Below are 72,089 nucleotides of genomic sequence, written 5' to 3'. Positions count from 1 at the left end.
GAGTGCCAAATATTGTGTATTTGGACTCCTTGATTTGCACTAGTTAGACCTTTAGCCTTGTTATTTTCTAATGTTTTGGTTAGTTTTTGTGTTTTCTGTTTCTGAAGGACAATAAGAGAGGAATGACAAAATTCATAAGGAAATAGCTGGAAATTCGGAGACCCTGATAAGTCGATCGATCGAACTTAAAATTCGATCGATCGAATATTTGCCCGAAGTCGATCGATCGAAATAAAAGTCGATCGATCGAATTTTCTCAGAAACTGCTTTTGCAGAGCGCGCCAGAACGCCCAATCAGAAGCCAAAAAGCAGTCCTCCCTCTGATTTCGGCTGCAGAACACGCTGGTTTCGTGTTTGTGGTTGTCTCTAGCTGCAGAGGAACCCTAGAGGAGGGTAGATGAGTCATTTCTTGCCATGGCTTGCTTCTATAAAAGCCATAAGCCCTCCCCTTGTTGAAAAAGAAGAATGGAGAGTAGGATAGAGCAGAAATTCTGTAGATAGGTTTAAATTCGTGCTTCTTGTAGTGTAATTCAGTAGTTTATTTTCAGATACTTTCTCTTTGTAGAGCTTTTCTTTCATTTCCATGGTTGTTCATCATTTTATTGTGGTGTTCTTAGTCATGGAAGGCTAGTAACCTCAACTAGGGTTGAGGATGAAACCTTTCCATTGATGACACTCACAACCTTGCTGTACCACTTGCACATTTAATGATATATCATTTTAGTTGTTCAAGTTCCATTCATTTAATGCTTTATCTTTTGCAATGAATGTGGTTAGTGGTAGATAGAGGACATTTTATGTGTTTCAACCGACCAATACATTGTTTTATCGGTTTGAATGATGATATCCATTGTGATTGAATGATACATTGGATGTTTTGATTTCAATCGGTACTCCTTGTGATTTGTCAATGTGTTGGATTCATTTAATGGTCCTTGGGTTTATGGTTAAGAAACTTGAATAACACCCTAAGCTTAATGTTCTTTGAGTGTTCAAGTGGAAACCAAGAGTGTGAGTTGTAGGATTTGGTTTGGTGGATTCCTTAACCTTAGTTCCTTTTAATTTGCATATTTCATTACAATCTCTTTTATTTAGTCTTTTATTCTTCAATTATTTCTCAAACCTTTGGAACTAGGTTAAAATAGGGTTAATCAAGCAAGATACTAATATTTGACCATTTCCTTGTGGGATCGACCTCGCACTTGCATAACATTATATTGCAAAACGATTCGTGCACTTGCGAGTACTATTTAAAACACACATCATATAGTATTAGACTTAGCTCGATCACATTATACGTACACTGGAGTTTATGAACTCGAATATCATTCAAAATGAGCTTGAGCTCACTCGAGTATTAAACAGTCGAGCCAGCTTAAACATACATTTTGAAAAATGAAATTGACTTCTAATATGAACAAGTGTGTGTGTGTGTGTGTGTGTGTGTGTGTGTGTGTACAAAGTGTTAACAAAATAATTTCAATGCGGAATTTAAACAATACAAGAATTTTGTTAACGAAGTGGAAACTCAATATGAGAAAAACCACTTTGGGGCAGTCAAACCCAGGATATCTACTATTCAGAAGACAAGACTAGTTACAAATTAGTAACACTCACATACCCTTGATGCTGTGGTCGTACCTTGCACTATAACATGTAGCCTAATAGTCACATACCCTCCCAACCAGGTCTCCTACCAGAAGGTGTCTTCAATGGAATCATTTATCTTAGGGCTAATCCTTAAGATAGACTTCAAATCAGCGCAGCAACAGCACACACATCAATGGCTTTAGAGAGATTAACTCAGCTCAGTAATCTCACAATATAACTCTCTAAGCACTAATGGAATTCAATACCAAATTCTTGCTGTTCTCAAGCCTAGGGACCTCTATTTATAGGCTACTGGTTCAAATGAGCGTCTGGCTTGATAAAACCTAGGTGCCGTCCGGATAGTAGTCATAAGGCGTCCGAACGGACAATTGTGCGATCGGCTTTCCAAAAATTTCACTGAAATTCTTTCCTGTTTTGAGCCGCGTCCAGACCGTGTTCTCCTATCGTCTAGACGGTCGCACTTCCGCTGCAAGTAATTTTCATACCAAGACTTCGCGCATCCGAACCAAAGGAATGGTCGTTTAGACGGTTGATCTGATGCACGCAACTTTCATATATGATGCTCACGCGTCCGGACCATGAATACTGGTGTCTGGACGTCTGGATTTTGAATGCGATACTTGCCTTATGGATGAACGCGTCCGAACGGAAATCCACGACGTCCGGACAGTTGTAGCGATCGTCCCATATCTTTGTTTTGGAAAGAAATCTTGTAGCTAGTCGAACACTGAGTGTCGTCCAGACATGCTGTTGAAACGTCCGGTCGGATGCAAGCTGGAGCAGTTCGAAGCTTCTCGACACAGAGGAAGGTCTGAACAGAAAGTTCTCGTCATCCGGATAGATGATGCTTTGGACAGTTGGGTATCCAAACGGTATATCACGTCGTCTGGACGGCTGTCAGGGAACCGAATTTTTTTGACTTGTAGACTGTGCAAAATCTTCTAGAAGCACTTTGAATAGCGGAATCCCTGTTTAAAGCATCATTACAAAGTAGTGATTTTGTCCAACAGAATGTGGCCAATTAGAAACTAACACATTTCATAGATTGGCTCTAGTATGAGATTGAAAAATTATACATATAATAATAATTAGTTTATGAACTTGAATACCATTATATAGCTTAAACACACATTTCATAGAACGGACTCATGCACTAAGATCGATCGGATGATCAATCGATCATATTATTCTATCATGATCGATCAAACAACTAGACTAGGATGCTATCACGATCAATAGGACTAGTACTTATAATTAGGATCAATCGCACATTAGATCGAACATTCACTGTGTCAAGTTTGATTGATCAAACTCTATCACGATCGATCAGATTATTGCAATAAGATCGAACAGATGGTTTATCGATCATATTATTTTATTATGATCAATCACACTACTGCACTAGGATCGATTGGATGTTCGATCGAATCTTCAATGTGTCAAGTTTGATTGATCGAACTCTATCACAATCGATCAGACTAAGACACTAGCCTCGATTGAATGTTCGATGAATCAGAGTAATACACTTAGATCGATCAGATCTTTTATCGATCCTATGATATTATCATGGTCGATTGGATTATAATAACTCTAATATATACATATATTAATTTTATTTATAGTATATAGGGTTAGAGTTATTATAAATAGAGTCGTTTTTATTTTTTAAATTGGAGACGTTTTTAAAATGGTTCAAAATGGAACCATTTTGATCAAAACGGCTCAAAAAAGAGCCATTTTGATTAAAAAAAAAAAGGGCTCTAAATGGAGCAGTTTGTAAAGCGGCTCTAATTTGAGTTGTTTTCTCGAAATGGCTCTAAAAGGAGTCGTTTTTTAGAAAAAAACGGCTTTAGGTAATTAGAACTGTTTTAATTAAAGTAGCTCAAAATATAATTAGAGCTATTTTATCAAAAATGGCCCTAATTAGATCCGTTTTCTTTAAAATGGCTCCAACAAAAACGGCTCAAAAAGCCTTTTTTTTTTTTTTTTTTTTTTTCTTTTCTTTTTTCTTTTTGTAGTGTTAGGAGGGACATTAACATTTTTTCATTGTTTAGGAGGGGGACATTGATACAATTGGTAGTTTGGAAGAGATATTGATAATGAAACGTGATGTAATCCTAATCTGTAAGGATTACATCTTTATCTAAATAACTATTTAGTCTAAATAAAAATAGTAGTTTGAATAAAATTCTTATCTCTTCTAGTGAGAGAAGACGAATAGTAGCAGTTGTTTTCATTTAAAGTTCTCTTTGAATAGCAGTAGGATAGCTAAAGGAATGTGATAGAAGTAGTGAAACTCTATCTACAATAGAGTTACACTCCTACGTGAGTTTGCTAGGATAAAACATTTTAAATATAATTAAAATGCAAATACACCTAAATATAATTAATACGCCATTAGTAATTTATACAAGAATGAAAAGGATAAAACATACAAATAGATGGGAACTTAATACAATTCAAGCTTAGTCAGAAGCTAATCATAATCCAAAACAATATATTTACTTTAGTAGCCTAAAACTTATATATATATAAGGTTGGAAAGTGTTTTTGTTTCTTGGCACTCTCCAACATGTCTTAGTAATTTACAAAGTGTAAACTGAGAATTTAACATTGTTGGGCAGCGTAGATCACCCCCATTCCTTTCATTTCGTCCCATAAGTTGGTACTAATCCAAACTATCATATACAGTATAGATTATCAACTAAAATTAGAGAAAAATGAGCATTTTTGTCCGACCACAACTATTAAGTCATTTGAATAATTTAACCACGACCTTAGTTCATCATCATTGCCAATACAGCTAATCAAAGAAAAGTTAACTTCACTCACCTTCAACTTTGAATATTGATCAGCCAACAATAAAACCTGATAGACCATGTCAACAAACCTAAGAAATGATAAGAAAAAAATCATACAAAAAGCTAGCCAAAAATTATAGAATCTTGAATCTGATAGCATCAAAATGATTACATGCATGCGTTGCGCGCAGTACTATACCAACAAATTTCCTAGTGTTCATTATTTCTTCAAAGATTTCTTTGTTTTGTTGGGTCCTCCGAGAACATAGTAGTATTGTTTGTATTAGCATCAAGAATAGGGTCCAAGGCCACCAAATCAAATTCATAGTTCAAAATGTTCTTCTCCGCAAGTCCAAGCTAGCTGCATGCCAACATGATCATATGAATGAACATTTCAATATTGATCTAGGGAGAGATAAGCTAGCTATGAGTAAAACTTTCGAGAAAGTGTACTAATGATATCTAGCACGTACAAGAAGGTGGTCACTTGAGTGGAAAAGTGATACACATGGACAAGCACCTATATATGCATTAATTCTTCCTAGTTACTGAAAAGCCATGATCAGCTACAGAATAAGAGCCTCATATAAAGATGTACGTTAACAGTCTAAGATTAATTGTATCATTTTCTGTACCATAAAGGATCACTCCTGGCTCTTTGCATTTGCTGTGCATATAAAAATTCCCAGCATTTATTAGTGACTGTCAATTTTATGTGGACATGCATGCATCTAGGTTGCGGGCAGAAAAGGCATATGAACAAAGAGTCATGTAAAACAAACCATGTGCCTTCTTCTCCGCGTGTGTGTCGACAAGTTTAATAGCTCATTCGTAAAAATACAAGTAAAATATTGAGCAATTAATATTGGATTGATAAAAAAAAAAAAAAAAAAAAAAAAAAAAAAAAAAAAAAAAATTGCTGATTTGATAAATTTTAGCCATTTAATTTAAAATAATAATCAAAATTTGAAGAACTATACATGATACAATTTCATAAGAATGAGTGCTTCATATATTATCAATTGTTTAGTTTTACTCACTCCATGACTTGCATTTAATTGTAATTTTTACTGTAGTGAGTACTATTAGTTAACGGTATGTAAGGATCATGATCCGCATAAAAACACTCTATCTTGCTTTTAACGGTAAATTTTACCGTCACGTTGAAAATTGAACATTTAATTGTACGCAAGGACTGTCATCCGCATGAAACTTAAAGATATATTGACATTAAATTGGCAGTAAATCCAAATTTAAAAGAAGCAAAGTAGAATATTACTAATCTAATTGTATAGTTCCTTTAAGATGAGTTCGATCGGTTGAATTTGGATCATTTTAAGAAAAAAGATCACCACATTAATGGTAAGAGAAAAGATTGAGTTAAGACTTTTAATTGAAATCAGTAGCAGCACTGCAGCCTTGTTGATTTTATGTCATAATGAAACTCTTCTTTTATCTTTTGTTTTTTGTTTTTTGTTTTTTTTTTTTTTTTTTGGGAAAAACCCAATAAAATAGACCTTCAGCACTATGTGGCAGACCTATAGAACCACCTAAAATATTTTACAAAGGAGAATGATACGTACATGCACTTTTAGTGTAGAACAAGTGTATTATCCCAATGCATATTGGGATGTGGCCCACACATTGGATCCCACACATTGGGAAATGATAAAAATACTTCTAATGCACAACAAGTGCACTACTCTTAGGGACATTCGAGTGGGACCCAATGTGTGGGCCCCACCCCAATGTGCATAGAGGTAGTGCACTTGTTGTGCACTAGAAGTGCATGTATCATTTCCCTTTACAAATACTTTTCAGACGTAGCCCCGTAAACCTAGGGCTCATAGTCTCACTAAGCACAAGTTTTGGTGCATGCACACCTCACGTGACCCCGCTCTCTTTCTTTTGAATTTTTCAATGCGTATTATCTTTTTTTTTTATTAAATTTTTAATTAATAAATTGGATAGGCAGGAGTGCGTGCGATGTTGGGTATGTTTGGCAAATGCTTTTACAGAATAAAGTAGCGAGTTGTTAATTTTGGAATTAGTAAAAAATGATGATGTAATATAAAGTAAAAAAAAAAAAATTATATTGAAAAGTAAAAAAAATTTGTATTGTAGTGAATTTTTTTATTTGAATAGTAATAAAAAATTACTAAAGTAGTGTAAAAAGTAAAAAAAAGTATGAATGCTTTGATGTTGATGGTTATTAGAAAATGTGAAAAAGTGAGAAAAAGATAGAATGATTGCGGCCCATTATCGTGGCATGGCAAGTTCATTGCCAAACACCGCCGTCGCCTTTGGCAGAGGGAGATGGGAGTGCTACAAGAGGAAGAAGAAGAAGAGGATATTGGGACACGTGCACGTGAGAAAAGTTGAGAGGGACCATGTGTATGTTTTTGGATTATAACAAAGGAAAAATGTATCACTCCCTCTGGTATCAAAATGTGGTTAGCCTAAATTATAAATCACGTCCTCTGGGCTGATTTGATCATGTGGGAATAAAATGGGCCCACAGGATTATATATTAATTTTCGTCCTATTCAGAGGCATAATTTTTCGTGGATGTTTCCGGGTAATAAATGAAGTCCAAATATTATGAAATTTGAAGGGTAGCTAGAAGACTTCGAGACGAGCGTTCTGTCTTTTGAATCAACCAAAACGGAGTTCGTTTGACCATGTTTCCGTAATTTCAAAGTTTAAGGTCCGTTTGAACTTTTATTAAACTAAAACTATAAAGGCTCCTTAATAAATGAATATTTATTTTCATAAATATTCATATTTATTTTTCTACCTTATTATTAGGTCATAAATCATATTTTAAGATATTTTATTCAATATCTTAAAATACGGGGTATTACACTTTACCTGGTTGTATCTTTTTCGGCTGTGAGCTCGACCTTGGTTAGAGAAGACTCGAGAGTTCAGAAGCCGGTCTACTTCACTAGCAAAACACTACACAGAGCTGAGGAAAGGTATCCCTGTATAAAAAAAATTGGCCTTTGCACTGGTTATCTCAGCATGGAGGCTAAGACTGTATTTCCAAGCTCATTCTATTCGGGTGTTGACAGAATATCCCATGAAGAAAGTGCTGCAGAAGCTAGATCTCTTGGGAAGGCTTGTGAATTGGGCGATCGAACTCTAGCAGTTCGACATTGAGTTCCATCCCCGGACAACAATTAAAAGTCAGGTTCTAGCTGACTTCTTTGTAGAGTTTTGTAATATTCCCGAGAGTGAGGAACTCCCGAAGGAGGAAACGTGGGTGGTCTATGTGGATGGATCCTCAACCAACCAGAGGAGTGGGGTTGGGGTTACCCTCCCTAGCCTAAAGGGTGAAAGGTTCCAGTACACCATCAAGTTGGATTTTGTCACCACAAATAATGAAGCAAAGTTTGAAGCCGTTTTGGTCGGACTGTCTATAGCTCGGCAAATGAGAGCTTCGAATATGGAGATCTGGAGTGATTCCCAGGTTGTGGTGGGCCATATCCAAGGACAATTTGAAGCTCAAGGAGATAGAATGATTAAAGACCTCGACAAGGAACGGGAATGTCAATCTTATTTTGACAGGGTTGTACTAAAAAAAATCCCCTGGGGGGACAATGCCCAAGCTGACACATTGTCCAAGTTGGGATCTGAAACCGAGCAGGATATAGCGGCCTCGACACATGAGGTGATAATCCAAGCAGAGCCTTCAATCGCTCCATGGCAAGATATGATGTAGATTGACGAAGCTCCAACCAACCCCGAGTGGGACACCGAAATCATACAATATCTGTAGAATGAGTTGTTGCTCGAAGATAAAGCCTGGTCCGGGAAGGTCAAGTTGCAGTCTGCACGGTACATAATGATCGGAGAAAACCTTATATTGAATAGGATACACCCATCCCCTGCTCGAGTATCTCCCGAGTTTAGAAACAGAGTATGTTAAAAGAGATACATGAAGAAGTATATGGAAATCACTCGAAGGGGTGGATGTTAGGTCACAAACCCGTGAGAGCTGGATACAATTGGCCTACGATGAGTAAGGATTCGGCCGAGTTGGTGAAGCGTTGCGATAAATGCCAGAGATTCGCAAGGGTCATGAAGAATCTCCCCGAGAAACTGAGCTCTGTCCCCTAACCATGGCCATTTACAAAATGGGGTGTTGACATCGTCGGACCGATACCCTCGAGAAAGGGAAGCAGAAAATTTCTGGTAATTATTGTAGACTACTTCACAAAATGGGCAGAAGCAGAAGCATTGGTCACCATCACTACTAGGAATATAACGAACTTCCTCTAGAAATCAATCATGTGCCGATTTGGGATACCCTGCACATTTGTTACTGACAACAAGAAACAATTTGATTGTGATCCATTCCAAAAATAGTGTGCCGAGCTCCACATCCAAAAATACTACTCAACCTCGATCCACCCACCGGCTAATGGGCAGATTGAAGCGACAAACAAGACCTTATTGAGGACTCTAAAAAAGAAGCTCGACCAGAAGAAAGGTGCTTGGGTGGAGTTCGTCTGGGGAAACCCCATTTTCCCTGACTAATGGGACCGAGGCGGTAATTCCAGTCGAGGTCGGGTCTCCTAATTTCAGGGTGTCACACTATAATCCCAGGCTCAATGATGAGGGGATTAAGTTGCATTTGGATTTGTTACAGGAGAGAAGAGATGAAGCACATGTCACATGGGCGGCATACTAGGACCAAATAGCTCGCTACTTCAACAAAACCGTGAACCCTAGAAAGTTCAAAGTCGAGGATTGGGTTCTAAGGAAGGTGAGTCTATTGACTAAAGACCCAACCGAATGGAAGCTAGCACCCAGGTGGGAAGGTCTTTACCGAGTGGTCAGATGTCACGAAAAATGGGCCTACCATTTGATATCAACCGAAGGCAAACACACCTCCCGTGAGCACTGAATGCTGAGTACTTGAAACAAATACTATATGTGATATCCATGTAGTTCAAGATTGTTTAATACAAAATGGCTTCATCAATTCTCTATCAAATGACTGTTGTAACATGCATTGCCCTCCCCCCCGGCATGGGGGAATCGCCTAGAATGTGCTCAGTAACCTTGGATCATAAAATTCTATTAGTTACCCTCCCTGTTAATAACTCAGGCAAATCCAATTATTTGCCTAAGTTATTAGAAGGGTAGCTCGAAAGTCTGGGTAGTTACCTTCATCAGTTTTGACTCAGGCAAATCTGATTATGTAGCTTGAAAAAATAAAATAAAATAAAATAAAATAAAGGTAGTTACCTTCCTCGGTAATGACTCAGGCAAATCTGATTATTTGCCTAAGTCATTAAAAGGGTAGCTCAGAAAAATGGGTAGTGACCTTCTTCAGTAATGACTCGGGCAAATCTGATTATTCGTCTAAGTCATTAAGAGGGTTGCTTGGAAAACTGTGTAGTTATCTTCCTCAATAATGACTCAGGAAAATCCAATTATTTGCCTAAGTCATTATGGGGGTAGGTCGGTAATATTTTTCTAAGTTATGGAAGAGCCGGTTAAGTACTCCCCCGGAAATAACTTATTCTGATTTTTAGCTAAGTCATTAGGGGGTAAATCTGTACGATCACAACACAAAAATCTATGAAATTTTTTCATAAACAGACTCCCGGATGAGTCTCTGTCCTCGGTTACATCTTTACTCTCGGACTGCAGCCTCGGATGCATGCTCGAACTTCGCAGCTCGGATGCATACTCGGACTCCGTGGCTTTGGATAAATGCTAGGGTCGTTGCCCTCCCCAATATTCACTCAGACAAATCTGACTATTTGCCTAAGCGATTGGGGGGTAGCTCGGTTATAATTTGGGAAGTTATGATTTGCCCCGTTAAATGCTCTCTCAGAAATAAATTAGATGAGTTATTATTTGTCTAGCTTATTGAGATCTCACTCGGTAGCCATTGCAACTCACAAAAGAAAACAAACAAGGAAGTCAAGAAGCAAAAAATTCATTAAAGAGCAATTTTTATTACAATTAAGGCTCGGGAATAGCCTAGTACACAACTAAGACTCGGGAACAGCTTAATACACAATTTAGGCTCGAAAGCTGCCTCGTCCTCAGGAGAAGCAGTTGTCCCCCAGTAGGAAATCAAAAGATGTCTCGTCCCCGAGAGAATCAATTGTCACATCCGTTAGAAATCAAAAGAGATGAAAAACATGAAGAAGCACACATATTTTATGATACTAGAAGGATTCTACGTCCTCTTTTAGTTGTTGAGAATTTGATCAAGATTAAAAGGACATAGAACCAGGGATTACATATTCCAACCTCTCTTGTGCAAAGGAATAGGAAGGCAGATATCCTCAAACCTGGGACTAGGGAATACATTTTCAACTAGCCTGGAAAGGCGAAACCTCCTGGATCCCAGAACTCCGTTCATGGTGGAAACTTTGCTGCCCTCAACCAACAGTTCAGGCTGAGCCGTAACTCCATTTGTGGTGGTGTCTCTACTACCGTTAGTGATCCTCTTTTAAAAATAATAGACTTCTAATTTATCATGTGTGTGTGATCAAGTGTGCAACAAAATATTAAATGCGGAATTTAAAGAAGACAAATATTTTGTTGACGAAATTGGAAACTCAATTAAGAGAAAAACCACTCCAAGGCAGCCAAACCCAGGATATCCACTATTCAGAAAACAAAGCTAGTAACATAGCAGTAACACTCACATACCCCTGATGTAGCGATCGTACCTTACACTTTAACACGTAACCCAACATGAACACTTCTCAACCAAGTCTCCGACCTAAAGGGGTCTTCAATATAATCTTGTAACTTAGGGCTCCTCCCTAAGCTAGACTTCACACGATAAAATCACACAACAGACAACTCTTAGAGAGCTAGCAGATCTTCACAGTTTCTACCTAAACACCCTTTCTAAGCTTACAGCAATTCAATACCGAATTCTGTAAATAATACATTCCTAGAGACTTCTATTTATAGGCTTTAGAAGACCTAATACAGTCTGATTCGGAGTTCTCTGGGCAGCATCCGGACGGCACACTGCTACCGACTTCCATAACGCACTTCACACATTGCCTTATTAAGGACCACGTCCGGACGATGTTGCCCTTGTGTCCGGACGGTTGCAAGCTGTCTTCACGTGTTGCCAAATTAAGGATCGCGTCCGGACGATGTTGCTCTAGCGTCCGGACGATAGCAAGCTGTCTTCACCAAACGTGTCTGCTGCGTAGTTCAGAATCTTCTCAAACACTGAGTAGAGTCCGGAAGGTGTTGCCCTATCGTTAGGATGGGTTCATGCTGTCTATACTGAGCTGTTTAGAATCTTCTCGAGCTGATGGGCGTCCGGACGGTCAACTGGGAAACCAACTTTTACTGAGTTGTAAACTGCGCAGAATCTTCTTAGAGTCCGAAAATTGTGTTCTTGATACTTGTGATACTGATACTTTTCATATTAAAGCCATTTCCATATCGGAGAAATAATCTTTGAATATTCTGAAAAACTCTGGATAAATACGGCATCCCTGTTTAATCATAGACCCCGAAGAATCCGGAGAGAAGACCGCTGATCCCAAGAAAGCCAAAGAGTAAATTACAGTGATCCTGGGGAATCTGGGATTGCCCGATTAATGTAAATGGCCATGTGGTTTTATAAATATGCAGCTATTCCCATGTATCAAAAAGACTGAATTTTTCCTCACACCGAATACTCTTTGAGATTATACTGGGCACTCCTTGAGACCGCCTACTGACTTAGGCATCAAAGTAGGATTTTCAAGCATCCCCCGACGCAGTGCTTGTTATTTTGCAGATTGTGAAGAACAAGGTGAATCGAAGGTCGACACGTCACCAAATCGGAAAACTGCATCAACAAAGCTCATCTAAAGAGTTAAATGTCATTCCTTGCTTAGGTTCCTCCACATTTTCAACTCCATCTATGAGCTTCATATCGTTCTTGCAATTGCCATCATTATCTTCTGACTCTACATCATATACAGTTTCATTTCTAACTATATCAAAACGAATAAACAAAGTTCAGAGGAAACAACTATAAATAATAACATTCACTAATATTTGAAGCAAGATTAAAGAAAGAATGAAACACCTAACATACCATTTTGAGAGTCAATTTCAAGGGGCAAAATATCATCAATTGGAAGTTGTGTCAACGAATGATCATCTTCGCATTCATTCCCCAATAGTGATGGCGACAAGTCCATCTATGAGTTATTGCACGGAAACATCTAACTAGTTAATATAAAACAATAATAATAAATAAATAAACAAAACTAGACTTCTATACATTGAAATTAGGAGGGGATCTTTTTGGATCGTGTTACATCTAATTTTAGACTAGTCATTGGATCCTCTTTTTTTTTTTTAAAAGGCTTAAATACGATTCACACCCCCCCCCCCCCCCCGCGAAGTTGTCACCCATTTTCAATTCGGCTACCAAAGTTTAAAAATTTGCAATGTGCCCCCCCTCAAGTTTCAAAATTTTTCAATTCAGCCATTCTGTTTGGTTTGACCGTGAAACCAAATGAAAATTTGACCACGTGCGTGTCACGTGACTTTTTTTTATGCAAATGTGTCCATTTTACCCTCACTTCAACACGACGTCTTTTTGTCCTTTAGTCAGCCATGTCACACCTAATAGGAAGCTGACACGTGTCCATTAAAATAAAAAAGAAAATTACAAAATCTAATAAAAATTAAAAAAGAAGAAAAAAAAGAAAAGAAAAGAGAAAGACTAAGGGGTGGTTGCCCAACGGTGGCCAGGCCACCCCCAGCCTTGGCCACCCCATTTTATTTTATTTTATTTTTAAATAAATTTTTTAAAAAATTTGTAATTTGGCCCCACAAAGTTTCTAGAATTTTCAATTCACCCCTTAAAGGGCAAAACAACGTCGTTTTGGAGTGAGCTAAAACAGACACATTTGCATAAAAAAAGTCACGTGACATGCACGTGGTCAAAATTTTGTTTGGTTTGACGATCAAACCAGATGGAATGGCTGAATTAAAATTTTTAAAACTTGAGGGGGGCACATTGCAAATTTTTAAAATTTGGTAGCCGAATTGATAATGGGTGACAACTTTGGGGGGTGAATTGTATTTAACCCAAAAAAAAAAATGTACGCAAAGAGTACTTTTTTTCTTTGAAAAAGAAAATCCTTTCGTTCTTTTCCAAGAAAAATGGTGATGATACAATAATGGATTCACATAGCAACATTATATTGAAATTATAATATATATATATATATATTATAACTCGCATGTTGCATGCAACAAAATAAGTAGGAGAGGAAGATACATCATTTTAATTGTATAACATGCTGAGTCAAAAGGATAAGTTTATTGACAAAAAGATGATGTACTGTCAATAAGTTGATTTGCCGCAACATTTTGCAAATTTGCTTGTTTAACTTCACAGTTGAGTCATATGGTATATAACATATATACCTCCTACACTCCTCCGCTCGAGGAGCGCAGGAGCTCTCCCGACCTCGAGCGTAGGAACCAAATCTTCCATGGTTACTGGACAACCAAATCTTAGCCAAACCTCTCCCAAAAACAACTAAAAAACTGGATTTGGAGAGAAAATCAATAGGAAAAATTGGGAAAAAAAAAACACTAAACTTTAAGGTGGATGGGTCGTCAAATTCGTCAAAGCCGAATCAGAGATGGAGAACGCACGGTACCTTTTGGCCGGAGATCCGAAGATAGAGCAGGAAGCACCAGTGGCGGTGGTACCTGGTGGTCGACGGTGGCAGGCTCATGAGTGGCGGTTAGTGGGGTTGAGGGAGGAGATCGAGAGAGGAAGGAGGGAAAGATTTGGGGGGAAATTTTTTTGAAAAGAAAATGGTTGTTGTGTTGTTTTTAACTAGAAATGTAATCGAGCTGAGCCAAGCCAAGCTTTAAGATTTCAAGACTGGCTTGTTTATGAGTCGAGCTTAAATAGTCAAGCTCGAACTCAAGCCGAGATGGTGTGTTCAAACTCGGCTCGTTTAAAACTTAAGCGAGCTCGAGGTCATTGGGAATGCCATTTGAGCTGAGCCAAGTTACTCGACAAGCTCGGCTCAACAAGAGCTCGAGCTAGACTATTAAATTTTTCAATGTGTGATTAAAGCGGAGTTCACGCCCGAGTTTGTGAACAACCTCTATACATTTACTAATAATATAAATATATAATATGTAAATATATAAGGCATATTATAAAATATAGTATATAACTATAGTCTATAAGTAACAAATTAACAATATGTTATTATATATAACAAGAGAGTATAAATTATGGTATATGTATATTGTGAGCAAGTAATAAGTCTAATATATTGTATATAATTAAGTAACTATAATATAAGTATAATATATAACTATTGTTAACTATGTGTGATGTGATATATATATACACGAACTATTCAATATAGTTATATTGTTATATATTAACTATTAATAACTTATTATGTTAGTTTAATATACTAAATACTATTATCAAAGTATTATAATTAATATGTAATAATATATTTACTTAGTTAGTATACTATATGCTTATTTAGTATATATATATATTATCAAAAAATGACCTATAAACTATAGTTAACTACTATATATATATGTTAGCATAATAGTATTATAATCAACAATGTGTTTATTTAAAATCACAATTCACAAATTTAATATTATCATAACTCATAACTCATAAGTAATCAAATATGTATTACATAATCACTGAGTTCATATATTATAATATAAAATTAGTAAGTTAATAACTTACTAAATATATACTAGATTAGAAAACATAATAATATAAGTAATTATAAGAGAGTTAGTTAATATGTAACTATGTTACTCGTTACTTGTTAGTGTGTGAGTGAGTCGTGTGACATTATGTATAAACTATATAGTTTAACATTAACTATTAGTTAGTATATTATATATACACTAATGAGTATTGACTAATCTATAACTTATTAATGCTTTATAAATTTTCAAGTAACTCTTACAGTTTTGGAATATTTTACTCAAGTTTTGGAATCAAGTCTGTGGAGTTTTGGAATATTTTCCTCAAATTTCTTGATCTTTTGCTTAATGTGCTTCAAATCTTTCCGATATTTGACATCCTACCTTTCAATCTCCTTAAAGGCTTAAACTCTTCCTTACAGCTTCTGAGTTGATTATCCTTAGCACTAGAACTTCGGATAGGAGAGATGATCATATCATATATTCATATCAATGATATCATTATCAACGTATCATATACTATAAGTCTATAAATTCTATAATACTAATATAATTATATAATTAAACATTATTCCTAGATACGTAAAAATGTGATTTATGTAATTCCAATTATTTATGTAATTCCAATTTAAGTTAATAGTATAAATGTAAAATAGACTTAATAGTATTATAATTAACAATGTGTAATGTGTTTATTTATAATTACAAATTAAATAATATCATAGATTCATAATTAAAATTAACTTATATACTAATACATTAATACGATTATACTAACTTACTAAGTTACTAACATTAGGTAATATCGTAATAGGTAATAACTACATCTACATTAAAACCCTAATCCTTTATAGTTTATACTTTGGTCTTCAACTAATAAGTAGTAACTATATCATGTGACATGTGACGTGTCCTTTAAAAAAAAAACTACATCATAGATTTATTAGATAATTTAAATTCATATGTACAAACTACATAATATTATTAATTTATTAGACTGGACCTTAGCACTAAAACTTCGGATAGAAGAGATGATCATATCATATATTCATATCATTATCAAAGTATCATATACTATAAGTCTATAAATTCTATAATACTAATATAATTATATACACATTATTACTAGATACGTAACAATGTGATTTATGTAATTCCAATTTAAGTTAATAGTATAAATGTATAATAGACTTAATAGTATTACAATTAACAATGTGTAATGTGTTTATTTATAATTACAAATTAAATTATATCATGGATTCATAATTAATTAACTTATATACTAATACATTAATACTATTATACTAACTTACTAAGTAACTAACATTAGATAATAGCCTAATAAGTAATAACTACATCTACATTGAAACCCTAATCCTTTATAGTTTATACTTTGGTCTTCAACTAATAAGTAGTAACTATATCATGTGACATGTGACGTGTCCTTTAAAAAAAAACTACATCATAGAATTATTAGATAATTTAGATTCATATGTACAAACTACATAATATTATTAATTCATTAGACTAGCCTTTGTTAAGTTGTTTGTTTTTTTTTTTTTTTTTTTGTTTTATTAATTCTAATAATAAATAATTTATTAGTCATTTAGACAATTTTTTTTTAAGTAACATTTAGACAAATTACTGAAATTAGGCTAGTCTCTGTTTTTTTATTTTTTATTTTTTTCTCAAAAAAAATAGACTAGTAGCAAACACGTTTGGTGAAGAGTTCGGAAGAGGGAAAAAAATTTTCCCCCAAAATTTGAAGCGGCTAGCACAATTCCCAAAATATCAAAATGCAGCCACCGTAGTCGTCTGATTAAAAGTGGAATAAAATCAGACCATTGGATTTGAATGTGGATGATAGCTATAATGCATAGCTGAAGTGGTCTTAATCTGGTGTTGCGCATGTCCACATGAGCTCAACACTTAAATGACCAGATTTGAGTTTAAAAAAATAATCCTAATAAACTGTCATGATCATTTCTTATGCAGAGATGACACCGGTTTCAGCCAAAGACGCACCAACACGCACGCAGGGGATCATTTTTTTTTAACCTACGCATTTCCTCGGAATAGTAGCACCCTGACAGCCCATAAATTTCTACTGTTCATTCACTATCACCAAAGCTTGATATAGGCCATTGATTTTATCAAATAACCAATCAAACGGTGAGAAAGGGGAAAATGCTCTTAAATGCATATAAAAAAATCCCTACCGTCACTCGATTCAGTCAATGATCATTAATGAAAGATCAGAAGAAAATTGAATGCTCTCGTTCAATTTTCTCAACAACTCGTTCATCAAGTTTCTCTAACCATCGTTGATAAACGATCAAGGAGAAAATCCAATAGCAAATATGCCGTTCCAATTTTCCATTTCATTTTTGTTCTTAAATATCGTCGAGTTCAAACCAGAAAAGGGTACAAGGCGATGATCCATCTGCCATCCCATCCCATCCTCTTGATCCCGACCACTCCAAAGGCTACCAATCCTCACCTCTTGCAGCCGGAACCCCTAATTGATCTAATGGATCATGGATGTGCTACCACTACTACGCTCTCTGCCTTTGTGTGTTTTATATTATTTTTTGTTGTTTTTTCTTTCTCTAATCCACCCATTTGATATATCTTTTTTTGTGTTTTCATTTGGTTGTCCATTCTTGCACCCTGGGTTTGTGTTTTGAGTTTCAACTCTTTCGAGTACCTGAAGGCTGAATCCGACTACATCTACGTCTACATGTATAGATCTTGGCCCTCTTGGATATGTAGTCCTGGTCTCAATGGAGTTTCTTTTTTACATTTTATTTTTAGTTTTATTTACTCTTCAAAACATTAGTAAATGTTTGGATTTGTTTGACATTTTAGGTGACAGAATCACGGATTAGTTTTCAAATATGCAAAATGCAAACCCTATTAGAAATTAGAACAATATCTAGCCATTGGTTTGTTTGACTGACTTTGACATATGCTCTGCTTTGTTTCACATTTCACATTAGTTAATGTTGTTTGCTTTTGCTTGTTTATTGTTATGTTTTGTAGCAGTGTTAGGGTTTGTTTTTGTAGAACTTGTTGTAGTCATGCTATGTTTAGTTGTTAGTTAACAAAACATAATCTGCCATGTTCTTTCTTTTATCTATTATGCTTTGCTTTGTTGTATTATATAATCTTCCCTGCTGTTTGAGGTTAGACTAGTTAGTTAATAGCCCTAGAATCTACAATTCTCTTTGATAGCCCGCATTTTATAATCTGTAATATGTTCTGCTGGCCTTTGTTTGAGTCGAAAACTGAAACAGTTCAAGGGTGCGTTTGGGATTGCGATTTCGTAGAGAAAAAGTGCGATTTTAAACCAAATCGCAGAAAATGAACCATTTGGAAACTGCGTTTTTAAAAAATTGCAATTTGAAAACGCAGAAAAGTGCTTATTCAAATCGCAAGCAATGGGGTGCTTTTTTGAAAACGCGGTGTTTTAAAATGGTAAACTGCGATTTCAAAGGCCAAACTGCGATTTTGCCAAACTCTTAACTGCGTTTTTAAAAATCACTTTTTTAAATCGTACATTATAAAATCGCTATTTTTAAAATCGCATACCCAAACGGACCCCAAATGCTATTGTGTGGATCCAATTGGGTGAGAGCACTCCATGGTCCCAAGAAAAAAACTTCTGAAACTGTAAGTGGCATTTTAAGCACATAATTTGCATGAAATTACATGTGTTTATCACTGATTATTGTTTAGGTATAAACTAACTTTATTAACTGTCTTTGTGTTTCTTTTTGTAGAAACTGATTGAAGTTGAATTGCCACCATCTTCCTAGATTTGATTCAGATATTCGGACGTTATTAACTTTATATATGTTTATTTTTTGTTAAGTATGTAATATGAATTGTTGTACAATCTGTATAAACTTGAACTGCTTCCTGCTGGACAATCTGTTTCACCTGAGCTAATATACACTTTGTCCCTTTTTGTTGGAGATGTTGGTATGACTCATGTAATGAGTCATGATGTATGTCTTAACTCTTAATTGATATGTATAGTCTGTCTAGACAAATCTTAAATGATATATTGATATGCCATGTTTTTTGTTATGCTTTGCTTAGTTAGAAATCTGTAATTTATGATGCTTTGCTTGAGGTTAGATTGTTTAGTTAACAACCCTAGAATCTGCAATTCTCTTTGATAGTATTGGTCCACATTCTATGAATAGTTTGTCTAGATAGATCTTAAATGATAAATCTCCCTTGACATGTTTATCAAGCTAAACAAAACTTTGATCAAATATGCAAGGGAGTAAAAATAGTTTAACAATTTTTTTTTGTCTTAGTTCAGTGTGATCCTGTGACTCCTTTGGGCTGTGGCATTTGGGAAGTGGCAACTTAGATTGTTTTTAACATTTTGCAGGCTTCAGTTGTGCTGTAATTTCAGTTGTCTTGTAGAGTTGTAGACTTTTTAACTTTGATCTCTTTGTATTTGGGTAAAATTTGATCTCTTTCAGACTATGTAAATCTGATCTCTTTGTAGTTTGTATGTTGTAATTTGTAAACTTGTAATTTAAGTTGCAGGTAGATGCAACTTGTTTCATTTTTTGATTTATAGCTTATTAGCTTTAGTTGAATCTTGATTCATGTATGTAGTTTGTAAATTGCAGACTTAACTTCAAATATGTAATTTATACAGTCTTTGTCTGTTTTTTTTTTTTTTTTTTTTTTTCAATTGTTATTGAACTAAACAAGCCCTAATTGGGCTGAGCTACCCATTAGGGCTCGAAAGGCCGAGCCCTGAACCCGAAGCTCGGGCTCGAGCTCGGATCGAACCTAAAACTACTTTTTGGGTTTGACCCGAGCTCGAGCCGACTCGAGCACTCGGATCTACTCGTGAGGACTGACTTAATAGTCCCGAGCTCGATCCCGAGTTAAGGTATTACCCCAACGAGTCGATCCCAGACAATGGTTCTTTAGCTCGACTCAGGCTCGGGATTGACTCATTTAAGTTCTCCTTACAACAAGTCAGTCCGAGATTGCTAAAACTCGACTCGGACTAGCCCATTTACAGCCTTATCGCTAACCAAATTTTTTTCACTAAAAAACCAAGTTCAAAATGTTTGAATCTTTTCCTCACTGCAGCGTCACTCATGCGTGCCTGGCCTACTTGCTTCCCAAGGTTTTGAGTCTTGACAACCTGACGCACTGATGTAGTAAAGCTGACAGCTCGGTAGTCGGCACAATAAACCACGCTCCATAATTCACACACGCTGCTCCATAAATAAAGTCTCATTTCCTTAATTTTATGGGCCGTGCGATCTTATGTTGATGAATTTGAGCCATTTGTTGCAAGATAATTGCATATAGCTATAATCAATTCCCCTCATTTATGCAACCACCCATCAGCCATGCGTCCCAACAGTCACAGACTCACTTGTTGGGAATGCTCTCAATATCCTCTCCAACTCTCCAATTCGCTCCAGAACAACAATTTCCCATTTTCATATCTCATTCTTATGTTCTTCCCTCTCCCCTTATCTCGCTTCTATATATAATATTTCATTCACACAAACGCCCCATGAATTTCTCCTTACTTTTTTTTTGATGAAAAATTTCTCTTTACTCATAACTTCTTGGCCCTTGCGTAGCTACTAAGATCTTCATTGCTGAATGCCACTATGGATTTCATTATGGAAGTGGGCACTAGTATGTATTACTTACTAATAGAGCGGGTTTCTACGGTAACGAGTGAATTTCTAAAGTATTGAACTCGAGTTCGGATCAGACTAAATCAACCAGGTATCGAGCGGATTGTCAAACAAATTGGTTTATTTACATTCCTATTTTTAACTGTAGGGATTTAAATTTTTATTTATTTTTTATTTTTTAAATGAGTGCAGCTGGAGGTAAACTCTTGATAGGCTAATTCTCGTGGGGTAGAATTACTCTTTTTTTCACTGGCCACTTTTCAAACTAACAAAACTCATCGTTTCTACATTTATTTACTAGCTTCCCAAAACGCACACTTCTAGTCTAGTGGAATTGGATGCCTTAAAATGCGTTCCCCCCGCTTTCCCAGCCCATCTTCGACTCACACGACACGAGGCCTCGGATTGCGTGCTTTGTTGTTCAACTCGCGCTTTACTCTTCGTTTTTTTTTTTTCAATCTGAAATCATACTTCTCGAATCTTGTTTCTTTCTTCTTCGGAAATCCACCCTATATCAGACTTGTCGGGACTCCGTTGCCCATGTCTGATACCCCTTGCACAGAAAATCTCGCCATGGACCCTCCTCCTGACGAATTCCGCAACTGGCTGGCTCTGCCCCGGGACGTGACAGCGTCGATCCTGATGAGACTGGAGGTATTCGATATCCTGACGAGCGCGCAGATGGTGTGCACGCCGTGGCACAACCTCTGCAAGGACCCGTCGATGTGGCGCGCCGTCCACATGCGCGACTACGTCACCCGCTTTGAGTTCCCGTTCCGGCCGTACGACCTCGAGAAGATGTGCCGCCACGCCGTCGATCGCAGCTGCGGCCAGTTGGTCGATATCAACGTCGAGAACTTCGGCACCGACGAGCTCCTCAGGCACATCGCTGACAGGTATTTTCTCTCTACTTGATTGAGGGGCCTTTTTGTTGTACAATGTGATTGCTAGGAGCCTTGTGGTTATTTGGATTTTGGTAATTACTTCGTGCAATTCTAGTTTATTGAGTTAGAGGTTTATGGTTTGTTGGTGAAGTTGAGATATTTGTGTCTATCATTTTGTATTTCTCTTGTCAATCAACAACATGGGCTTCACTAGTCAACTCTTGTCATGCCGAAATCAACAAGGGTTTCTTACATTGTCTAACTCTGCTTTTTTGTGCTTGCTTTGCTGCCCTTGCCTCTGTTCTTAGTTCTTACTACCATCACCCAAATTTTTTAATTTTGTCGTATGAAGTATCATCTTTCATGTCATCTATTCCAACTTATGACTATCAAAACAAGTTTGTTGAGACATTTGGATTGATGTGCTTTATCCCCAAGTTGTACCCGGTTAGATAGAGGTGTTAAGCTTTCATAGTGTAAGGTGTTACATAACTTACATGTAAGCCTTTCTGCTAGCCTAGAGCATACTTTTGGCAAAGATAAAACGTGAATTTGATTGGAGGAGGGTGTAGTTTTGATGATCATCAAAATAATATTGAAAGCCTATCACATGTTCAAGTCAAGATTCTAACTAAAATAGACAGCACACCACCACTTTGCCGCCCTCCTTGTTGAATTATAGGCCCCAGTGGGAGGCTGCAATGTAGAAAAAGATCTCTGATACGATCTCTTTATTCCAATAATGAATTTGCTTGTCATTTCCTTTCATGGTGTATTTTAACAGTTCAAGTCAGCTCAAACGCCTTCGACTTGTAAAATGCTATGGCATTTCAGACAAGGGATTGAGTGGAGTGGCTGCAAAACTTCCATTGCTAGAGGAGCTTGACATTTCGTACTCTTTATTGTCAAAAAATGCTCTTGAAGCTGTGGGCCGCTGTTGCCCTCTTTTGAAATCACTCAAATTTAACAAACTAGGGCAGAGGTACTATGGAGCGTGTGATGAAGAGGCACTTGCTATTGCAGAGAACTTGCCTGAATTGTGCCGCCTCCAGCTTTTTGGAAATAAGCTGAGTAATGACGGCTTACAGGCCATCCTTGATGGTTGTCCTCACCTTGAATCACTTGACCTGCGCCAATGTTTCAATGTCACTTTGACAGGAAATTTAGGAAGAAGATGTGCTGAACAAATTAAAGACTTGCGGCGTCCCCGTGATTCCGTTGATGACTATGAATTTGCTGCTTCTTTTGGATTATTCAACGATAACTACGATGAAAATGATACTTACATGCTTCTTTGAAGCTTACGATCACCCTGACTACTGAGATTTTACGATGGGGATTTTTGTTTTCACTACGTAAATCAAATGACTCAACTCTTGTCTCCTAATATTTTGAATGCATTGATTTCATGTGCACCGTTATATATATTTTCATTTGAAACGGAGAGATTTTAGGCTTCAAATTATGTCTTTTTTATACCTTTTTTTTTATTCTTTTTTTTTTTTTTCTTTATACCTTCTTTGTTATATAATGCATATATTTTATTTATTTTCCCTAATCCAATTATCATGATATGGGCATTTGTTGTTTTTATCAGCGGTGGAACTATAAATTTAGGAGAGGCAATTTTTTTTTTGGTTTTTTTGTTTTGTTTTGTTTTTTTTTTTTTTAGACTTTTGTAGTTGGTAGAGTAAAAAAATTAATTTTGGAAGTTTATCCCATAAATTTTTGGGGGGCAATGTATAGCTAGTTTCGTCTGCTTTGATCCAATGTCTAATGAGTAATGCTATCTATTGTAATCCTATTTTACTATATTGACATGATTTTGTCGATTCACAATTGATTGTTTTTCTTTTAATAATGTTTAATCCAAGATTGATATCAATATTATGAGATAGTGATAAAATAATGATGTGATATATAACATTTTTCATGTTCAATATTGTTTCTAAATTTCATATGAATAAATTATACTTGAAGAAGTCTTCAAATCAACTTTCATTCGTGAGTCTATCACTATAATAGTTGTCAGTTACAACTCTTTAAGAGAATTATTTTGTTGTAAACCCTTTTAAATATCGTAAAATATTGAGCAATAAATATTGGATTGAAAAAAAAAATGAAAAAACAAATGCTGATCGATCTGATAAATTTTACCCATTTAATTTAAAATAATAATTAAAATTTGAAGAACCATACATGAGACAATTTCCTAAGAATGAGTGCTGCATATACTCTAATTGTCTAGTTTTAATTACTATGTGACTTGCTTTTAACTATAATTTTTACTCACATCATTAAGTTAGCATGATTAGTTAATAATACGTAAAGATTGTGATTCGCGTGAAAACACACTTCTTGACTTGCTTTTGACAGTAATTTTTACAGTCACATCAAAAAATGAACAATTAACCATACGCAAAGATTGTGATCCGCATGAATGCTTCAAGATTGACATTAAATTGGCGGTAAATCCATATTGTAAAGAAGCAAAGTAGAATATAGCCTAATCTAAATGTGTAGTTCCTTTAAGATGAGTTCCTTTTAGGAAAAGATAACCACATTAATAGTAAGACCTTTCATAAGTCAGTACGTAGCAGCATTGCAGCCTTGTTGACTTTATGTCATAATAACCTCTCTCTTCAGCACATAAAGGATCCACAAAAGCTTTACAAGCTATGACAGCCTTGTGTGCTATGAAATTTTGTTGTGATATGAGTTTTGTAAACATTGAAAGTGAAGGTGATTCTCTACAAGTCATCAAAGGCTTATGTTGACTAGATTTCTCCCTTGATAGAATTGGGCATTTTATGGATGCTATGCAGAAAATTTTTTGTTTTTCTGTCTGTAAGTGGAGTCATTGTTGTAGAGAAGCAAATGAAGTGGCTCATCTCTTAGCTAGAAAGGCTTCCTCACATTATTTATCTCATGTTTGGGTTGAGGATTTACCTTTATTTATTTCTTCTTTTTCTTGTAGAGACCTTTTGGCCTCTAGGCTGTAATGATCATCTTGTTTTAATGAGAAGATGTTCCTTTGTTAAAAAAAAAAAAAAAAAAAATCTCTCTTTTTTATTTTATTATTATTATTATTATTATTATTATTATTATTATTATGAAAAAAACACAATAAAATAGACCTTCAGCACTATACAACCGCCTAAAATAATTTTACAAATACTATTCAGAGGTAGGCCACGTAAGCCTAGGGCTCATAGTCTCATTAGGCACAAGTTTTGGTGCACGCACACCTCACGTGATCCCGCTCTCTTTCTTTTTTTTTTTTTGAAGGGCGCTCTCTTTCTTTTGAACGTTTCAATGCGTATTATCTTTTTTTTTATTATTATTATTATTTTTAACAAATAAGTCGAAGAGGTAGGCTGCAGGAGCGCGTGCAATGTCGTCTTTGGTAGAGGCTAAGCCACCAATGGCGTTGCGACTAGTGGTTTGAACTGATGCAGTAGAACTAGGGGTGGGCACGGAGCGGGACGGGCCGGTTTTTCGCCCTTTTTGGCCCCTCCCCGCACCCGTGTGGGTTGATGATTTTTAACCCGTAAACCGCACCAAAAAGAGGTAGTCTGTGCGGGGCAGGGATTGTGAGGCGAGGCATATATTTTTGAGTGGCATTTACATAATTTTAGTTTTGTTTTGTAAAAAATAAAAATTCAAAAAAATACTGATTTTCTTTTAATAAAAAATAAATAAATTTATATTTTTGGTAACTGATTAGCTTGTGAACTAAACTAAAAGCCCCATTTCAATAATTAATAAAAAGTTTTGTGTTCATGTAAAGATGAAATTCTAAAAAACTTGTTTTCTCCCATCAACAAAGCATAATGATAATTGATAAGAGTAAAAAGCTTTAACAATTTAACATCCCATGTCATTGAACCATAAAAATTGTGAACAATTTAACATTCCAACGAAGTAGAAGATGTGAACAATTTAACATCCTATGAAATTGAACCATAAAAATTGTATTTCTCACACAATGAAATTAAAAATTAAAAGTTTCCATGCATGTTTATTTATAATTTATACTTTTTTTTATAATTGTATTGTTCTTTTTTTTTTTTTTTGGCAAAACATAATCTACCTTCTAACTAGACTTTCTAATTACTGAAATTTTTCATATTGCATTAAACAAGGAGTTAATTTGAATTAGACTTGTATAGCTTAGGCGATGTGGGAAGTCAAATTGTAGAAGAAGAGAATAATTCAAACTTGAATAAGACTTGAATAGGAAAATAATGAGAAAAAAAAAAAGAAACTTATAAAGAGGAGTTTATAATTGAATAAAATATTTTGAAACTTTTCATCTTTGCATTTAATTTTATTTTTTTCATTTTTTTTAAACGTTTGATTTGTGTAGCATAATTTCTATCTTTTTAACTTTTGGAATAAAGTATATATTATTAGTAGTGAATGCTAAAGCAATCCATGTTTCTTGCAAATGATCCAATTGGCATTTGAATTCTTATTGGAATTTTGGCTGTTCAATGCTAATCACAAATTTCAAAAAATTTCTACCCACAACGCAATTGAATATTATTATTATTATTTTCATTCTTTCCATCCTTCCTAAGAGAGCAATGATTTTTTTACATCTCTTATTATTTGATTCTCTTATTTAATACTATCATTTTTTTAACACTTATTTCAAGAAAGTATTGTTGGAAATTAAGTCTTTAGGAAAATTAAATGATATTAATGCATTTTTTAATTATTTATTATTATAATTAGGAGCCTTAATTAAAAAATATTGACTGTAATCAAGCATTTAACTATTTTATTATTAATTTTTTTTTTAAATTAATATTCATTAATTAATTTAGGAGCTTAATGACTGCCTAATTCGATCAACGGTAGAACGGGTTCTAATACTTTAAAAAATGTGTAATGTCGGCCCTTATTATTTAAAAAAAATAATAATTAGAAAAAAAATCGAGAGTATAAACAAATAATATATTTGCATGCATATAGAAAAGTGTGTAGATAAAGTAAAAATTTTGTATGTTTTCGATAGCTAAATTTCAAACCAACAAAACTCATAGTCCTTGTATGGTAAGGGCATGTGAATTAGAGGTAGTAGTAAAAAGTGATAAATGTGATATAAAGTAAAAAAAATTTATATAGAAAAGTGAAAAAATTTTGTATTGTAGTGATTTTTTTTAAATAGTAATAAAAAATTATTGATGTGATATAAAGTTAAAATGTTTTGAAATTGATTGTTTTTTAAAAAAGTGAAGAAGGGGAGAGAGAATTTTCTCTCCCTTGCCAAACAAGCTCATACTTTTTTTACATTTAGGGTTAAATACAAAAAAAAACCCTCTAAACTACCACCCGTTCTCCGAATGACCCCTTGAACTACCGGTGCTTGCAGTTCGGCCCCCCAAACTACCACTTGCTTATTTTTTAACCACTTCCGTCACTTTATGCTATTTAAGTGGACGAAAACCGAATCACGTGCACAACACATTACTCTTTTAGCTCAAAAGCCCAAAAATGCCTTTATGTTTGAAAGTCATCCGGTTATTTTGAGTTTTTTTTTTTTTTTTTTTTTTTTTTTTTTTTTTTTTTTTTGTATTTTTCAATCTCATATCATCAGAGATGAAGGGTGTCCGGCACCGGCCTCGGCGTGAGCTGGAACCGCCTCAGAATCGTAGACACCACATACTTCATCTGTATAAAGGCCATCTTCTTCCAAAGACACACCCTCAGACCAGCCTGGAAAATCGAAAACTTGTACGGACTCACCTGTTTCAGCTCTCCACCGGCGTCGATCCCATCGAACCAACGGTTATTTTTAAACTCGAACCGGTCCTTTCCCTAGAGCTCCTCCATCCTTGCATCTTTGATTCCTTTGTTCAAAGGGGTCAGCGTGGTCCCATCCTAGAGCCAGCATGGACCATGTGGGCTTGTGAACATCTACAAGAAAAGAAAGGCTAGAGGCGCTTCACAACAAGGAGCTTTTCACATCTGGGTGTCCCATGCAAGTTGATAAAAAGATGGTGACGTAGAACTGCAGATGGTGGACATGGGCTAGAAGCCCAGTCTTTGCAAGCTAGTGATTGACCGCATCTTGCTTCCACGTACAGATAAGAATCTTACGCCTATCATTTTAAGGCCATAAGAGAAGCTATGGACGTGTCTACAAGGGAGTTCTTCTAAACAGAACAGCCATTGCAGTGAAGGTTTTACACGTGCAAACAATTCTCACAAAGAAAGCGATCCACAGTAATTACAAACGCTGCCCTTTAAACATTTGCCTTTACTATAGTACAAAAACGCATCGTTTCAATTAAACCTGTTTGAGTTAAGAGGCTAGTGCACGTCCAAACAAAACTTAGAAAAGTTGAAGAGAATCACAACCTAGACATAGAGCTTCTCCCTTTCGTCCGCATCAAAAGGCATCACTATTTCACATGACCCCTCCATCTCTGCTAGTCTCTACCTCCCTACACCCGACCAAACAGCCGTCCAAAACCAAAAGCTCCCCATCTTGGTCTACTTCCATGGCGGAGGCTTCTGCATAGTCATAGAGATGGGGTTCTTGATGAGTATATTTCTTCAATGCAGTCTTTTGGCATTGTCATATGGGTTTCTGTTTCAAAGAATTTGGACATAAAAAAGGTCTAGACACAAATAGCTCAAGATTGAATTTGGAGGCGACAATGGACGAAAGCTTGGAGCGAATGGCTATTCGACTTTATCAAAGACTTGAGAAGGAAGAAAAATTTCTACTCATTCTAGATGATGTTTGGGAGGAAATTGCAGAAGCAATTGCTAAAAGATCGATGTTGTGGATTGCCTTTGACAATCATCGCCATGGGAACTGCTATGAGAGGAAAGACTATGGTCTAGCTATGGAAATATGCCTTAAATGAGTTGTGAACGTCAGTGCCTTGTACAGGAGGTGTCGACTGTCTAGGATAAGCTCTATAAGCCTTTGAAATGGAGTTACAACTCATTAGAAGGTAAAAACATAAAACCTTGTTTCCTCTGTTGTTCTTTGTTTTCCTGAGGACTTTTCAATTGAAATAAGTGAACTAGTACAATACTGGGTCGCAAAAGGTTTGATAGATGAACAAGAAAACTATGAGCATTCAGTCAATAGAGGAATTGCTTTGATTGAAAATCTGAAAGACTCTTGTTATTGCAAGATGGTGCCTACAAGGGCACTGTAAAGATGCATGATGTTGTCGAGTGAGTCCCACTGACTGGGAGGTTCTTGATGAGGAGGGAGTTTGATCATCTGTCTTTGAGTATCAAGGAAGCGGCGGAGGCAGTGGAAGAGGAGGTGGAGAAGAAGGTGGTGGAACATGTAGAGGTGCTACAGGATTACCACGCTAGCTTTGTTTCGGGTATTTTGTATTGTGCACACATGTTGGACATCTGTCAGTATCTCTTGTTTAGCGTACGTGGTTGTTTTCCATGAGTGAGTGAGTTTGGTGCATGTCTTTTCCTCGTACGTAGCTTAGAAATGGTGTAGATGGCTACCTTTGAGAAGAGGTGTAGATGGCAGCCACCTCAATTCACATGCATGCATGTTGGACATGTGTCAGTGTTGTCCCTAACTGCATTGGGTCGCTGGAAAAGCTGAGAAAAAGACAACCGCCATGTTTAGTAAACCCTTTCCCCCTCCCCTCCAACCCCCCCCCCCCCCTTTCTCTGTTTGTATTAGTACGGATAAGGAGAAAAATCTGAAAAAGAAGCCAATATTTTAGTCTATTCCCATTTTACCCCCAACCTTTCAATATGAAAAAAAGGAATGCTAGGTATCCCAAATTTTTTTTTCAAAAGTTGTTTCCCAAATGATGTGTCACAATCTCATGTGATTTATCATTTTGGAAAATGTGCCACAATCTCATGGGATTGTGACACATCATTTGGGAACCAACTTTTGGGAAAAAGATTTGGGATGTCTAATATTTCTCTATGAAAAAACAAAAAAAAAATTGGGAATCAAGAAGCCAACATTTTAGTCTATTCCCATTTTACCCCCAACCTTTCAACATGAAGAAAAAATACCTTTGCAGGTGTTGGTTCCTTTATCAATGAAGTCATCATCTAATTCAAGTTTCTTTAGTGCTAAGAAGGCAGGGTAAGGGATGAATGGGCAAGGCATGGGCGGCGTTGGCAGTAATGGTGGGAGCAAAAGCTTCGAGGCGATGGAGGTGGTTTGCCTCTACTTAGACTTCGTCTTCTAATTCGACGGCCAAGGTTGTGTCGTTGTTCGTGCCGCAATTCGCATGTATTGTTTCTGAGGACATTTTCAGAATTTCATACCATAAGGAGAAGAGCATTTTCGGATTTTTGGACTAAAAGAGTCACGTGCACCTGACTCGGCTTTTGTTCGCTTAGATGGCACAAAGTGACAGATGACGGCTAAAAATAAGCAATTGGTAATTTGGGGGGCCGAATAGCAAGCATTGGTAGTTCAAAGATCATCCGGAGAACGGACGGTAGTTTGGGGAGCTTTTTTATATTTAATCCTTACATTTATTTATGAGCATTCCCAGCCCATCTTTCACTCACAGGTGGCCTTGGATTGTGTGCTTGACAGCTTCATCTTCAACTCACGCTTTACTCTTCATTTTTTCACTCTCAAATCTTACTTCTCGAATCTTCTTTCTATCTTCTTTAAAACCAGACACGTCCAGACACCGTTGCCCATGTCTGATACCCTTACAGAGAAAATATCACGATGGACCCTGGCCTTCTCCTGACCTTGCAGACGCATTCCGCAACTTGTTGGCTATGCCCCGGGACATGACAGCGTCAATCCTTATGAGACTAGAGGCATTCGAGATCCGGACGAGCGCGTAGATGGTGTGAGGTTGATACATGGCACTATATAAAATAATTAAAAATTAAAAATTAAAATTTTTTAAAAATTAATTAAAAAATAAAGGGTTAAGTACTCCTATGATTACTGAGTTTTCATAATTTTATTTTTTAGTTCATGAATTTCAATTTGCACCACATATGGTACCTCAATTTTAGGAAAATATCGAATTGGTACATCAGTTAAGTTTTCCGTCCAAAAACTAACGGCTCACCACGTATCAACCTCAGAAGTTGACACGTGGCACTATATAAAAAAATTAAAAAATTAAAAAATTTTAAAAATATATATTAAAAATTTTTAAAAAATGAAAAAATAAAAACACAAAGGGGTGGCTGAGCCACCCCTTTGGCCGGTCTAGGGTGGCCAAACCACCCCCCATGGGGTGGTTTAGCCACCCCTTGACAAAAAAAAAACAAAAAAAAAAATCAAGATGTGTTTTGGCCCTTGGGGGTGGTTCGGCCACCCCCAAGGGCAAAACCGATCTTGCCATTTTTTTTTCCTGTCTAAGGGGTGGCCGAACCACCCCATGGGGGTGGTTCGGCCACCCCAGACCAGCCAGCCACCCCAAATCAATTTTTTTTAATTAATTTTTAAAGATTTTAATTTTTAATTTTTTTTATATAGTGCCACTTGTCAACCTCAGAGTTTGACACGTAGCAGACAGTTAGTTCTTTGACACAAAACTTAACCGATGTACCAATTCGGTCTTTTCTTAAAATTAAGGTACCATCTATGATGCAATTTGAAATTCTGGAGCTAAAAAATAAAGTTGTGAAAACTTAAGGACTAAAAAGGTGTTTAACCCAAAAATAATAATAAAATAAAAAAAGGGTGGCTCAACCACCTCCTTGGCCACCATGGGGGTGGCCAGCCACCTCCATTTTGGCCAAGGGGGTGGCTGGCCGGTCTAGGGTGGCCGAACCACCTCCCTGGACAAAAAAAAATGGCAAGATCGGTTTTTCCCTTAGGGGTGGTTTGGCCACCCCTAGATCAGCCGGTCTGGGGGTGACCGAACCACCCTTATGGCCTATGGGGGTGGTTTGGCCACCCCAAAGACAAAATGGGAAAAACAAAATTTGGAGGGTTTGGACCACTCCCAAGGGCCAAAACCGATCTTCAAAGAGCCACCATTTTGGCCAAAATGGCCACCCCCATGGTGGCCAAGGTGGGTGGCTCAGCCACCCCCTTGTGATTTTATTTTTTTCAAATTTTTTAAATTTTTAAATTTTAATATTTTTTTTAATTAAATTTTAAAGATTTTTAAGTTTTAATTTTTAATATAAAAATTAGGATTTTTATTTATAAGCTTAGGAATACTGTAAAGTATGAGTTTAGGCATTTAATGGGTAAAATAGTTATTGAAGGACTTAAGTGATAGTTAGTGTAATTATTGGATGGAAACTAAAAATGAGTGCAATATGTGTGTTCAGCGGCACTTTGGGGAGTGAGCCTAGGACTTGCAGTCAAGGTGAGTATTCTACTCACTGAGAAAATATATTTTTATGTATTTTATTGAAATGCAAATGATATATGATTTTCTTACTAAACCAACGATATGTTAACATGTATGTTTTGGATGGTTTAAGTAGTTTCAATTATATTGAAATATCAATAATGTTACGAAATGATGCATGAATGAAAGGTTTTGAATTGATTTGAAGTATCTGAAAGTGTATTGCAGTTGGGATTTAATTATGCAAAGAAGAATGATGAAGTTTCATGATGATTGGTTCATGGTATTTGAAGAAAGCATGATTTGCAAAGAATATGAATATAGAGTCAGAAAGCATGATTTGCAAAGAATAAGAGTATAGAGTTTGAATTGTAAAGCATAAAGCATGAACACATAATAATGAAAGAGAACGTAAGGCTCATAATAACAAAGAGAGCGTAAGGCTCATAATAACGGAAGAGAGCGTAAGACTCATAATAACGAAGAGAGCGTAAGGCTCATAATAACAAAGAGAGCGTAAGGCTCATAATAACGAAGAGAGCGTAAGGCTCATAATAACAAAGAGAGCATAAGGCTCAAAATAACGAAGAGAGCGTAAGGCTCATAATAATGGAAGAGAAGGTAAGCCTCACAATGAACAAAAAGACTATCATGAGCATGCATAGCATTGTTTAAATTGTGTGATGTTTTCATGATAAGTATATTGTAGTTTTGCTAGACGTATTAGTATGCATAAGAGTCTCGATAGAAAAAGAACTTATGTATATTGGTATCGGATGGTTGCATGATTTAAATGCCATTGTTTTCTATAATGAATCTCCTACGAATAATATTAGATGCATAGTATGTTAAAATGCTTTCTATTTGTCAGTGTATGCTATATCAGCTATGAGGATTTTCAAACAAAAGTTTATAAAATTGGTAGCTGTTATAGTGTACGCATGACTAAAAAGGAAAAGTTGGTTCTTTGCGAAAACTCAGTGAATAGTATACCTCTGAGGTCTTAGTGTATTTATTTATGCTAAGATGGTGGGCTCATAATTCCACCTATACGGATATGGCAAACCCCTACAACCGTATAGATGTAGTTCTTGTGACTGCAGGTACACCTGACTTTGAGGAAGACCCTGTAGCTGCGTATTTGGGATACTACGATTGAAGCACACCGCGATAGTCGTACTGAGTTGGACCATGGAGTTCACTCTTTTGGGGTATTTTGTATATGGCTAGTGACGTAGGTGTCACATATTCTTTTGTGTAGCCATTCTTTTGTATCAATGGGTAAATGTAAACCTTAAGCTGTTAGACAGATATATAGCTCTTTTGTATGGACCACTAGTTATTTTTAGATGTGTTTTCCGTTATGGTTGTTATATTACAATTATTCCGCTTCTAGATATTACTCTGAATATCAAGTACATGGTATGGAGCGTGTACGTATGTTGGCTGAGCGACATGTTGTCGTGCCACTGTGATGACTCGTTAATGTTTTATAAATGTTTTGTACAAAAAAAAAAAAAAAAAAAAAAAAAAAAAAACGGGTCCTCACAACCGACACGGCCAATCCCTTCATATCTCCAACTCCTCTTGCAGACTCGCTTCTGGAAATTGATCTCCTTTCTCCATATCCCCTCAGTGACAGCCGAATAAAGGAAAAGCTTGTGAGATTCCCCATTTTCGAGCCAAACGCCATCTCAGCGCCATGCTCTATGATTCAGTTAATGGGCAGAGATTTGTGACCGTTTCCCCATCAATTTTCCTCTATCCTTCCTCACCTCTCTCCATTATTACCCCAACCACCGATTTCATTTCCCTCTACACTTAAGTCGACGGAAATCTTTTTACAGGATCTCTCCATCACCTCCCACGAAATTGGTTCCTGCGCCCTCTGAACCATAGGTGTCAACAATTGCTTCATCCTTCTCTGACCTCCGTACCAGCAAGGCCTCTATAAAACTAGAGCCCCTCGCCCTCGTTTGAAGCATGGGCAAGCAAAGGGTCACGAAAATCAATTTCCGGCAGTAAGAGAGAGGCTGCACATCGAGGCTGCCATCTGGGGAGTGCCACCAACCGGACAAAGGGGAAACATTGTTCTGTAAGACTCATATTCACAGGTCCTGTCACCAGATCGCATAGCAAGGTTAGTTTCCATATTATGTAGGGTTTGATTTCCTAGATTTATGCTACCGTCTGTTGTTGTGCATCACATGTGTTTTGATGATATTTGTAGACTGAGATTATAACAAACATACAGACATTTCTATTTGTGGTGCGTTTCAGTGGGCACCTAAACCAATATTATAGTTGAATGGTAGTGCTTCTTATGAGACAAATTTATATTACCGGGCTATATTGTGATTAAGTTGGATTCTTGTGCATCACTCATCATTGATTTTGATCTCAAACATACTTAGCTTTAACGGCATATTTACTTGAAATTTTTATTTCATTTAGCTAGGAACTTAGAGATACATGTAAAATATTATCTTGATTCATTTAAGTAAGAATCGACAAAGAGATTAGTCATGTATGCCCGTATTCATGTAGAAATTAGCATCATTGGAGTTCCCTATTTATATGCACTGACAAAATTATTGGAGGTTACTGCAAGTTTACTAGTAATTGAGTGAGAAAAAACTGTTTTGAGGAGGTTTTGATAACCTATACACTACCTAACAGTGATCATAAGGAAGAAGTATCAGATAAGAAGCCAGAATGTGGGAAATAATTTAGTCAAAATTTGAATTGGGATAACCATTTATCCAGGGATGGCTCACAAGTTTTGAAACATATTTTGAACGAGTTAAATACAGAAATAGATCCAGGATCATCACTTTCACCTAGCAAAACAATAAAAGGTCAATTAAAACAATCATACCCACCACTGTATGGGATATCTCAATATTAGAGTTCAGATTTGTATTGGTTATCAACGTGGGGGAGTGGATCAATTATTCTCGGGAAAATTAAAAACGAAATACATGGTTTGGCATTAAGAGCATTCCTAGTAGCCTCACCAAAATAGTTTTTTAGCTATTTTGGTGAGCCAATTTGATGAAAATCCTGAAAAACCACTCCTAGCAGCCTCACAATTTTAACCAAAAAAATTTGATGACTGAAATTACTAACCAAATTAGATGAGGCATTTTCACTCAACAACCCACTCACCAAATTTTGTTTCACCTTTCTCTCTCACATGATTAGCACACTTTTTTCCTTTTTTCTCTCATTTTCTTCTCCCATCTCCCATCTCTCACACGATAATGTCCTTATTTCATGGATATAAATGATTTTTTTGTAAAAATATTATATAGAGAAAAAATAAATAAATATGAAAAAATTATTATTTAAATGGAATAGTGAATATTGACTAGTTAAAATGGTGAGGCTGCTGGGGGAATTTTAATAAAGTAGCTCACCAGAATAGAAAAAAAAATGATTTTTAGTTATTTTGGTAAGTAAAATTTGTTGAGGCTACTAAGAATGCTCTAAAACAGTGCATTTTCCCCTATCAAGATCTTCTCCGTTGTCAGAATCAAAACCCAAAGACACAAAACACCGTTTCATGTAATATGTAGGCTCTACCACTACTGCCCACTATCTCTCTCTCTCTGCTTCAACTTCCATTTCCATTCGGCAATATATGAATCAAAGTCACAGAAAAGCAAAAATATTCTACTTTGGAGAAACAGAAATGAAGATACACAAAGCGTTTGCTTTTTTCTTTTTTCTTTTTTTTTCCCAGTTTGGCTAAGGGATTCTTTTTGTTCATTCTTCTACTTCTTGTTGTTTCTGGAAGAACCGGGTTCATCTGAGGTATCTCCTTTTTAGTTTCACAACTGTCTCTGTTTTTCTTTTGTTTTCGGTTTCACATGTGATTTTGCTACTTTGTGTAACTGTTCACGTCTGAGGTTGTTTTACTTGTTTTATTTTTATTATTGTTATTTTTTTGGGTCTGAGGGTTTGTGGGTTGAATTTCTTATGTGGGATTTGGGTATTTTGGGTTTTGGATCTTATTAAGAACTTGGGTGCTTTGTTTTTTCCTTGAGTAAAGGTTTATCCTTTAGATCTAATTGATGTTGAAATGTAGCTATACTACTGTTTGTTTGGGCTGGAGTGACCTCCTCTGTTTTCTAAGATTTAGTGACTTTATTGTAAATTTGTGTTGGTTATCAACATGTAAGTTCCTATTACATGACTAAAAAATAAAAAGAAGAAAACAACCTTTTTTTGAACCTAAAGAAGAACAAATCCTACCATATTTATTTTGTGCAAGTTCCTAGCATATTATTGAAGCTTAGGATTTTAACATTAATTTCTTGGTCCCCTTGAATTTTATATCTATACCTTATTCACATATAGAAAAAAATTTGTGTTCTCTCCACTCATATAGATGTCCAATATCGGTACCTCCCGAAAATCTCCAAGGAAGCACTAGGTTAGGGGTAGGGGTCAGCCGAAGCCCCCTTCCGCTGTATGATCTTGGGAAAATGAAGAACACTTGATCTTTATTCTGCTAAGGTTTGTCCAAAAAGGAGTTAGGCCTTCATTCGGAAGCCACGTGAATAAAATCACCGAAGACCTCAACAATCATACTGACAATTGTCACTACAGCACCAGCCAAGTGAAGACTAAAATAGGAAACTTAAAACAAAATCAAAAAGATTTCACTATGCTCCTAAGCGGCAAGGTGGGTACAAGCTTCGGATGGGACCACACGACAAACACCGTCACCAATAGCAAGGACAAGTAGAAGCAACTGAAATTTGTAAGCATCAGCAAAGTTTTTTCCTTATCCCATCATATTAAATATTCTATTGCAAACTAACGAATTGCTTCATGTTCTCTTTGTTTTGAAAGAATATGGTGCGGATAAATATTACAAATTCAAGAACAATCCGCCGCGCCTCTTTCCATTGTTAACCACCATATTTGCAAGATCCTATGCCACGGGGGAGTTGGCATATGCCAGCACACAAGACCCGCCCGACACTGATGACGAACGCGGCTTTGACGACCCGGTGATTGACCTAAACAACCCGTGTGCCGTAATTGACTTGGAAGAGCTTGATATGCCCCACGCTGGCATATGGTTGCCATCAAACAAGGGTAAGCGGCATGCAACATCCCTCAAATCCTCTTGGAGCAGCAAGCGTACCAACACAACCAATGAGGACTTGGAAGTCGGAAAAATGTCTGGTGAATGGTCAGAAATGAAGAGAGAATTTGACCTGCTGCATTGCAACTTAAGAACAGCCAAAGGGTCATCGGCTACTAGTAGACCAGATGTAATCGTAGAGGCGATGGCGGTCCTAAACGATGTGGTGGCTGAGCACCCTGTGACGGAGGAAAATTATTGGAGGGCTGCCAATTCCTTCACCGGCAGGACAAAGGCAAGGGTATTCATTGGCATGGAGCCGATGAAGAGAGTGGGATGGGTCATGCGAGGAATTAACATTAAGGACCTGTGATTTCACATTTTCGTTATCTAGTTGTGCTAATCCTTAGAAATTTGTAGACTATTGCATCTAAATTTCTAACATTGTCCTTATTATCTATGTCCATCGACATTTTAAGTGGCACTATTTATATATTACAGTCGTTTTTATCTTCTTCATATTTATATATTTCTAATTCTTTTTTTTTTATTGCAAAATTTTTGACATAACATATACTTTATGTTCAATTATTGGATTTGAATATTCCCTAACTATTGGATAATGATTGGTACATAAGTGACAAAAAATGGATGATGGTGGACCGTCAAATCCCAAAAATTCTAATTGGGGGGAGGAATTGGACGCATGTTCCGATTTTGATGAATTGTGGGGTGATGAGGATGATTTAGACCGAGCATCAATAGCAACATCGCTTGGAAGCGATGATGACACTTTTTTCAGCGATCCCGATACCATAGAAGTTGAGTTACAGCTTGGACAAATGTTTATCAGGATAGCTGAGTGGAAGGAACAACTTGAAGGAAGACAAAGGCGTCCTATACCTCAAAGAACATCTGAGTTAACGGGCCCTATGTGGGTTTATTGGGTGTTAACAAATCCCAACCCGAGAACATGCTACGAGCGCTTTAGAATGTGGCCTGATACGTATCTTGCGCTTTGTAACACCTTAAAACAGAATGGGTTCTTGTGTAGTAGTCGATATGTGAAGATCACAGAGCAAGTGGCTGTATTTTGCCTCCTAATGGCACACAATTGGTCGCAGAGAGACGTGGCTGATCGGCTCCAACGATCGTTGCATACCGTGAGTGTATACTACCGAAGGATGTGCAAAGCCATTTGTAGGCTGGGTAAAACAATCATCCAACCCACACAGACAATGAAGCCACACCCTGTCGTTGTCCGAAATGAGAACTTCTACCCATGGTTTTCAGTGAGCAATGCTTGTCCTTTTTATCTAAGTCCAGCAAATATTTTCCACATTATTGCTATTACATATCGCACTATACTAACAAACAATATGTTCACTGTAGGAATGTATAGGTGCTATTGATGGCACACACATCCATGAGAAGGTGACCGGTGCGGATAACACGACGTACCGAGGTAGAAAGCATACGACAACTCAAAACGTCATGTGCGTTGTAGACCTAGATTTTTGCTTCACCGTCGTGCACGCTGGTTGGGAGGGGAGTGCGCACGACGCCCGCCTTTTTACGATGTGTGTGAATGATCTGACACTACGCTTCCCAACCCCTAAAGAAGGTAATATACCACACAAATATTTCATATGTAACATTTAATCATCCTCGTTATTGTACTTTGGTTAATTACAAATTTATATTTGTACATGAGGTGCAGGTTCATTCTACCTGGTGGATTCTGGATATGGTACCTATCAGGGGTTCTTACCACCATATCGACGTGAGCGGTATCATTTGGCGACATTTCAAAATGGCCAAGAACTTCCTAGGAATTTGAGAGAGCTATTCAACTATAGACACTCATCTCTACGGACTGTCGTGGAACGAGCTTTTGCAGTGTTGAAGAACCGGTTTCCAATTTTAGAAAAAATGCCCCCATACTTGCTACGATACCAGCGCCTATTTGTAGTTGCGTGTTGTACTTTACATAACTTTATTAGGAAATATAACGGGATGACTGATCCACTATTTCGAGCTACTTTGCGCAAACTAAACTCCTGGGTTGATGTTGATGATCGGCAAGAATTGGGTTTGGCCCAAAAAGTTGCACCCGGGGAACGACCGGACCAATCAGATGCTAGTTCCGTGTATATGGGAAAAGTAAGGGATGCAATGGCCATAAGTATGTGGAGTCACCTTTAAGGATGGCTGCCAAAATAGTATGCAGCTGTTTTATGTCTGATTTTTGGGAAACCCTTATTGATTTGTATTTGGAGGGATAATGTTTTTAAGTTTCCCATGCTTTTTGAATTCACTTATAAGTTTGGAAAACCCTTATTGATTTGTATTTGGAGGGATAATGTTTTTAAGTTTCCCATGCTTTTTGAATTCACTTTTAAGTTTCCAAGTTTTCAATGAAGAGTACGCTCATTTCAGACCATAAGAGTGATTTTTGACTACTCCGCCTATTTTAATTTTTTTTTTTTAAATAAAGTACTGAAGAAAAAAAGTAATTGATCTTTTCTTGTTAAAAATAAAAGTAAATTCAGCTCACAAATGAAAATCATGATGGAAAATATAACAAATGAATATAGAAAGGTTTTTTATTTTTCTTAATTTTAATGGTTTGGTAAATGATTGTTAAATATTCTAGAAACTAGTACAGCCAAACTTCTTCAATAATTGTCATTTTAACATCAACTTGGTACATCTAGGTCCATTCAAACCACTGAAATAAAAGACTAAAACCAAAATTACAACTAACAATGCACCCTTTAACATATTGCCATTATTTTGACTAGACACTAACTCCCGCTGTAGTTTATCACAATGTTCACGGCACTTTCGTTCAATGAGTTCCTCAACTCCTACGTTATCAACATGCATTCTACCCTCCATTTGTTGCAGATATTCCATTAATCTCTTCTCGCAACCTGTAATGTCTTTATCAGTCCACTCAAAAAAATCACAATCACCGGGTTTCTAAATGATAAAAAGAAGGCAAAATTGTCAGAGGCTACTAACGACGAAATATAAGCACTCAACGTTAAAAGGGGAATTACCTTGTAGTTAATACATCCATACCACTTTCTACCGGGATTGGTCTCGGTCCTAGAGTTCCTTAGACGTGCAGGAATTCCACAGCGACATAACGGGGGACCACTTGACAAATCACTTGTTGTAGACATTTACACGTGCCTACATTGGGAAGCAAATAACGTGAGAATCTTATAACATTATTCATAATTATAATTGAATTGTATACCATACCAAAAAATGTGCTTGCATACTTTAGAATTTACACAAAATCCAATTCGAAAAGGTTGACCATTTGGATATTTACAAATTTAATTTGTTTCTGCTGTTGGTCCAAAAATTAGATAGAATAATGTTTACTGAGTAGGACATTGATCTTGGCACCACAATTTTAGTTTCATGTAGTCCATGTTTAAGGCTACCCTTTTAGAAACGGATTGCAGAAGGCTACTTTTCTGGCACATATATATAACTATGTTCAACATAAGCAAATGCTGAATTATTTCTACAGAAATATGCTCAATATTGTTGTAGACTACGATACATTTAGACTATATCCTCTTGTTAAATTTATTGAAACTTAAAGATTAACCTAATATGAGAAACTGATAATGCTGAAAAATATACATAATATGACCAGACAGAGAAAAAAAAAAGACTAATAAATTGGAAAAAATGCCTTAAGTTTTTCTGAGACCATAAAACAAGCATCAAAATCCACCATTGCAATGAACATAAGAAATAAATACCGTCCAAATACAGATTCATGAACGAGACAAAATGGTAAATGGACTAGACAGAACAAGGAATACACTTCATTCACTTGAGCACAATTAGTGATGCGCTTGGCTCTGCTAGCAAATTGAAGAGTTCCCTTTGTTTCTTCAATATGAAGACAGAATGTACCATACCCATCTGCTATTATTGCCTACTTTGGGTCAATTCTTTGAAGAAACTAATGATCTTTGTGCTTTCCCTTTAAAGGTAAAGAGATATACAGTGTTTTGTTTGAATCGGTTGTCCATGAAAAAGAGATAGGGATTAAATCCGGACCGTTGGTCTTTTCACAGGAGATCTCCTTAATTTCATGCATATGCGTTATGTAGATACGTCATACATCCAGCCCATCAACAAGAAAGACACACAAAAAGAAAAAAGAAAAAACTACGAAGAAGGCATGCTAAATGAACACCCACAGATACATTTAACACTAAACAATCATAGATATCTGTCCTCGCCGTTGGTACCTCGTTGGAGATATGGAGAGAGGAGATATGGAAAGAGGGGATCAATTTTCCGAAGATCAATTTCCAGAAGCGAGTCTGCGAGAGGAGCTGGAAATCTGAAGGGACTGGCCGTGTCGGTGGGTGGATGGCGCTGAAGAATGAAAAGCTCAAAGAGAAGAGATGGGCATTGAGTTGTCTGAGGCGCACGTTAGTTATGCTGAGGAAATATGCTAGGCGGGAGGACCGAGTCTTCAACGGGAGGAAAATTCAAAGAGGAGGACTGAGTGTGGCAGTGTTTTGTCTCCAACTGTCACTCGTGTCACTGTTGGTGATGGGCAAAAAGGCAATGAGAATTAACTGGCAATTGGTTGCCAAACGAGTCCAAAGTCATTTGAGCAGATCTACCTCCACTCGTTGCCCATCAAGGAGCGCCACATCGTGCACCAGATCATGATTTCAGTAGGCAGATTTATGTTATGTTGTTGGGAGAAATTCATTAATAAAATTTGTTTATTTTTTTACTTGATTTTTTTGTAAGCTTAAAATGCTCCAACTCGAGCCAATGACTCGAACTTGAGATCGGCCAGTATGATCAAGCTCGAGTTTGCAAAGAGATCCCACCTTGGCGAGCTGAGCTTGAACACAAAAGTGAGGCTTGTGTTAAGCTCGAGCTCGAGAAAAAAATTAGACGAGCCGATCCCGAACAACTAATACTCGCTCAGGATCGGCTCGTTTACACTCCTAATATGAACGAGCTAATGAGTCAGACTAACGACTCAAGCGAGCGATTCAATCGAGCTTTAAACAAGCTGAGCTCACGAGCTCCTATCGAACTTTGTCGAGTGAGTCTGATATGTATTACTTATTAATCAAGCGAGTTTATACAGTATCGAACTCGAGTTTGAATCGGGCTAAACCGAGCGGATATCAAGCGGGTTGTCGAACAGACTGATTTATTTACATCCTTATTTTTAACTATAGGGATTTAAATTTTTTATTTTTTATTTTTTATTTTTTAAATGAGTGCAGCCGTAGGTGAACTCTTGATAGACTAATTCTCGCGGCGTAGAATTACTATTTTTTTCACCGGCTACTTTTCAAACTAACAAAACTTATCGTTTCTACATTTATTTACAAGCTTCCCAAAACGCACACTTCTAGTCTAGTGGAATTGGACGCCTTAACGCGTCCCCCGCTTTCCCAGCCCATCTTTGACTCGCACGACACGAGGCCTCGGATTGCGTGATTTGGTATTCAACTCGCGCTTTACACTTCGTTTTTTTTTTTTTTTCAAATCTGAAATCATACTTCGCGAATCTTGTTTCTTTCTTCTTCGGAAATCCACCCTATATCAGAGATGTCGGGACTCCGTTGCCCATGTCTGATTCCCCTTGCACGGAAAATCTCGCGATGGACCCTCCTCCTGACGAATTCCGCAACTGTCTGGCTCTGCCCCGGGACGTGACGGCGTCGATCCTGATGAGACTGGAGGCATTCGAGATCCTGACGAGCGCGCAGATGGTGTGCTCGCCGTGGCACAACCTCTGCAAGGACCCGTCGATGTGGCGCGCCGTCCACATGCGCAACACCGTAGCCCCGTACTGGGAGTTCCCGTACGACCTCGAGAAGATGTGCCGCCACGCCGTCGATCGCAGCTGCGGCCAGTTGGTCGATATCAACGTCGAGAACTTCGGCACCGACGAGCTCCTCAGGCACATCGCTGACAGGTATTTTCTTTTTACTTGATTGAGTAGCCTTTTTGCTGTACAATGTGATTGCTAGGAGCCTTGTGGTTATTTGGATTTTGGACTTTTGGTAATTACTTCGTGCAATTCTAGTTTATTGAGTTAGAGGTTTATGGTTTGTTGGTGAAGTTGAGATATATGTTTATCATTTTGTAGTTCTCTTGCCAACCAACAACATGGGCTTCACTCAACTCTTGTCATACCGAAATCAACAACACGGATTTCTTACATTGTCTAACTCTGCTTTTTTGTGTTGCTTTGCTGCTATTGCCTCTGTTCTTACTACCATCACCCAAATTTTTTAATTTTGTCGTATAAAATATCATCTTTCAATTTATCCATTCCAACTTAAGACTATCAAAACCAGTTTGTTTGAAACATTTGGATTGATGTGCTTTATCCTCAAGTTGTACATGGTTAGATAGAGGTGAGCTTTCATAGTGTAAGGTGTTACATGTAAGCCTTTCTGCCAGCCTAGAGCATACTTAAGGCAAAGATAAAACGTGAATTTGATTGGAGGAGGATGTAGCTTTGATGATCAGCAAATAATATTGAAAGCCTATCACATGTTCAAGTCAAGATTCTAACTAAAATCGACAGCACACCACCACTTTGCAGCCCTCCTTGTTGAATTATAGGCCCCAGTGGGAGGCTGCAATGTAGAAAAAGATCTCTGATACAATCTCTTTATTCCAATAACGAATTTGCTTTTGTCATTTCCTTTCATGGTGTATTTTAATAGTTCAAGTCGGCTCAAACGCCTTCGACTTGTAAAATGCTATGGCATTTCAGATAAGGGATTGAGCGGAGTGGCTGCAAAACTTCCATTACTAGAGGAGCTTGACATTTCGTACTCCTTATTGTCAAAAGAAGCTCTTGAAGCTGTGGGCCGCTGTTGCCCTCTTTTGAAATCACTCAAATTTAACAAACGAGGGCAGAAGTACCATGGAGCGTGTGATGAGGAGGCACTTGCTATTGCAGAGAACTTGCCTGAATTGCGCCGCCTCCAGCTTTTCGGAAATAAGCTGAGTAATGACGGCTTGCAAGCCATCCTTCATGGTTGTCCTCACCTTGAATCACTTGACCTACGCCAATGTTTCAATGTCACTCTGGCAGAAAATTTGGGAAGAAGATGTGCTGAACAAATTAAAGATTTGCGGCGTCCCCATGATTCCACTGATGACTATGAATTTGATGCTTCTTATGAATTATTCGACGAAGACGAAGACTACGACTACTACGGTTACAATGATTACGAAATCTTTGAAGCCTACGATGACCCCGACTACTGAGATTTTACGATGGAGATTTTTATTTTCATTACGTAAATCAAATGACTCAACTCTTGTCTCCCAATATTTTCAATGCATTGATTTCATGTGCACCGTTATATATATATATATTTTCATTTGAAACGGAGAGATGTTAGGCTTCAAATTATGTCTTATTTATACCTTCTTTGTTATATAATGTATATATTTTATTTATTTTCCCTAATCCAATTATCATGATCTGGGCATTTGTTGTATTTATCAAAGGCGGAACTGTAAATTTAGGAGAGACAATTTTTTTTTGGTTTTTTTTTTTTTATATAAAAAAAAAAAAGAAAGACTTTTGTATTTGGTAGAGTAAAAAAATTAATTTTGGAAGTTTATCCCATAAATTTTTGGGGGGCAATGTACAGCTAGTTTCTTCTGCTTTGATCCGATGTCTAATGAGTAATGCTACCTATTGTAATACTATTTTATTATATTGACATGATTTTGCTGATTCACAGTTGATTGTTTTTCTTTTAATAATGTTTGATCCAAGATTGATATCAGTATTATGAGATAGTGATAGAATAATGATGTGGTATATAACATTACTCATGTTTAATATTGTTTCTAAATTTCATGTGAATAAATTATACTTGAAGAAGTCTTCAAATCAAAATTTCCTTCATACGTGAGTCTATCACTATAACAGTTGTCAGGTACAACTCTTTAAGTGAATTATTTTGTTGTGAACCTTTTAAATATCGTAAAATATGAGTAAAATATTGAGCAATAAATATTGGATTGATAAAAAAAAAATGAAAAAACAAATGCCGATCGATTTGATAAATTTTAACCATTTAATTTAAAATAATAATTAAAATTTGAAGAACTATACATGAGACAATTTCTTAAGAATGAGTGCTACATATACTCTAATTGTCTAGTTTTAATTACTCGATGACTTGCTTTTAATCGTAATTTTCACTGCCAGATCAATAAGTTAGCACGGTTAGTTAATAGTATGTAAGGATTGTGATTCCCGCGAAAGCACACTTCTTGACTTGCTTTTGACGGTAATTTTTACAATCACATCAGAAAATAAACAATTAACTATACGCAAAGATTGTGATCCGCATGAAAGCTTCAAGATTGACATTAAATTGGCAGTAAATCCAAATTTAAAAGAAGCAAGTAGAATATAGCCTAATCTAAATGTGTAGTTCCTTTAAGATGAGTTTGGTTGAATTTAGATCATTTTAAGGAAAAGATAACCTGTTTTTATAAACAAGGCACTGCAGCCTTGTTGACTTTATGTCAGAATAAACTCTCTTTTTTTTATTTTTTTATTATTTTGGAAAAACACAATAAAATAGACCTTCAGCACTATGTGGCAGGCCTATACAACCGCCTAAAATAATTTTACAAAGAATAATGATTCAATGCCACCTAAATATACAACTTTTCACCACCTTGCATATGTGGCAAGGTGGTCCCCCACTACTTTTTGAGTTTTTTTATTTTTTAAAAATAAATTAAAGTGGGGGACCACCTTGCCACATAGACAAGGTGGTGAAAAGTTGTATATTTAGGTGGTAGTGAATCATTGCTCTTTTACAAATACTATTCAGAGGTAGGCCACGTAAGCCTAGGGCTCATAGTCTCATTAGGCACAAGTTTTGGTGCACGCACACCTCACGTGACCCCGCTCTCTTTCTTTTGAACGTTTCAATGTGAATTATCTTTTTTTTTTTTTTTTTAATAAATAAATCGAAGAGGCAGGCTGCTGGAGCGCGTGCGATGTTGTCTTTGGTAGAGGCTGAGCCACCAATGGCGTTGCGATTAGCGGTTCGAACTGACGCAGTAGAACTAGGGGTGGGCACAGAGCGGGACGGGGCTGTTTTCCGCCCTTTTTGGCCCTGTCCCACACCCCTGCGGGTTGATGATTTTCAACCCACAAACTGCACCAAAAAGAGGCAGTCCGTGCGGGGCAAGGATTGTGGGGCGGAGCGCGTATTTTTGAGTGGCATTTATGCAATTTTGGTTTTGTTTTGTAAAAAATAAAAATTCAAAAAAATACTGATTTGGGCCGATATGAGGCTGTTCACGAGCCAGAGTTTGTGCATTCCTCTCTCTCTCTCCCTCTCTCTCCACGTGTATATTTGATTTGGGTTTTTTTGGTTCTGATGTTTTGGTTGGTTCTTTGGTTCTGATTTGATCCCAATGAAGATCTTGTGTTGAAAAATTTTTACTCGTTGATAATTTCTCTGCTTGTAAGTGGTTTTGACTATACGAAAGATCCTTTACTGTGAGTCTAAAGGGAAGCAAGTCACAAAGTGAGACTGCCATTTGTTGCCCTTTTGCTGTTAGTCTAAAATGATGTCATTTTAGACTAACAACACATATGCGGTAGTGCAAGCCGAATCCAGAAACCAATGGGTTGTTTGCTAAGTTTTGGGTTGAGTGTGATTTTGGGCAACTTTTCGGTGGATGAATAAGGCTACCTTTTATTGGCCTTTTGCTGTTACTAACAACATATATGTGCTAGTTTGCACTACCGTATAGAAGCCGAATCTTTCTTCCCAAACTACAAAAAAATATCGGTTTCTCCAAGACCAACAAAAAGATGAAAATGTGGATAAAAGTTTTCAATATTTTGAAAATCTCAAATTTGAAAGAAATTTGAAGGGATCCTAATCTAGATGCATAAATTTTAAATTCTGGCTATAAATTTGAAATGGAGTGGATCATTGTTCCTTGAGTAATGAGTTGTTGAAAAATAATAAAATTTTAGAATAAGATAATAATTCAAATTTGAATAAGATATGAATAGGAAAATAAAGAGAAAAATAAAATAAAAATTGATGGAGGTTCACGTCAACATCTCTCAAAAATTAACACATCCTATGTATTTTAAAAAAAAAAACTTACAAAAAAAAATTCATTAAAAAATGAAAATAAAATAAAATAAAGGAGGTGACTCGAGGCTCGAGGCATACCTTTGGGCAAAATTAAAGTGGCCGACCACCCCAAACGAGCATTGTGGAAGGGTGAGATCGGAAGCGGTGGAACTTTACTGTAATTGGGAAGGACTGAGAATTACTCTACTTTTCAAACTAACAAAACTCATCGTTTTTAAATTTATTTACAAGCTTACCAAAACGCGCACTTCAGTGCTTCTAATCTTAGTAGTCTAGTGGATGCCTTTAGCTGCATTCCCCCGCTTTCCCAGCCCATCTTTGACTCACACGAGGCCTCGGATTGCGTGCTTTGCTCTTCAACTGGATCCGGCTTCCATGCGGTAGTTTAAAACTACCGCATGGTGCTGTAGTGGAAAACGGTACTGTTTTCCACAAAACGGTATTGTTTTCCACTTAAAAGAATTTGCAAAATTTTTAATAAATTTAAAATTATAAAAATAATAATAATTAAAACAAAAAATATTAAAACCAAAAAAAACTTAAGGGGTGGCCGGCCACCCCCTTGGGCAACGCCGACCACCCCATTATTGGCCAAGGGGATGGCCGGACCACCCCCTTGGCCGATCTGGGGTGGACACCAAAAAAAAAAAAAATTGGGTTTTGGGGGTGGCCGGATCACCCCCAAAGGCCGAGCCACCCCTAGATCGGCCGTATGGGGTGGTCGAAACCACCCCCAGGCCCTTGGGGGTGGTCCTGCCACCCCCCCAAACCCCTAACTTTTTTTTTTGTTTTGTTTTTTGGCCTTTTGCGGGTGGCCGGCCACCCCTTAAGTTTTTATTTTTATTTTTAATTATTATTATTTTTATAATTTTTAAATTTATTATAAATTTCACAAATTTTTTTAAGTGGAAAACGGTATCGTTTTGTGAAAAACAATACCATATTCTCTACGAGAAATGATAGGGGTACCAAATTCTTTTACAAAAAGATGGGTACCAAATGATGTGGAGTTTATTCATTAGTACTTGTAGCATTTCTTTTTATTAATTATTTTGATCATCTCCAATGAATAAGCTCCACATCATTTGGTACTCATCTTTTGATAAAAGAATTTGGTACACCTAGCGTCCCTCATTTTCCACTACAGCACCCATGCGGTAGTTTTAAACTACCGCATGGCAGCCGGATCCCTTCAACTCGCGCTTTACTCTTCGTTTGTTTGTTTTTTGTTTTTTTGTTTTTTTTTTTGCCAATCTGAAATCTTACTTCACGAATCTTCTTTCTTTCTTTTTCGGAAATCCACCCTATATCAGACTTGTCGGGACTCCGTTGCCCATGTCTGATACCCCTTGCACAGAAAATCTCGCTATGGACCCTCCTCCTGACGAATTCCCCGACTGGCTGGCTCTGCCCAGGGACGTGATGGCGTCGATCCTGATGAGACTGGAGGTATTCGAGATCCTGACGAGTGCACAGATGGTGTGCTCGCTGTGGCACACCCTCTGCAAAAACCCGTCGATGTGGCGCGCCGTCCACATGCGCAACCCCGTTGCCCCGTACCGGGAGTTCCCGTACGACCTCGAGAAGATGTGCCGCCACGCTGTCGATCGCAGCTGCGGCCAGTTGGTCGATATCAGCGTCGAGAACTTCGGCACCGACGAGGTCCTCAGGCACATCGCTGACAGGTATTTTCTGTTTACGTGATTGATATGTTTATGTTTAATTTTTAATATTAAGGGGCCTTTTTGTTGTACAATGGGATTGCTAGGAGCCTTGTGGTTATTTGGATTTTGGTAATTACTTGGTTTAATTCTAGTTTATTGACTTAGAGGTTTAGTGTTTGTTGGTGAAGTTGAGATATTTGTATTTCTCTTGTCAATCAACAACATGGGCTTCACTCAACTCTTGTCATACCGAAATCAACAACACCGGTTTCTTACGTTGTCTAACTGTGCTTTTTTGTCTTGCTTTGATGCCCTTGCCTCTGTTCTTACTACCATCTTTCATGTTATCTATTCCAACTTAAGACTATCAAAACCAGTTTGTTGAAACATTTGGATTGATGTGAAACATTTGGATTGATGTGCTTTATCCTCAAGTTGTACCTGGTTAGATAGAGGTGCTTAGCTTTCATAGTGTAAGGTGTTGCATCTAAGCCTTTCTGCTACCCTAGAGCATACTTAAGGCAAAGATAAAACGTGAATTTGATTGGAGGATGTAGTTTTGATGATCATCAAATAATATTGAAAGCCTATCACATGTTCATTCAAGATTCTAACTAAAGCAACAGAAACCGGATTCTTGAATGGTAGCTAGGCAATTACCTTTGAAAAAGAGTTGGAAGTTCTTCTGATGAAAAATGCAGCTCATGATGTTGGAAATCCTCCACTCTAGTAATATTGAGGCATATTCTTATTTGTTGATGAAAAATTTGGTTAAATGGGATTTTATTTTGTTATATACTTCTGTACTGTTATAGCTTTATTTACCAAAAAATGTAAGGCTAGATGGGATCTATGGTACAGTTCATAGTCTATGTTATGGATTGTGGATTCAATTTCTTTATTCCAATAATGAGTTTGCCTCTCTGTTGATAGCTGCTGGTTCATTTTTGTCATTTCCTTTCATGGTGTATTTTAACAGTTCAAGTCAGCTCAAACGCCTTGGACTTGTAAGATGCTATAACATTTCAGATAAGGGATTGAGTGAAGTGGCTGCAAAACTTCCATTACCAGAGGAGCTTGATATTTCGTACTCTTTATTGTCAAAAGCTCGATCTTGAAGCTGTGGGCCGCTGTTTCCCTCAATTGAAATCACTCAAATTCAATAGTCACGGGCTGGGGAGTTTCGGGAATGATGAGGAGGCACTTGCAATTGCAGACAACATGAGTGAATTGCGCCACCTCCAGCTTTTGGGAAATGGGCTGACTAACGATGGCTTGCGGGCCATCCTTGTTGGTTGTCCTCACCTTGAATCACTTGACTTACGTGAATGTTTCAAAGTCTGTCTGGCGGGAAATTTGGGAAAAGATGTTCTGAACAGATTAAAGACTTGCGGGATCCATTTGAGTCTGCTTATAACTACGACTACACGTACGATGATCGCATACTCATAGAAGACTTAGCAAACTGTGATGACCCAAACTATATAGCTTAAATGAAATGACTCCTCTGTTGCACGCTTGCACCCTACTCTTGTCTCCCAATATTTTAAATGTTTAATTTTAGTGTTTGATTGACTTTATATACACTGTTAGTTGTACTAATTTTAAATTTCGACAATGTTTTATATATTTTCATTTGAAATGGAGAGATGTTTGGCTTAAAATGTTCAAATTATATATCTTATTTATGATTTCTTTGTTATATATTCTATATATTTTATTTATCTCCCTTAAGCGAATTATCTTGATCAGGGAATATATTGTACAAATATGCTTTGTCAGTGGTGGGACGAGAATTTTAGGAGCAGATTTTTTTTTTTTTTTTTGGAAAGACTTTTAGGTAGAGTAAAAATTTAATTTTGGAAGGTTTATCCCATAAAAAATAACTAGGTCTCGCTTTGATCTAGTCAATATCTTACTAGATAGACATGTCATCGTTAGTTCATAATTTTTTTTCTTTTCTTTTTTCTTGGAAAAAGTAAACATATTCTCCTCAAATTATTATTTCTAATGTCTCTTCAAACTACTAATTATGACAATATTTCTCTTAGAATTCGGCTTCTATGCGGTAGTAACTACTGCATGTCAGTAGTCTAAAACGATGTAGTTTGAAACTAACAGCATAAGGGTAACAAAAGGCAGTCTCACTCTGTGACTTGACGCAGTTTGGTAAAGTCTTTAACCAACCTTGACATATTTTGAGACCTGGCAAGGAAATTTTCTAGTTTTTACCAAGTTATATCATACCTTTAGAACCATTGTCCCAATCTTGTTGTTTGACATTTGGAACCGTTCCAGGCGAAAGCATTGGGCTGATATGAGGTTGTTCACGAGCCAGAGTTTGTGCTTTCCTGTCTCTCTCTCTCTCTCCGCGTGTATATTTGATTTGGGTTCTTTTTGGTTTTGATGTTTTAGTTGGTTCTTTGGTTCTGATTTTATCCCATCGAAGACCTTGTGTTGGAAAATTTTTACTCATTGATAATTTCTCTGCTTGTACGTGGTTTTGTCTATACGAAAGATCCTTTACTATGAGTCTAAAGGAAAGCAAGTCACAAAGTGGGACTGCCCTTTGTTGCCCTTTTGCTGTTAATCTAAAATAATGTCGTTTTAGACTAACAACATTTATGCGGTAGTGCAAGCCGAATCCAGAAACCAATGGGTTGTTTGTTAGGTTTTGGATTGAGTGTGATTTTGGGCAACTTTTCAATGGATGAATAAAATTGCCTTTTAGTAGCCTTTTGATGTTAGTTTGAAATGATGTCGTTTTAGACTAACAACATATATGCTCTAGTTTGCACTACTGTATAGAAGCCGAAACTTTTTTCCTAAACTACAAAAAAATATCGGTGTATTCAAGATCAACAAAAAGATGAAAATGTGCATAAATGTTTTCAATAAGACAAAAATGTCATTTTAAATTCGAAAAATAAAACAAAATAAAAAAATGAAGTTTTTTATTTTTTTTATTTTTTTATATATAATTTGGAGAGTTTTTATAATTTTATGAAAGATATTTTTGTCATTAAGGAGAATATTGACATTTTTTTTTGTAGTTTAGGAGGAGAACATTAATATATACAATTGGTAATTTGAAAGGGATATTGACAATGAAGTGATAGTTTGAACAAAATTAACAAATGTCTTTGCTTTGGTTCTCTTATTTGTAAAGTCTTCCGTGTATCTAGTTTATCTCATAATAATTTGTATTTTTTTGTACAAAATCTAAACCCTTTTGTGGTTATAAATAGATGATGACCTATTGACTTTGCAGCTTTGGTTTAAGCAATCAAAGCAGATTCTCAATTCTTACTTAATTAACATACGAGAATTGAAAATTTTCATTACTTTAGCATTTATTTCGTGTGACAATTGGTACATTGCGAACTGTTAGATGTAAAGCATGAGTAAGATTTAACATTTTGAGAATCTCAAATTTGGAAGAAATTTGAAGGGATCCTAATTTAGATGGACATAAACTTTAAATCCTAGCTATGAATTTGAAATGGAGTGGATCATTGTCCCTTGAGTAATGAGTTGTTGAAAAATAATAAAATTTTAGAATAAGATAATAATTCAAATTTGAATAAGACTTGAATAAAAAAATAGAGAAGAAAAAAAAATTGACAGAGGTTTATGTCAACACATCTCAAAAGTTGGCACATGTCTTATGTATTTTAAAAAAAATATTTTAAAAAAAAAACTTAAAAAAAAAAAAATTCATTAAAAAATGAAAAATAAAAAAATAAAAAGGGTGGCCCGAAGAGGGTGGCTGAGGCTGGCGGAACCACCCGGACAAGCATTGACGGGTGAGATCGGAAGTGGTGGAATTTTACTGTAATTGGGAAGGACTGAGAATTACTCTACTTTTCAAACTAACAAAACTCATCGTTTTTAAATTTAGGGATAAATACCCCATTGGTACCTGAGTTTTACGTGTTTTTAAATTTAGTACTTCAGTTTTGTTTGGTATCATAGGTGGTACCTGAATTAAGGGTAAAAACCCATTTGGTACCTCTGTTAGATTTTCCGTCCAAATTTTAACGGCTCGCCACGTGTCAACCGCTGAGGTTGACACGTGGCACTACATAAAAAAAAATTAAAAATTAAAAATTAAAATCTTTAGAAAATGATTAAAAATAATAAAATTTTTAAAAAAAAATTAAAAAAAGAAAAAATGAGAGGGGTGGCTGAGCCACCCCCCTTGACCACCAGGGGGGTGGCCGGCCACCCCCATTTTGGCCAAGGAGGTGGCCCAGCCACCCCCTTGGCCGGTCTGGGGTGGCCGAACCACCCCATAGGGGGTGGTTCGGCCACCCCACAGTTGAAAAAAAAAAAAAAAAAAAATTTTTTGAAGGGTTTTGGCCCTAGGGGGTGGCCGAACCACCCCCGTGGCCCTAGGGGGTGGATCGGCCACCCCCAAGGGCCAACCCAAAATTTTTTTTTGAAGAGTTTTGGCCCTAGGGGGTGGCCGAACCACCCCCTAGGGCCACGGGAGTGGTTCGGCCACCCCCATACCGGCCGGACTGGGGGTGGCCGAACCACCCCCGTGGCCCTAGGGGGTGGTTCGGCCACCCCCTAGGGCCAAAACCCTTCAAATTTTTTTTTTTTTTTTTTTTTTCAACTGTGGGGTGGCCGAACCACCCCCTATGGGGTGGTTCGGCCACCCCAGACCGGTCAGATCGGCCAAGGGGGTGGCTGGGCCACCTCCTTGGCCAAAATGGGGGTGGCCGGCCACCCCCATGGTGGCCAAGGGGGGTGGCTCAGCCACCCCTCTTCTTTTTTCTTTTTTTTTTTTTTAATTTTTTTTTTAAAATTTTATTATTTTTAATCATTTTCTAAAGATTTTAATTTTTAATTTTTAATTTTTTTTATGTAGTGCCACGTGTCAACCTCAGCGGTTGACACGTGGCGAGCCGTTAAAATTTGGACGGAAAATCTAACAGAGGTACCAAATGAGTTTTTACCCTTAATTCAGGTACCACCTATGATACTAAACAAAACTGAGGTACTAAATTTAAAAACACGTAAAACTCAGGTACCAATGGGGTATTTATCCCTTAAATTTATTTACAAGCTTACCAAAACGCGCACTTCAGTGCTTCTAGTCTTAGTAGTCTAGTGGATGCCTTTAGCTGCGTTCCCCCGCTTTCCCAGCCCATCTTTGACTCACACTAGGCCTCGGATTGCGTGCTTTGGTCTTCAACTCGGCGCTTTACTCTTCGTTTGTTTTTCTTTTTTTTTTTGCCAATCTGAAATCTTACTTCTCGAATCTTCTTTCTTTCTTTTTCGGACATCCACCCTATATCAGACATGTCTGGACTCCGTTGCCCATGTCTGATACCCCTTGCACAGAAAATCTCGCTATGGACCCTCCTCCTGACGAATTCCGCAACTGGCTGGCTCTGCCCCGGGACGTGACGGTGTCGATCCTGATGAGACTGGAGGTATTCGATATACTGACGAGCGCACAGATGGTATGCTCGCCGTGGCACAACCTCTGCAAGGACCCGTCGATGTGGCGCGCCATCCACATGAGCGACCCCGTCGCCCTCTGGGACTGCCCGTACGACGACGAGAAGATGTGACGCCACGCCGTCGATCGCAGCTGCGGCCAGTTGGTCGATATCAACGTCGAGAACTTCGGCACCGACAAGCTCCTCAGGCACATTGCTGACAGGTATTTTCTGTTTACTTGATTGATATGTTTATGTTTAATTTTTAATAATAAGGGGCCTTTTTGTTGTACAATGCGATTGCTAGGAGCCTTGTGGTTATTTGGTTTTTGGTAATTACTTCGTGCAATTCTAGTTTATTGACCTAGAGGTTTATGGTTTGTTGGTGAAGTTGAGATATTTGTATTTCTCTTGTCAATCAACAACATGGGCTTCACTCAACTCTTGTCATACCGAAATCAACAACACGGGTTTCTTACATTGTCTAACTCTGCTTTTTTGTGCTTGCTTTGCTGCCCTTGCCTCTGTTTTTAGTTCCTACTTAAGACTATCAAAACAAGTTTGTTGAGACATTTGGATTGATGTGCTTTATCCTCAAGTTGTACCCGGTTAGATAGAGGTCTTACGCTTTCATAGTGTAAAGGTGTCACATGTAAGCCTTTCTGCTAGCCTGGAGCATACTTAAGGCAAAGATAAAACGTGAATTTGATTGGAGGAGGGTGTAGTTTTGATGATCATCAAAATAATGTTGAAAGCCTATCACATGTTCAAGTCAAGATTCTTACTAAAAGAGACAGCACACCACCACTTTGCCGCCCTCCTTGTTGAATTATAGGCCCCAGTGGGAGGCTGCAATGTAGAAAAAGATATCTGATACAATCTCTTTATTCCAATAATGAATTTGCTTGTCATTTCCTTTCATGGTGTATTTTAACAGTTCAAGTCAACTCAAACGCCTGCGACTTGTAAAGTGCTATGGCATTTCAGATAAGGGATTGAGTGGAGTGGCTGCAAAACTTCAATTGCCAGAGGAGCTTGACATTTCGTACTCTTTATTGTCAAAAGAAACTCTTGAAGCTGTCGGCCGTTGTTGCCCTCTTTTGAAATCGCTCAAATTTAATAACCGAGGGCAGCCGTATAGAGCGTGTGATGAGGAGGCACTTGCTATTGCAGAGAACTTGCCTGAATTGCGCCGCCTCTAGCTTTTCTGAAATAAGCTGACTAATGACGGCTTGCAAGCCATCCTTGATGGTTGTCCTCACCTTGAATCACTTGACCTGTGCCAATGTTTCAATGTCACTCTGGCAGAGAATTTGAGAAAAATATGTGTTGAACAGATTAAAGACTTGCGATGTCCCGATGATTCCACTGATGACTATGAATTTGATGCTTCTTATGATTTATTCTATGACGAGAATGATGACGAAGACTACTATGTTGACAATGACTACGAATACTTTGAAGCCTACGATGACCTTGATTACTGAGATTTTATGATGGAGATTTTTATTTTCACTACGTAAATGAAATGACTCAACTCTTGTCTCCCAATATTTTAAATGTATTGATTTTATGTACACCATTATACATATTTTCATTTGTAACGGAAAGATGTTAGGCTTCAAATTATGTCTTTTTTATACCTTATTGGTTATATAATGTATATATTTTATTTATTTTCCCTAATCCAATTATCATGATCCGGGCATATATTGTGCAAATATGATTTATCAGCGGCGAAACTATAAATTTAGGAGAGATGATTTTTTTATTTTTTATTTTTTTTCTTTTATAAAAAGAGAGACTTTTTCCTGGTAGAGTAAAAAAAATAATTTTTTTTCTACCTCTAACGTCTCATTTTAAAACTAATGTCTTCCTCCCACTGATCAGACCACGAAGAAAAAAAAAAAACCCACAGACCCAGCTCTAGGCCACATGATTTCCATCGTTAAGCTTGGCAAGCTCATCCTCCACCCAAACCCAGAGCCAACCCACCATAGCGTTCAAGTTTATCAGCCTCGGCTTAGCCCATGCCCCCAGGCACTCCAACAAATCACCTACTCATCCACCATTTGTGCCCTTTCATCAACCATTTTTCTCCTGTATTTTAGATCTGTAACAAACTTAAAGTGAAAGGCAGTAGCTAGATATGAAGAAGGAAGGTTCAATGTATGAATGTATTACCTCCTCTTCAAGCTAACACACCACACAGCAAGCGAATTTAGGAGATATCATATAGCCTAAGACGTAAGCATCGAAGAAATAACTTGGACAGCAAACACAAAGAATGCCCTCTTACCACTTGGGCTTGGATACCTCCATAAAAGTCATGAGGTGCATTATTATTAGTGCATACGCTGATAGATTGCGTCGTTTTAGCAAGCCAAATACAAAATGTCGCAGATTGATGTGGGAATGAAGACTCTGTTTTAAAACATGAAAACAGAGGTGAATAGAGGGGAAAATAGACCTGGATGCATGAGCCCAAGTGATGGGATGATGTGGTAAATAGAGGCGTTGTAAATAGGGAGTGTTAGTAGTGGTCTTCGTGGTCTTTCATCCAACCACCATTGTGCTTGGATAATTTGACATGCCCGAATAATTAATCAAGATGCTTCTTCCAGCTGAAAAAGGGAGTGACTGTTGGAAAGTTGCTCACATTCCAGAAGTTTATTCTACTTACTGGAGAGAGGGATGGGAGGTCAATTCTGTGGAGAGTCTCAGTGAGGAAGAGAATATTGGGATATGTTGATTTTGGGATTTTCAGTTTATTAGTGGAGATCTATCTTATGTGGTTCAGATGGCTACAAATTCTACTAGTCTTTAACCGCACTTAAGAGCCTCACTCGATAAACTATGACTTAGTCGTGTTTAAAAAAGGCCGAGTGTATGTATCAACATCAAAATCAAAAACTATATGACAACCTCTGCTGTTTTTTAAACTGCCACATATGGATTTATAATGTTTTTCCTGATCAAAGGATAGCGACATTCAGGTTGGTTGGTATTTTGTGTACGAACTTTTAGCTTGTATGAACCCACTCTATCAGAATATGATTTGGTTATTACAATGTATATTTACTTCAATAGTTCGTAAGTTTTTCCTTGTTTATACCAGACTATTGTTCAAGAGTTAATTTCACATATTTTTTAATATTGTTGTTCTCTTTCTATATCTCTCTCTTAGTGGATGTGTGTGCTTGTATCACTCAATGAAAGCATATGAAGAAGACGATATCAGTGTGTTGAATTTACTCTCAACTATAGCCCATTAGATTCATTTACAATTGGAGTTATGATTGAATGTATGCATTTACCATGGCATTTGTTATGAAATTTAAACTCTTTTATTTACTGTCCTTTCTAAGTCCCTAGTATTTGGAGTGTTGGATATTTCTTTTGTCACGACGAAGAAAATAGAGATTCGAACTCCTGAGGCAGCTGCTTCCTCCCCGGTTATGACCAACAGGCAGTCTATTATTTCCACTTGTTGGTTAAACTCAACTGTTCTTTGTTCGATAAACTCGAACGCTCTTGTAGCAGGGTAGCTCCGAGTTGGGGGTGAAGGATGGGCTTGCCAAGCTCAACCATGAAGATCATGTGGCGAATGCTAGAGCTGCATGGGGCCTTAGTTTCCTTCGTGTTCTAAGTAAGTGGTAGTTTGGTAGGGAAGACGTTAGTTTTAAAAGTAAACGTTTAGGGCTGAGCATGAGGCCGGGAGCCCGGGCCCTGACTCGCTGCCGATGCTGGCATCTGTCTCGCCCCCATAATCTGGCCCTACATCGCCGCCTGTGCCGGTATCTGTCCCAACCCCATAGCCTGCATCTGCATCTCCCCGGTCTGTGACTGAAGAAACTTATCATCCTGTGGCTCACTATCAGGGGGCGTAGGTGAATTATATGTATACGGAAAGTACGGCGCATAACCATGTGGCCCCATCCCCTATCGCAACCACCATCGAGTCACGTTACCCGGTTGGGTGAACCCTAACTGAGATAATGTCGGGGGCACCGGATATGGAGGACTGAAACATCCAGCTGTGCTGCTCTGCCCGTGATCTGTCGTGGGCATAGCCACCGTACCCGGCAACAACGGTCTGTAAGCGGCATCTGGGCGGGGTGCCCAATGTGCACAAGGAGGGGGTCTCTGGTCCATCGGTACCTGCGAACAAATGTTGAAAAATTAATTAAAATTTGTATTTTATATATTATTAATGAATATGCAAATTATACAATAAAATTTATGCAAATTATGCAACGAAATTTTGGGTTTTTAAAACAAGTGTATTGAGTTCAAGTGAATTATACTCACAACAAATATATCAATCATTGTATCACGGGAGCTTCAATCGGATCAATGTCGGGCATGTCGTACTCGAATTTATCATTTGTATCGGGTAGGTCATCTGTGGTTAGTACGAGCGGTTCGCACTCATGGTAGGTTGTACCTGCCTCATTACTCCCTTCCCCCTGACCAACGTCATACACGTTGCGCGGTTTGGTCCTAACCGTACAAACCCAATTTGGGTTCCTTCCATCTTCAACGTAGAATACTTTATCTACATGAGATGTAAGCACGTACAGCTCGTCCTGAATTAGTTCTCCCATGTGGACGAGGTGATTGAAGCTGACAAACACTGGCCTATACTCATCTATTGTGAATCCTCTGTCCATCGTGGGGTCTGCCCAATTGAACTTAAATAGGACGTACGTAGTCCTGTTATAGTACTCGACCTCAACTATATTGGTTAACTGCCCGTAGTACGTTTCGCCTTCAACGGTTGGAACACATACGCTGCTGTTCTGAGTCCTTCTTCCCACATCATGGGCAAGTGTGCGAAACAATTTTTCATTTACCACGTACCTTTTTTTTTTTTTAAGGGTTTAGGATTAGGGTTTAGGGTTTTAGTTTTTTCTTTTTATAAGGGTTTAGGGTTAGGGTTTAGGATTTAGGGTTAGGGTTTAGGGTTTTAGTTTTTTTTTTTATAAGTGTAGGAATTTTTTGTTTTCTTAAGGGTTTAGGGTTAGGGAAACTTTTTTTTTAGAAAGTGTAGGATATTTTTTTTTTAAGGGTTTAGGGTTTAGGACTTGTTAGGGTTTAGGGTTAGGGTTTTTTTTTTAGAAAGTGTAGGATATTTTGTTTTTAAGGGTTTAGGGATTGTTAGGGTTTAGGGTTAGGGTTTTAGTTTTTTTTTAGAAAGTGTAGGAATTTTTTGTTTTCTTAAGGGTTTAGGGTTTAGGGTTAGGGTTTTTTTTTTTAGAAAGCGTAGGATTTTTTTTTTTTTTTTTTTTTTTAAGGGTTTGTTAGGGCTTAGGGTTTAAGGTTAGGGTTTTTTTTTTTAGAAAGTGTAGGATTTTTTAGTTCTTTTAAGGGTTTAGGATTAGGGTTTTGGGCTTGTTAGGGTTTAGGGTTTAGAGTTTTTGATTTTTTTTTTTAAGGGTTTGTGTTGGTGTTTTTTTTTTAAGGGTTTGTGTTGGTTTTACGGTTATGATTTTATGATCTAACGTTTAGGGTTACAGTTTAGGTATTTCTTAAAAAGTAGACGGTCAATTTAATTGTTTTTCTTCCTTATTCAAACCAATAATTTGTTTTTTGGCCTTTTTTTTTCCATTTTTTTTTTCAAAAGTGTCATCGTTGGTTTATAATGTCAAACTAATATCCAATATTGTTTGATTTTAATTTCCATTAACCAAAAAAACTCTTGAATTCATAATAACACATTAAAATATATATATATATATACCTCTCAAATCAACAATTAGAACAAAAATATTAAAAACAAAAACACAATAACATAGTGTAAAAGTACATGGCTTCCAAAAAAAAAAATAAATAAATAAAACCCTAAATGACACAAAAATACAAAGGTGTACACAAAAATTTCATCAAATATGTACTAACCAAATACATGCAGCATTGTTAAAAATAAATAAATAAAAAAACAAAAAAAAAAACAGCAAAACCGAAATACCTAGTCCATAAAACAAAAGAAAAAGCAAAATTATATGTATAAAAATTTAGTAACATTGCAATAAAAAAAATAGAACATATAAACAAATTAAATCAAAATTAATCACACAATATCGATCTAGATGCTGTTTGCCCAGTATATACACAATATAACAGTGGGAAGAAAAAAAATCACTCGGCCGGCCGGATATACATGTAAAAGAAAAATTTAAATACAAAAAATAGGGACAAAATACTCACTGCCAAATTGGGTGGCCAGATTTAGGGTTACTTATATATATATATATATATACCTGCATATTTGGAGGAACGTACAAAGAAGAAAAAAAAGATGTTAGCAATATATATATATATGTGTGTGTGTGTGTGTGTGTAGAAACCTGTACAAAAAGAGAGCAAATGACCATTACCGGCCGGAGCAAATCCAGCTGCCGGAGAGTAGTCCCAATAGAGAGAGAGAGAGAGACAGTCGATGAGGGAGAGAGGTGCTCGTGCGCTGACCGTCAACATGCCGGAGACAAGGCGAGGCCGTGGAAAGGGCTGTCGCTGGCCGGCTGAGCTCGACGTACGGGAAGAGAGAGAGAGAGAGAGAGAGAGAGAGATAGAAATGGGTAGCTTCCAGAGGAAGCTACCCATTTCTATATATATATATATATATTAAATATATTAAAAATCTAATATTTGAAAAAATATGGCCTTTGTTTGGCCAAGTCTGCTGCGCGGGACTTCTCCCACGCAGTACACGTGTCCAATTGGAAACGTGTATTTCAATACACGTCTCCAACTGTAGTTTTTTTTTAATAAAAAAAAATATTATTATTATATAGAAAATAATTATATATATAATTTATTCACGTAAATACAAATACAAACCCATGCAACTCTAAGTGTATGTACTGTACACATTGCTAAACCCTAAGTCCTAAAACTAAACCGTAAACTATAAATTAAAACTAAACCCTAACCCTAAAATTAAACTCTAACACTAAGTAGATATACTATATTAAACCCTAAATAAAAACTAAAACTTAACCATAAAATTAAACTCTAATCGTAACTGCATATAACAATTGTAGTTTTTTTTTTAATAAAAAAATATATTATAATTATATATAAAATAATTATATATATATAATTATATATAAAATAATTATATATATATATATAATTATATATATAATTTATTCACGTAAATACAAATACAAACCCATGAAGCTCTAAGTGTATGTACTGTACACATTGCTAAACCCTAAGTCCTAAAACTAAACCGTAAACTATAAATTAAAACTAAACCCTAACTTTAAAATTAAACTCTAACACTAAGTATATATACTTTATTAAACCCTAAATAAAAAATAAAACTTAACCATAAAATTAAACTCTAACCGTAAGTGCATATACTATATATAGCTATAAACTATAATCCTAAGATTACGTACTATATATAGTCATAAACCCTAACCCTAAAAGTATATATATTATATATATATATATATATAGCTATAAACCATAACCCTAAGTGTATGTACTATATAGTATATATATTGGAAAAAAAATCATAATCCTAAGTGTGTATACTATATATATCGATAAACCCTAACCCTAAGTATATATATTATATATAGTTATAAATCCTAACCCTAAGTGTATATACTATATATAGCCATAAACCCTAATTAAGTGTATGTACTATATATAGCTATAAATCCTAACCCTAAGTGTATAACTATATATAGCCATAAACCTTAACCCTAAGTGTATGTACTATATATATAGCTATAAACCTAATTAAGTGTATATACTATATATATAGCTATAAACCTAATTAAGTAAATATACTATATATAGTTATAAACTTAATTAAGTGTATGTACTATATATAGCCATAAACCCTAACCCTAAGTGTATGTACTATATATATATATATAGCTATAAACCTAATTAAGTGTATATACTATATATATAGCTATAAACCTAATTAAGTGAATATACTATATATAGCTATAAACCTAATTAAGTGTAACACCCCGTATTTTAAGATATGAAATAAAATATCTTAAAATATGTTTTAAAACCTAACAATGAGGTAAAAGAATAAATATGAATATTTATAAAAATAAATATTCATTTAGAAGCCTTTATAGTTTTAATTTGATAAAAACTCAAACGGACCTTGAACTTTAGAATAACGGAAACAGGGTCAAACAAACTCCGTTTTGGTCGATTCAAAAACTGGGACGCTCGTCTTGAAGTCCTCTAGCTATTCTCCAAATTTCATAATTTTTGGACTCTATTTGGTACTCGAGAACATCCGCGAAAAACTACACCTCTAAATAGGACGAAAATTCAGTTTATAAGTATTGGGTCATCTTTGAACTTAACCCAACCCATTCCAATTGCTATCTACAAACCCAACCCACCTTTGAGAAAATAGTAATTTCCTTGAGTAAGAAACTAGGCATAGTAGATTGGTTTAGCAATGAGAATGGTTAAATAATAATAATAATAATAATAATGTTAGAATAATATATTAAGGTTGAGTGCATTATGGTAGGTAAGTTTGAGTGCATTTTTGAGTGCATTGTGGTAGGTAAGGGTTGAGTGCATTGTGGTGGGTAAGTTTGAGTGCATTGTGGTAGGTAAGGTTGAGTGCATTGTGGTGGGTAAGTTTGAGTGCATTGTGGTAGGTAAGGTTAATTCTCATCCATTGGATCAAAATGTATCTACTTGATCCTAGCCATTCATTCTCTTATAAATAGAACCATGGTGGAAGATGCAATACTCATTAAGCTTCACTCACTCACACACCTACAACCAAGAGAGAAAATTGTGGAATTTGTGTAGTTTTGTGTGGTTCAAGACTTGAAGTGTGTGCTAAGAAGTATTTTGAAAAGAAGTTTAAAGGAGCTACACGAAGAAGAATGTGAGTATTCTTACTCACTGAGGATCATACGTAGTTGTTTTCCATAATATTGTGTTTACTGCTTTATTTAATCATATGCATAGGAATAGTATATTGCATACTGTTAATAATTCTGATGCAGGGTTAATAACAGTTGGATTGATGGGACTACCAATGGACAGGCATACCGCCTGTGCGAAAAACAATAATAAATACAAGTTGGCTATCGGGGTGGTCAATGTGCTAGGCAAGTTATGGCTACTTAATTGACTATTGGGGTGGTCAATGTACTAAGTATGCTACTTTGACTACTAGTGCGAAAAAGCTAAAGAAACATGTGCTTCTATAATTAGCCGCTTAAGCGAACAGGGATTTAATGGCCCTGGAACGAGAGGAGTGCAAGAAGAAAATAAATAAGACTGTGCATATAAAACTGTCATTACATCATATCATTGCATCGCTTATATTTAATTAAATCAGTAATCGTATTATTATTGAAAGCAGTTGACTGACCCATATATTTATATATGGGCGGTATAGCCCATGATGCAGGTACGAAAGATTAGAGCTCACGAGGTTTTATAGCTAAAGACGCATAGTTTATATTTTGTTTGTAGTATTCTGTGTTTATAGCATTTTATGTTGACAAGATTGCTAATGATTTATATGTATTCTTTTGTGTCATTATGGACACCTATTTCCTTGTATTTGTTATAAGTATTTTCTAACGAATATCTAAAGGTATTTAATTTAAAGGCTCTAAATGTGTTATTTAATCCAAGCCTGTTGGATAAATTATGTCTTCCGCTGCCAAATTTATACTCTGAGGTTTTAGTAATGTCACGTGGAAATCGAAATTTTCACTTACGCCTTTTTGTAAAAGGCGGGGCGTTACAGAATGGTATCAGAGCAGTTGTTCTGCGACCTAGTGAACGTTCAGTGTCATACTATAACTTGGGTAAGTTACAGTATGCTCTGTTTGCTCTGGAGACCTTAAGACTTGACCCTAGATGTCTAAGAATAACACAAGAGCCATAAGTAAAATAAACAACTTTTTATAAAAACTTTGTGTGAAATAACTTAAATGTTGATAACTATTGTCTACAGTTAGGATTTCTTAAAAACTGTCATCTATGCTTATGATGATGTATGCAGGACATGACTTGATGTGTATTTGTTTCTTTGCTAAACATGATCATATATGCATTGTATAAATCTTTATATATGTCTTGCTAATCATGTTAGTGACATATCATTTTTGGGTTAGAGAACATAGTGATATGATTTCTAGATTAGAAACTCATAGATATGATTAGCATAGTAGATATATATATTTGCATGATCGCATGCTAAAAAGGGGTATGTGTGCTATACATGTGTATGTACACTCAACACATAAACTATTTAGATTATGTTCTTAGTATTATAATTATCGATGATTGTGTTTGTTAGTATCTTTTTGTTATTAAATGTTTGATATGGTTTATCATTTAGAATAGATCGAATGTTTTAATAACCTAGATATCGTAACACTTGAAAACTTATTTCTCTGTAATCATTAGGATATGATGTAGAAGAACATAGCACCCTATAAGAATTACACCTTAGTAAAAGATCGAGTAGTAATAAATAGTTCAATAGATTACAGACATATTGAATAATGAGAACGGTGCGTAAAAGAATAATTATTGTCTTACAAAACAAATTACTTCTAATCCAAAGAAAACATAGACTTGCGAATAGGACCTTTTCTGCAACATCCCCAGAGTATTCGGTATGCTTATACCTGCGGGTATTCCATAGTACTGCAATTAGTTATTTACTTTTGTTAGTAAAGAATTGCTAGATCAAATAGAATACCTGACTAAGTTTCTGGGCGGAAAACCCTGAGGTTTTGGACTACACGCAAGAGGTCCTGGTGTTGTTCTTGGAGACGATTGGTATTCTGCTCCAAGTCAGCATACCTCTTTTCCAAGTCTTTCGCATAGGAATTCACCACCTTCTTCAACCTTTTATTCTCCTGCTGAAGAACCCGATTCCTTCGCCTAAAGTCCACATACATTCGCTGCAAAGTCAAGATTTGAACTTTCAGCGCTTGAACTTCGTTCCCTCGAGCTTGCAGACGTCGAGCCATATTGGAAACAGAAGAGGCACCCTGAATACTGAATGCCAGAGAGTCATTGATGGCTTGGACATCGGTCCTATCAGCCAACAACTTTTCATCTCGAGGAGTCGTGATGCCCTGAGCCACGGATGCAGCTGCTGCATCACTCAGCATCACAGAGTCATTAGTCAGAAGAGGACCTCTCTGAGATAGGAACAATGGACGCCAAATTTCTGGTACTACAGGCGCAGTATTTAGATCAAAATTATTTTGAGAAGATGAAGAAGCCATTTTTGGAAAACTCAAGAAACGAAGATATTACTCAAAGGATCTGAAGGAGAAAAGATAGAAATGATGCGGTTATTCGACAGATCTTAAGGGAAGGAATGAAGATTTAATCAGTGAACGAGACGCAGTCTAATCCACGTCATTCGGAGCGCAGCTGCCACTACCACTAGTGGACAACCCTCGAATCACGAGTTCCCTTCTTTTTCAACTTTCACCCTTTTTACCTTCTCGAAATCCGAATTCACTCGATAGCTTTTTCCGGATTTCTCGCCGCACCTTTCGCAACGGGCAGTCGTAGAGGAGCATCCCGAGAATGAGCTGGATGAGCATTCCGAGAGAAGGAGAGAGCGTTTCACGATCCACTGTCGGTACCACTTGCACCGTTTCCTCTCAAATCTCTATAAATTCACTCGTCTTCTCTCTTGCAAAGCACACCTTTCAGCTCTCAACCCTTCACACTTTGAGAGCCAAATCTTTCTTCTAATCTGAACTCATCATCGCTTCCTGAAAAGGAAGATATAGTTCCATAACCAATTTTCCAAACTAAAAATGCAGCATCACAACCAGATTCGTAAACACAGAAGCAAGATTATTCTTGATCATACTATCCAGAAGCAAGATTATCCTTGATCATGCAAGACCTTCTCTTCCGTCTTGTCAACCCGGACGTCCCTCACATCTATCCACAATCCGGTGATGGCAATCTATGTCAGAAGAGAGAGAGCACTACGATATGAGTACCGCGCTCATATCCTTTCCGGATTGCTTGCCTTGACTTCTTTGCTTTCTTCACCTTCCCCACCTTCCTCACCTTCGAGGCTTCCATGTTCTCATTGGCAAGCTTTCCCGCATTCATCTCTTTCAAGGCTTTCCATGTTTCCATTTGGCAAGCTTTCCACCAAGATTATCAGGAAACATCCTCAAAAGGAGTTTGTTGTACGAGAAATTTTCCTATAATGAGAAATGAATATTTTTCCCTTCTTCAAGCTACACATTTGTTTGATCTATTATATTTCTTGTTATAATTCTATATTTGATAATTATCACATGGTGTTGTATGCTTGTTTATTTTTCATGTTTAATAAATAGATGTTTCACATAAAATCCGTATCACTCGACTTAAGATTTTAGAATCTAAATCTTCTATTAGGTAAACTTTATGCGAAGCATAGTTTACGAATTTCGGGGACGAAATTCCATTAAGGGGGAAGGAATGTAACACCCCGTATTTTAAGATATGAAATAAAATATCTTAAAATATGTTTTAAAACCTAACAATGAGGTAAAAGAATAAATATGAATATTTATAAAAATAAATATTCATTTAGAAGCCTTTATAGTTTTAATTTGATAAAAACTCAAACGGACCTTGAACTTTAGAATAACGGAAACAGGGTCAAACAAACTCCGTTTTGGTCGATTCAAAAACTGGGACGCTCGTCTTGAAGTCCTCTAGCTATTCTCCAAATTTCATAATTTTTGGACTCTATTTGGTACTCGAGAACATCCGCGAAAAACTACACCTCTAAATAGGACGAAAATTCAGTTTATAAGTATTGGGTCATCTTTGAACTTAACCCAACCCATTCCAATTGCTATCTACAAACCCAACCCACCTTTGAGAAAATAGTAATTTCCTTGAGTAAGAAACTAGGCATAGTAGATTGGTTTAGCAATGAGAATGGTTAAATAATAATAATAATAATAATAATGTTAGAATAATATATTAAGGTTGAGTGCATTATGGTAGGTAAGTTTGAGTGCATTTTTGAGTGCATTGTGGTAGGTAAGGGTTGAGTGCATTGTGGTGGGTAAGTTTGAGTGCATTGTGGTAGGTAAGGTTGAGTGCATTGTGGTGGGTAAGTTTGAGTGCATTGTGGTAGGTAAGGTTAATTCTCATCCATTGGATCAAAATGTATCTACTTGATCCTAGCCATTCATTCTCTTATAAATAGAACCATGGTGGAAGATGCAATACTCATTAAGCTTCACTCACTCACACACCTACAACCAAGAGAGAAAATTGTGGAATTTGTGTAGTTTTGTGTGGTTCAAGACTTGAAGTGTGTGCTAAGAAGTATTTTGAAAAGAAGTTTAAAGGAGCTACACGAAGAAGAATGTGAGTATTCTTACTCACTGAGGATCATACGTAGTTGTTTTCCATAATATTGTGTTTACTGCTTTATTTAATCATATGCATAGGAATAGTATATTGCATACTGTTAATAATTCTGATGCAGGGTTAATAACAGTTGGATTGATGGGACTACCAATGGACAGGCATACCGCCTGTGCGAAAAACAATAATAAATACAAGTTGGCTATCGGGGTGGTCAATGTGCTAGGCAAGTTATGGCTACTTAATTGACTATTGGGGTGGTCAATGTACTAAGTATGCTACTTTGACTACTAGTGCGAAAAAGCTAAAGAAACATGTGCTTCTATAATTAGCCGCTTAAGCGAACAGGGATTTAATGGCCCTGGAACGAGAGGAGTGCAAGAAGAAAATAAATAAGACTGTGCATATAAAACTGTCATTACATCATATCATTGCATCGCTTATATTTAATTAAATCAGTAATCGTATTATTATTGAAAGCAGTTGACTGACCCATATATTTATATATGGGCGGTATAGCCCATGATGCAGGTACGAAAGATTAGAGCTCACGAGGTTTTATAGCTAAAGACGCATAGTTTATATTTTGTTTGTAGTATTCTGTGTTTATAGCATTTTATGTTGACAAGATTGCTAATGATTTATATGTATTCTTTTGTGTCATTATGGACACCTATTTCCTTGTATTTGTTATAAGTATTTTCTAACGAATATCTAAAGGTATTTAATTTAAAGGCTCTAAATGTGTTATTTAATCCAAGCCTGTTGGATAAATTATGTCTTCCGCTGCCAAATTTATACTCTGAGGTTTTAGTAATGTCACGTGGAAATCGAAATTTTCACTTACGCCTTTTTGTAAAAGGCGGGGCGTTACATTAAGTGTATATACTATATATAGCCATAAACCCTAACCCTAAGTGTATGTACTATATATATAGCTATAAACCTAATTAAGTGTATATACTATATATATAGCTATAAACCTAATTAAGTGTATATACTATATATAGCTATAAATCCTAAGTGTAAATATTATATATAGTTCCTAAACCGTTTACATGCATGCATATCTATATATATAGTATTAATTATAGGTTTTTTAACTTTGTTATGTTACAATTTTTTTTTTTTTTGTTTCTAAACGTAGATGGTCTACAAAACTAAACCCTAATTTGAACTATTTGGTTTAATTATATATATATATAGCACCAAATTTGGTTTAATTATGCATATAATACAATATATAAATTAGGTTAGGGTTTACGTATTTATCAGTATATCATATATATATAAATAAGGAACCTAAAAAACATAAACTTCAAGTATAGAATTTATATATAGCGTATAGCTTAAAAACATAACCTTATATGTATGTGCTATGTACATGACATTTTTCACAAATTTATATAGTTAATAAAATCATACCTTGATTTTTTTTTTAATATATATTTAATATAGTTACAAAATATATATTTAACGTGTATTTAATATGGTTAATAAATATTTAACCCAATAAATATCCATGCATGAAATATTTGTTTTTCACAAATTTGTTTTTTAGTATATATTTGTAAAAAAAAAATAAAAAATGGACACGTGTATTTTGCACACGTGTCCAAATGGACAAGTGTATTATTACATGCGTTCATTTAGACACGTGTATTTAACACACACATCCAATTGGACGCATGTATTAAATACACGTGTCCAATTGTAATGTTTATACAGTTAGCCACGATGTCAAAAAGACACGTGTCTACAGTACTAGTTACTGTAGACATGCGTCCAATTGCAAGGTTTTTAGTAGTGAATGCTATATGTTATAATACTATTTTACCAAATAGACATGATTTTGTCAATTCAAAATTGATTGTTTTTCTTTTCATAATGTTTGATTTAAGATTGATAATGTCATATCAATATAATAAGATACTGATAGAATAATGATTTGGTATGTGACATTATTCATGTTTAATATTTAAGACAAGTTTAATTTGTTTCTGAATTTCATGTGAATAAATTACACTTGAAGAAGTCTTCAAATCAAAAGTTCATTCACACGTGAGAACCCTTTTAAATATCGTAAAATATTGAGCAATAAATATTGGATTGATAAAAAGAAAACAAAAATGCTGATTTTATAAATTTTAACCATTTAATTTCAAATAATAGGTAAAATTTGAAGAACTATACATGATACAATTTCCTAAGAATTAGTGCTACATCACCATCCATTCGACGCTTGAATCGTGATGATTGAACCAATTTATCTGAGACCTGAGTTCCGCTCTCCAACCCACTACCATGATGCCACGTGGACGTTTTGTCCATTTGTATTCTCACAGCCTTGCGTTCCTCTCTTGCACAACTGACAGCCACGTGCTTACTGACATCTAAAATGTGTACCATTTTATCTTTAGAGCATTAATGGCAGAGATAGAATAATTTTTTTAATTTAAAAAATAAAACCACTTTTTTCTTCATTATCTAAATACACTTCTTACTACATTCATTTAATTTTTCCTATATTATTAAAAAATATATATTTCACTTTTACTTTTCTTTTCTTTTTTGTTTTTTTTTTTTTTTTGAAAAACTATACATATTCTCTCAAATTATCACTTAATTGTTGATGTCTCCTCAACTATCAATTCTGTCAATGTCTCCTATGAAATTATCAAAACATGTCAATATCCCCTAAGATCAACAAAAAGACAAAAAACTACTCTAAATTTTTTTCAAAAAAAAAAAAATTCCTTATAAATTAAAAAAATAATAATAATAACTTTTAAAAAAAATTAAAAAAAAACGAAAATTAAATAAACAAAAAGGAACAGTTTTCTTTTCTTTTCTTTTCTTTTTAAAAAAAACAAATGAAAAAATAACTGAAAATTATAAAAGAAAAGAAAAAAAACGTTTTTATTTTTATTTTGTCTTTTATTTTTATAACTTTTTGTCATCTTAATTTGTTTCGTTTTTTAATTAAAAATTTAATAATTTGTTTTGGTTGTAGCGATTTTGTTTGGTATTTGGCTCGATTGTTGTTGTTTATACAGGGAGTTTTAATTAGTTTGTTGGGTTTAGTTGTATTTATGTTGGTTCCCAATAGTTCTATCGGAGAATGGGGGAACAAAAGTGAGAGAGAGAGAGAGAGAGAGAGAGAGAGAGAGAGAGAGAGAGAGAGAGCGAGAGAGAGAGTGAGAGAGAGAGGAGTGGGGGGAGAGGGAGATGGGAGTCCTGCAAGACGAAGAAGATGAGGATATTGGAAACGTGTGCACGTGAGAAAAGTGAAGAGAGACCGTGTGTATGTTTTTGGATTATAACAAGAGAAAAATATATCATTGATCTCTGTGATTAGCCTAAATTACAAATCACTCTCTCTGTTATCAAAATTAATTCAGAAATTTACGTAGTTGGCTTAATTTACAAATCACTCTCCGAAGTCAAATTTTGTTAAAAACCGGCAGCCACCCTTTTGGGGCCACCCCCAACCAATGGCGGTGGCCGCCCCCTAGAGGTGGCTGGCCCCTAAAGCTGGCCAAAAGGGTGGCTACCCAACCAACAACCACTCATTTTTTTTATTTTTTATTTTTTATTTTTATAAAAAGAATTTTTTTTTAAGTTTTATTTATTTATATTTTTTTACTATGATCGACACGTGTCACCATCTTATTGGCGCTGAAGTGACGTATAAATTAAGCCAACTACATAGATCTTTGAATTAATTTTGATATAGAAGAAGCGATTTGTAATTTAGGCTAACTACAGGGATCAATACTGCAATTTTCCCTTATAATAAACCATTATTATGCAATTTTGATGTAATATAAAAATAAAAATTATTACGTTTTTAGGTGTGTTTTTTTTTTTGGATTATTTTTTAATGTTTTATTTTGAAAAAAAAAAAAAAGATACAAAATAAAAATTTGAACAAGCAGAGCCAAGTTTTTTTTTTTTCTTAAGCTACTAGAAACAAAAGAAAAAAAAAATTAAAGTTTCCCTGTTTATTTATAATTCATAATTTTTGTATTGTTCTTTTCTTTTTTTGGCAAAACATAATCTAAATTCTAACTAGGATTTCTAATTACCGAAAATTTTCATATTGCATTAAACAAGGAGTTAATTTGTTTTGTAGAATTTTATATAAAATAAAAAAATATATATGAGAATTATAGCGGAAGCAAAAAAGAAAAGACATAAGGAATTTTGAGATTGTTTGGTGTTAGACACCTATATCAACCACTATAAATTGTTCAAAGGGATATGTCTTACTCTTATGAACTTAATTCATATTTACATTACAA

General features: G+C 36.3%; 2 protein-coding genes, 2 long non-coding RNA genes and 2 pseudogenes across 4 annotated transcripts; all 6 read left to right on the top strand.

Annotated features, from left to right (window-relative positions):
- The first annotated feature begins 21,207 nt into the window (after positions 1–21,207).
- LOC133869674 (putative F-box/LRR-repeat protein 23) lies at positions 21,208–23,149 on the top strand. The gene is made up of 2 exons (XM_062306739.1): positions 21,208–21,711; positions 22,484–23,149. The coding sequence occupies exons 1-2, from the start codon at positions 21,356–21,358 to the stop codon at positions 22,995–22,997; spliced, it is 870 nt and encodes a 289-aa protein (XP_062162723.1). The 5' UTR covers positions 21,208–21,355; the 3' UTR covers positions 22,998–23,149.
- Positions 23,150–42,773: 19,624 nt separating this feature from the next.
- Positions 42,774–44,400, top strand: LOC133869133 (putative F-box/LRR-repeat protein 23). The gene is made up of 2 exons (XM_062306096.1): positions 42,774–43,090; positions 43,851–44,400. Exons 1-2 carry the CDS (start codon positions 42,774–42,776, stop codon positions 44,398–44,400), a joined length of 867 nt encoding a protein of 288 aa, XP_062162080.1.
- Positions 44,401–48,533: 4,133 nt separating this feature from the next.
- LOC133869131 (putative F-box/LRR-repeat protein 23) lies at positions 48,534–50,442 on the top strand (annotated as a pseudogene).
- A 3,749-nt stretch (positions 50,443–54,191) lies between these two features.
- On the top strand, positions 54,192–55,889 carry LOC133867616 (putative F-box/LRR-repeat protein 23; annotated as a pseudogene).
- A 6,645-nt stretch (positions 55,890–62,534) lies between these two features.
- Positions 62,535–64,050, top strand: LOC133867619 (uncharacterized). Its single transcript, XR_009900121.1, has 2 exons — positions 62,535–63,295; positions 63,815–64,050. It is a non-coding gene; the product is annotated as an uncharacterized LOC133867619 (long non-coding RNA).
- A 2,832-nt stretch (positions 64,051–66,882) lies between these two features.
- LOC133867618 (uncharacterized) lies at positions 66,883–68,540 on the top strand. The gene is made up of 2 exons (XR_009900120.1): positions 66,883–67,785; positions 68,305–68,540. It is a non-coding gene; the product is annotated as an uncharacterized LOC133867618 (long non-coding RNA).
- Positions 68,541–72,089: the final 3,549 nt, after the last annotated feature.

Source organism: Alnus glutinosa, chromosome 5 (genome assembly GCF_958979055.1).
Source record: "Alnus glutinosa chromosome 5, dhAlnGlut1.1, whole genome shotgun sequence".
NCBI classification, from domain to species: Eukaryota; Viridiplantae; Streptophyta; class Magnoliopsida; order Fagales; family Betulaceae; genus Alnus; species Alnus glutinosa.
Note: the sequence above shows the minus strand (reverse complement) of the source record. Positions and strands in the feature narration are given on the sequence as shown.

What these genes read in the sequence shown, in the direction of transcription:
- LOC133869674 (XM_062306739.1), top strand. Translation starts at nt 21,356, where the DNA reads ATGTCTGATACCCCTTGCACAGAAAATCTCGCCATGGACCCTCCTCCT. An exon ending in CTCAGGCACATCGCTGACAG is followed by an intron (nt 21,712 to 22,483) that starts GTATTTTCTCTC and finishes GTATTTTAACAG; the next exon opens with TTCAAGTCAGCTCAAACGCC.
- LOC133869133 (XM_062306096.1), top strand. Translation starts at nt 42,774, where the DNA reads ATGGACCCTCCTCCTGACGAATTCCGCAACTGTCTGGCTCTGCCCCGG. An exon ending in CTCAGGCACATCGCTGACAG is followed by an intron (nt 43,091 to 43,850) that starts GTATTTTCTTTT and finishes GTATTTTAATAG; the next exon opens with TTCAAGTCGGCTCAAACGCC.